The sequence below is a fragment of the Salmo salar genome, chromosome ssa15 (assembly GCF_905237065.1).
Source record: "Salmo salar chromosome ssa15, Ssal_v3.1, whole genome shotgun sequence".
Taxonomy (NCBI): domain Eukaryota; kingdom Metazoa; phylum Chordata; class Actinopteri; order Salmoniformes; family Salmonidae; genus Salmo; species Salmo salar.
The window spans coordinates 103,218,684-103,288,400 of record NC_059456.1 but is presented as its reverse complement, the minus strand read 5'-3'; the positions used below and the strand labels follow the sequence as shown (position 1 = coordinate 103,288,400).

Sequence of the window (69,717 nt, the reverse complement as noted above, 5' to 3'; positions counted from 1 at the left end):
CCTGAGCAAGTCAAAATGGGAGCCAGTGGTACAGAGCCAGTGGTGTCGCTCACTGGACCAGTACTTACGCCTGCAGGGACTCTGTGACGGAGCCGATCTGGTTGACCTTGAGCAGCAGGCAGTTGCAGGCCTTGTCGGCCACACCCTTGGCGATGCGCTTGGGATTGGTGACGGTCAGATCATCACCCACCACCTGGATGCTGGTCTCAGCCGTGAACTTGGACCATGCAGCCCAGTCATCCTGGTCGAAGGGATCCTCAATGGACACCACTGTAGAAGACAGAGGGAGGATGGTTGTAAATGGGTTAGTTGTTAGAGCACGTCGTTGAGGACACTACTGGGGAGAGAAGGGTTAAGCAACTTTAAAGCCTAATTGACTGCAATTAGACATTTTTTGTTCAAGGGATTTACCTTTGGCTCCCATACATCAGGGATAACTCTAGCTTAAGAAGTATTACAGTACGTTAAAGATCCACAGAGGCTCTGGCCTCTTACAGGGGGCGAAAGTCAGTCACTCAGCCTAACAGAAATGGCACCCTATTCCCTACATAGTGCACTACTATTAACCAGAGTCCTATGGGTAGTAGTGTGCCCTATAGGGAATAGGGTGCCATTTGGGACTGTGGCCGGAGTCTTAACAGTATAATGAGGATCAGTGGTTATCTCAGTAGCAGACCTGGGTAACTCAGCCGGAGTCTTAAAATGAGGATCAGTGTTTCTCTCAGAAGCAGACCTGGGTAACTCAGCCGGAGTCTTAAAATGAGGATCAGTGTTTCTCTCAGAAGCAGACCTGGGTAATCCTTCATCTAGTGGTAGTGGCACTGCCGACCCCAGGCAACCTATCCCCCTTGGTGATGGGGGCTCTGGTGAAAAGTAGTGCACTATATAGGGAATAGGGCTCTGGTCTAAAGTAGTGCACTATATAGGGAATAGGGCTCTGGTCTAAAGTAGTGCACTATATAGGGAATAGGGCTCTGGTCTAAAGTAGTGCACTATATAGGGAATAGGGCTCTGGTCTAAAGTAGTGCACTATATAGGGAATAGGGCTCTGGTCTAAAGTAGTGCACTATATAGGGAATAGGGCTCTGGTCAAAGTAGTGCACTATATAGGGAATAGGGCTCTGGTCAAAAGTAGTGCACTATATAGGGAATAGGGCTCTGGTCAAAAGTAGTGCACTATATAGGGAATAGGGCTCTGGTCAAAGTAGTGCACTATATAGGGAATAGGGTGGCATTTGGGACGCATCAACACCAACCTGGGTAATCCTTGACGAAGCTCTTGTAGAGGTCTCCGAGCTGGTCTGGGGTGATGTAACGGCTGGGGTCGTCAGGTGACTTGAAGTCCAGGTCGTATTTCCCGTCCTTGTAGAACTCGGAGGCGGCCACGTCCATGCCGATCACGATCTTGTCGGTATAGCCGGCTTTGCCAATGGCTTCCTTCAGCAGCTCCAGAGCTGAGAGGAACATAGATAAAGTAGAGTTAAGATTCCCTCACGATAAATAATGAGATTTGTTTGGCTTTATATATTTATTAATTCATTCTTAGTATCCCTGTCTGGCTCCTGACCTATATAGAGTGTTTATATGCGGTTTAATATGACATGTAGCCTATTTGAAATAATGTTCGCTTCTTACATTCACCTTTTCATGTTTATTCAAAAACTTTTCATTCAAATCCATATGGTTTGGTTTCAATACTTAAAAAACAATTGGTAGGTCCAGGTAGTCACAGAAAATAGATGGGCGTTGGTTAATAGATGGGCGTTGGTTAATAGATGGGCGTTGGTTCATAGATGGGCGTTGGTTCATAGATGGGCGTTGGTTCATAGATGGGCGTTGGTTCATAGATGGGCGTTGGTTCATAGATGGGCGTTGGTTAATGATGGGCGTTGGTTAAACTGTGATTTTAACCTGTTAGGGCTAGGGGGCAGCATTTGCACGTCTGGATAAAAAAAATGTACCCGATTTAATCTGGTTACTAATCCTACCCAGTAACTAGAATATGCATATACTTATTATATATGGATAGAAAATACCCTAAAGTTTCTAAAACTGTTTGAATGGTGTCTGTGAGTATAACAGAACTCATTTGGCAGGCAAAACCCTGAGACATTTTCTGACAGGAAGTGGATACCTGATGTGTTGTATTACCTTTAAACCTATCCCATTGAAAAACACAGGGGCTGAGGAATATTTTGGCACTTCCTATTGCTTCCACTAGATGTCACCAGCCTTTACAAAGTGTTTTGAGTCTTCTGGCGGGAGATCTGACCGAACAAGAGCCATAGAACGATGATGTCCCATTAGACACCTGGCGCGCGAGTTCATGTTGGGTACCCTCGTTCCAATACGTTATAAAAGAGTATGCATTCGTCCACCTTGAATATTATTCATGTTCTGGTTAAAAAAGGCCCTAATGATTTATGCTATACAACGTTTGACATGTTTGAACGAACGTAAATATATTTTTTCCCCTCGTTCATGACGAGAAGTCCGGCTGGCTTAGATCATGTGCTAACAAGACGGAGATTTTTGGACATAAATGATGAGCTTTTTTGAACAAAACTACATTCGTTATGGACCTGTGATACCTGGAAGTGACATCTGATGAAGAGAATCAAAGGTAATGGATTATTTACATAGTATTTTCGATTGTAGATCTCCCCTAGTCTGTATCGCAACGCGTATTTTTCTGGGCGCAGTGCTCAGATTATTGCAAAGTGTGATTTCCCAGTAAGGTTATTTTTAAATCTGGCAAGTTGATTGCGTTCAAGAGATGTAAATCTATAATTCTTTAAATGACAATATAATATTTTACCAATGTTTTCTAATTTTAATTATTTAATTTGTGACGCTGACTTGACTGCCGGTTATTGGAGGGAAACGATTTCCTCAACATCAATGCCATAGTAAAACGCTGTTTTTGGATATAAATATGAACTTGATAGAACTAAAAATGCATGCATTGTCTAACATAATGTCCTAGGAGTGTCATCTGATGGAGATTGTAAAAGGTTAGTGCATCATTTTAGCTGGTTTTATGGTTTTGGTGACCCTGTCTTTGAATTGACAAAACATTACACACAACTCTTGTAAATGTACTGTCCTAACATACTCTAAATTTATGCTTTCGCCGTAAAACCTTTTTGAAATCGTAAAACGTGGTTAGATTAAGGAGATGTTTATCTTTCAAAGGGTGTAAAATAGTTGTATGTCTGAAAAATTTGAATTTTGACATTTATTTGGATTCAAATTTGCCGCTCTTGAAATGCACCTGCTGTTGATGGAGTGCACCACGGGTGGCACGCTAGCGTCCCACCTAGCCCATAGAGGTTAATGAATGGAGTGAATTTGGAGCGGGAGTACATTTATTTCTGAGTGTGGAAGCGTTTTTTTTTTTTTTTAATCAGAGCGTTAGGAAAGACATGGAGCACCGGAGCGTAGGCGCCGCTCCATGAGCGATGAGCGGGATTTCCAACCACTCAACTCCGCTCACATGTGCTGATTGAAATACACTGAGTCAAACCCAGTCTGTACATTATTCAGTATTGGATTGAGGCCTTCGTTTAGAAATCATCTGTCGCCTCCGGAGTAGCATTCCTAGGCAATGAATAGAAAGCGCCACACCAACATAGGGTCACGGTGGTGTAAACTCTACGGGAAGGGAAGATGGGGGCGAGGGGGCGAAGGAGTCTAAGGTGAAGCACTAGAGGGTTCTGGGAATGTTAAACTCAGTGGACATTCCCTCTCAGCTAAGGCACAGAAGTGTAAGGAAGCAACATCACAGCTCATTATCCAACTGAAGTGACGCTGCAGTGGTGCCATACTGCTGGTCATGTGACAACCGTCGCTGTAGACAGGGCTATACATCTGACTGATTAATGGATTGATTGATTGATTAACTGACTGACGCTCATCCTCTCTCTCACCTTCCTTGTTCTCCAGGATGTTGGGGGCGAATCCTCCCTCGTCTCCCACGTTAGTGGCGTCCTGGCCGTACTTCTTCTTGATGACGTTCTTCAGGTTGTGGTAGACCTCGGCTCCGATCCTCATGGCCTCCTTGAAGGTGCTGGCTCCTATAGGGAGGATCATGAACTCCTGCATGGCCAGCTTGTTGCCTGCGTGGGAACCTCCATTGATCACGTTGAAGGCCTTGGACAAAGACAACAGAGGTTTGAACTGAAGTTTCAAATCAAACAAAATGAAAAAGTGTTCAAAGATGACTGGAGAAAGAGCAAAGCAATGTGTACATTGTAACGGAGGAGAGCTATGCCTGAGAGAGACGAGTTTCACCTTCAGACCAACATATCAGAGCAGCTCAGTGAACCACAGCGACACTAGACTGTATTATCCAGCTGAGCTAAAGCCTAAGCATTAGCTCGGGGAGCTAACGTACAGTTGAAGTCGGAAGTTTGCGTCACCTTAGCCAAATACATTTAAACTCAGTTTTTCACAATTCCTGACATTTAATCCTAGTAAAAAATCCCTGTCTTAGGTCAGTTAGGATCACCACTTTATTTTAAGAATGTGAAATGTCAGAATAATAGTAGAGAGAATTATTTATTTCAGCTTTTATTTCTTTCATCACATTCCCAGTGGGTCAAAAGTTTACATACACTCAATTAATATTTGGTAGCATTGCCTTTCAATTGTTTAAATTGGGTCAAACGTTTCGGGTAGCCTTCCACAACCTTCCCACAATAAATTGGGTGAATTTTGGCCCATTCTTCTTGACAGAGCTGGTGTAACTGAGTCAGGTTTGTAGGCCTCCTTGCTCACACACGCTTTTTCAGTTCTGCCCACACATTTTCTATAGGATTGAGGTCAGGGCTTTGTGATGGCCACTCCAATAGCTTGACTTTGTTGTCCTTAAGCCATTTTGCTTGGGGTCATTGTCCATTTGGAAGACCCATTTGCGACCAAACTGTAACGGCCGTCGTTCAAATGAGACCAAGGTGCAGCGGAGGATGTGTTCATCTTACAAGATTTTAATAATCGAATGAACACTATACAAAAAGAACCAAAAAACAACCAGCAACAGTTCTGTCAGGAACAAACTAAACAGAAAACATTCACCCACAAACCCCAAAGGAAAAACAGGCTGCCTATGTATGACTCTCAATCAGCAACAACGATCTACAGCTGTTCTTGATTGAGAGCCATACACGGCCGAAACAACGTAACACACCAACATAGAAAAAGAAACCTAGAACGCCCACCCATGTCACACCCTGGCCTAACCAAAAATAGAGTACAAAAAACCCTCTCTATGACCAGGGCGTTACACAAGCTTTAACTTCCTGACTGATGTCTTGAGATGTTGCTTCAATATATCCACATAATTTTCCTCCCTCATGATGGTATCTATTTTGTGAAGTGCACCAGTCCCTCCTGTAGCAAAGCACCCTCACAACATGATGCTACCACCCACGTGCTTCACGGTTGGGATGGTGTTCTTCAGCTTGCAAGCCTCCCCCTTTTACTTCCAAACATAACGATGGTCATTATGGCCAAACAGTTATATTTTAGTTTCATCAGACGAGAGGACATTTCTCCAAAAAGTACGATCTTTGTCCCCATGTGCAGTTGCAAACCGTAGTCTGGCTTTTTTATGGCGGTTTTGGAGCAGTGGCTTCTTCATTGCTGAGCGGCCTTTCAGGTTATGTCGATATAGGACTTGTTTTACTATGGATATAGATACTTTTGTACCCGTTTCCTACAACATCGCACCACAGTACGTTCATCTCTAGGAGACAGAACGCGTCTCCTTCCTGAGCGGTATGACGGCTGCGTGGTCTCATGGTGTTTATACTTGTGTACTATTGTTTGTACAGATGAGCGTGGTACCTTCAGGCGTTTGGAAATTGCTCCCAAGGATGAACCAGACTTGTGGAGGTCTTCATTTTTTTCCTGAGGTCTTGGCTGATTTCTTTTGATTTTCTCATGATGTCAAGCAAGAAGGCATGAGTTTGAAGGTAGGCCTTGAAATTCATCCACAGGTGCACCTCCAATTGACTCAAATGATGTCAATTAGCCTATCAGGAGCTTCTAAAGCCATGACATCATTTTCTGGAATTTTGAAAGCTGTTTAAAGGCACAGTCAACTTAGTGTATGTAAACCTCTGACCCACTGGAATTGTGATACAGTGAATTATAAGTGAAATAATCTGTCTGTAAACAATTGTTGGAAAAATTACTTGTGTCATGCACAAAGTAGATGTCCTAACCGACTTGCCAAAACTATAGTTTGTTAACAAGACATTTGTGGAGTGGTTGAAAAACGAGTTTTAATGACTCCAACCTAAGTGCATGTAAACTTCCGACTTCAACCGTAAATCAGCTTTAGCTCAGCAGGATAGCACAGTCTTGATGCAAGGTCACATAAAAGTGACTCACACATTAGTAAGCACAGACTTAACTGGGACTGGGAGGATGACGTTAAACTTAATGGGGACTGGAAGGATGACATTAAACTTACGGGGACTGGTAGGATGACATTAAACTTACGGGGACTGGTAGGATGACGTTAAACTTACGGGGACTGGTAGGATGACGTTAAACTTACGGGGACTGGAAGGATGATGTTAAACTTAATGGGGACTGGAAGGATGACGATAAACTTACAGGGACTGGGAGGATGACATTGGGATTGCCAGCAAGGTCAGCGATGTGACGGTAAAGGGGGACACCTTTCTCAGCAGCACCGGCCTTGCACACAGCCAGGGACACGCCCAGGATGGCATTGGCACCAAACTTAGCTGAGGGGGGAACAGAAAACGAAGAGCCCATAAAACAAACCATTTCTGCCTTTTTTCAAATTGTTGATATGGGCTGTATTCAAGTTGACTGCTGTTCTTTTTGTTTGCATAGTCACTACAGAAGGTAACATGACATGTCTGTACTTGCATTGAAGCCTAGTACACTGGAATGCACTGCCTTCACTGTACACTCTCAACTCTATGCTAAAATTCCACATACCAACAAAAGGAAGTAACCTACACTTGTTCTCTGTGCCATCCATGTCCAGCATCAGCTGGTCAACCTTCTCCTGCTCCAGGACACTGACATTCTGAACAACAGGACAGACAGACACAGAACAACACACCAGTCATTAGGGCGGAACTGACAAACAGACAAAAAGGTTAGTTCAAAGTTCAAAACAGGTTAGCTCAAAACACCCGTCTTGAAAGACGTTTAGGTTCACTAGTACACTACTACACACAGCATCTTGAGGTGCTACTAGCCAGGTTAGGTCAATTACCTGAGACCTCCTGTAGCTCTGGTCACTGAGGTGAGTACAGTGTTGTATACATACAATAATAACATCTTACAGATAAGTTCAACAGAGCAAGAGGATATATTGTATCTAGCAAACTCCATGGGGTAAAGAAGAACTCTAAACGGAACTTGAAGTGATGTGTCTTCTCTTACCCTCTGACTTCATTGTACTCAGTCAGGACTGTTCATAGCTGCTCTATGCCATACTGTACACTCTATGCAACACTGACTTGACACTAGCACAACATGCAGAATTGTTAGTCAAACTGTAAATGTTCCTACCTGCCGTACAAGTGCAGGTGCAATAGTTTTATTGATATGATCAACAGCTTTTGAGACACCTGCAGAGGGACAAGCAGAGCGTCACGACCCAGGGAGAAGTAGACCATGCAAGAGCAGCAGGCATTACTAGACGATCACAGAGCAAGAGCCTTAGATCTCGCTAATATTATCTGCTGTGGCGGCAGCAACTAGGCTGGTTAAACAAACATCAAGTGGAATGATCTACTATTGGGATCATGGGGTAATCACAGAAATAGAATGACAATATGGCCGCCGGCCGGTCCACCCATCACGGACCGTTGACTTGGAGGAATGTCCCTTCTAGTCATTAGATTTTTATGGCCGTAATAACGATTTAGAAAATCTGTGATCGTCTGTGAATGCCTACCTCAGAGGTTAGTTAGTTGTCAAATCATGGCAAACCCACTGGAAAGTCATGCTTTCATCAACCAGTTCATTTCAGTGTTATATCTGTCTTACTCCTGTTGCTCCTCCACGCTGTGTATTTACCTGGTTACACAGAGCTGGGGCCAAGAACTCATTAATATGTTTAACAGACCTTTTCACCCCTGACAGGAGAAGAGAAGGATGAAGTGTCAGAGAAAGGAATGATGAAGAACAAAAGGAAAGAAAGAAAAATGTAATGGAAAAATGTATAGAGTGTACTAGCCTGGTCCCAGATCTGTCTGTGCTGTCTTGCCAACTCCTATGGTTATTACCATGCCAACCACACGAGCACAACGAGATCTAGGACCAGGCTAGAGTACATGGACATTGGAAATGAAAGCAAACATTGGAAACTAGCTATGTCAACGATACAGTCTAAGATTAGTATGTTTCTAAAGTCCACTTAAAATACAGTGCCTATAGCCTAGTGAAAAGTCTACACATATCTAGCACAGTCTTCACATTTTATTGCCTTAAAATTCTAAAAATGGATTACATTTGAAAGCAAAAGAAAGTTATAGAAACATTTCCATATTATTAAAAAATAACATGTCTTGATTGCATATGTCATCACACCCCTGTGTTAATACTTGATGTAAGCACCTTTGGCAGCTATTACAGCTGTAAACCATTTTGAATAAGATTCTACCAACTTTGCACAACTCTTACAACCCAGAATGACAAAGCGAAAACAGGTTTTTAGAATTTTTTGCAACTTTATAAAAAAGAAAAAGCAGAAATACCTTATTTACATAAGTATTCAGACCCTATGCTATGAGACTCGAAATTAAGCTCATAATTATTCTTGAGATGTTTCTACAACTTAATTGGAGTCCACCTGTGGTAAATTCAATTGATTGGACATGATTTGGAAAGGCATACACTTGTCTATATTAGGTCCCACAGTTGTCAGAGCAAAAAACTAAGCCATGAGGTAAAATTCATTGTCTGTAGGATTGTGTGGAGGCACAGATCTGGGGAAGGGTACCAAAAAATGTCTGCGGCATTGAAGGTCCCCAAGAACAAAGTGGCCTCCATCATGCTTAAATGGAAGAAGTTTGGAACCACTAAGACTCTTCCTAGACCTGGCCGCCTGGCCAAACTGAGAAATTGGGGGAGAAGGGACTTGGTCAGGCAGGTGACCAAGAACCTGATGGTCACTCCAGAGTTCCGCTGTGGAGATGGGAGAACCTTCCAGAAGGACAACCATCTCTGCAGCACTCCACCAATCAGGCCTTTACGGTAGAGTGGCCAGACGGGAGCCACTCCCCAGTAAAAGGCACATGACAGCCCACTTGGAGTTTTCCAAAAGGCACCTAAAGACTCTGACCATGAGAAACAAGATTCTCTGGTCTGATGAAACCAAGATTGAACTCTTTGGCATGAATGCCAAGCGTCACGTCTGGAGGAAACCTGGCACCATCCCTACGGTGAAGCATGGTGGTGGCAGAATCATGCTGTGGGGATGTTTTTCAGTGGCAGGGACTGGGAGACCAGTTAGCTTCGGGGGGAAAGACAAACGGAGCAAAGTACAGAGAGATCATTGATGAAAACCTGCTTCAGAGCGCTCAGGACCTCAGACTGGGGCGAAGGTTCACCTTCCAACAGGACAACGACCCTAAGCACACAGTCAAGACAACACAGGAGTGGCTTCAGGACAAGTCTCTGAATGTCCTTGAGTGGCCCTGCCAGAGCCAAGACTTGAACCCGATCAAACATCTCTGGAGAGACCTGAAAATAGCTGTGCAGCAACATTCCCCATCCAACCTGACAGAGCTTGAGAGGATCTGCAGAGAAGAATGAGGAAAAACTCCCCAAATACAGGTGTGCCAAGCTTGTAGCATCATACCCAAGAAGACTCAAGGCTGTAATCACTGCCAAAGGTGCTTCAACAAAGTATTGAGTAAAGAGTCTGAATACTTATGTAAATTTGATATTTCTGTTTTTTATTTTTATACATTTGCAAAAATGTCTAAAAACATGTTTTTGCTTTGGCATTGGGAATTGTGTGTAGATTGATGAGGGAAAAAACTATTCATAAGGTTGTAACGTAACAAAATGTGGAAAAAGTCAAGTGGTCTGAATACTTTCCAAATCCACTGTATATCAATTGTTTTAATTTTAAGGTAGAAAAATGTGAAGACTGTGCAAGGGGTGTGTAAACTTTCACTATGCACTGTAAATGACTGGTAACTAGCTAGTCCAATCAGAACAGGGAGTGTTACTAGCTAGTCCAATCAGAAGAGGGAGTTGTGTGTACCTTTGCCCAGGTAGCGTGTCTTGTCGTTGTCACGGAGCTCCAGAGCTTCATAGATACCAGTAGAGGCACCGCTGGGGACGGCAGCCCTGAACAGACCTGGAGAACACAGAATAAGAGAGGATGTAATGCGTCTTATCTATTTCATCTGAGGATGAAAGACAGGATGTTAATGAGTCTATTTCATCTCTATTTACTGACATACTGTAGGATGAAACCTGAAGAAGACAGAAGTGAACCATGTGGCAGAACAGCACAAACTATGGAGTTCTGTCCTTGACCTGTTCTTGTCTATTGATGTTTTGTATTATGTCATCCTGTATTATGTTTCATGTTTTCTGTGGACCCCAGGAAGAGTAGCTGCTGCTTTTGAAACAGCTATTGGGGATCCAAATAAAATACCAATACCAAATCAGGTCCGGTATTCACAAACTGATCTGAAACCAGGGCCGGTATTCACAAACTGATCTGAAACCAGGGCCGGTATTCACAAACTGATCTGAAACCAGGGCCGGTATTCACAAACTGATCTGAAACCAGGGCCGGTATTCACATACTGATCTGAAACCAGGTCCGGTATCCACAAACTGATCTGAAACCAGGGCCGGTATTCACAAACTGATCTGAAACCAGGGCCGGTATTCACAAACTGATCTGAAACCAGGTCCGGTATCCACAAACTGATCTGAAACCAGGTCCGGTATCCACAAACTGATCTGAAACCAGGTCCGGTATTCACAAACTGATCTGAAACCAGGTCCGGTATCCACAAACTGATCTGAAACCAGGTCCGGTATTCACAAACTGATCTGAAACCAGGTCCGGTATTCACAAACTGATCTGAAACCAGGTCCGGTATTCACAAACTGATCTGAAACGAGGTCCGGTATTCACAAACTGATCTGAAACGAGGTCCGGTATCCACAAAGTGTTGCAGAGTAATAGTGCTGACCTAGGATCAGTTTTGTCTTTTAATTCATAATGAATAAGAGAGACGCTTTGTAAATATGGGACCAGACTACATTACTGATCCAGACTACATTACCGATCCAGACTATATTACCGATCCAGTTCCTAACACATTGACTGACCCAGACTATATTACCGATCCAGACTATATTACCGATCCAGACTATATTACTGATCCAGACTATATTACTGATCCAGTTCCTAACACATTGACTGACCCAGACTATATTACCGATCCAGACTATATTACTGATCCAGTTCCTAACACATTGACTGACCCAGACTATATTACCGATCCAGACTATATTACCGATCCAGACTATATTACTGATCCAGTTCCTAACACATTGACTGACCCAGACTATATTACCGATCCAGTTCCTAACACATTGACTGACCCAGACTATATTACCGATCCAGACTATATTACCGATCCAGACTATATTACTGATCCAGACTATATTACTGATCCAGTTCCTAACACATTGACTGATCCAGACTATATTACCGATCCAGACTATATTACTGATCCAGTTCCTAACACATTGACTGACCCAGACTATATTACCGATCCAGACTATATTACCGATCCAGACTATATTACTGATCCAGACTATATTACTGATCCAGACTATATTACTGATCCAGTTCCTAACACATTGACTGACCCAGACTATATTACCGATCCAGACTATATTACTGATCCAGTTCCTAACACATTGACTGACCCAGACTATATTACCGATCCAGACTATATTACCGATCCAGACTATATTACTGATCCAGTTCCTAACACATTGACTGACCCAGACTATATTACCGATCCAGTTCCTAACACATTGACTGACCCAGACTATATTACCGATCCAGACTATATTACCGATCCAGACTATATTACTGATCCAGACTATATTACTGATCCAGTTCCTAACACATTGACTGATCCAGACTATATTACCGATCCAGACTATATTACTGATCCAGTTCCTAACACATTGACTGACCCAGACTATATTACTGATCCAGTTCCTAACACATTGACTGACCCAGACTATATTACCGATCCAGACTATATTACCGATCCAGACTATATTACCGATCCAGACTGTATTACCGATCCAGACTATATTACCGATCCAGACTATATTACCGATCCAGACTATATTACCGATCCAGACTATATTACCGATCCAGACTATATTACCGATCCAGACTATATTACCGATCCAGTAATAATAATAATATCAATATAAATTAAAATAATAATATTTTGTTATAATATGATGGCTGTCTATTTGGTATTTATGTAGTGAAAGCAACAGGAAAGAATTCCATCACTCATACGTTAATCCCATGTTGTTGCCTGAAGAAAGAGAGGGAGGGTCGCTGCCTGGTCGTACATGCTAAGCAGATCAATGTGATGTAACAGGCTTGGACAACGAAGAAAAGCTCTCTACTGAGTATCTGCAGATACAGTATAAGATTACCAGGCGCAATGCCAAGCGTCGGCTGGAGTGGTGTAAAGCTCGCCGCCATTGGACTCTGGAGCAGTGGAAACGTGTTCTCTGGAGTGATCTGGCAGTCGGACGGATGAATCTGGGTTTGGTGGATGCCAGGAGAACGCTACCTGCCCCAATGCATAGTGCCAACTGTAAAGTTTGGTGGAGGAGGAATAATGGTCTGGGGCTGTTTTTCATGGTTCGGGCTAGGTCCCTTAGTTCCATTCAAGGGAAATCTTAACGCTGCAGCATACAATGACATTCTAGACCATTCTGTGCTTTCAAATTTATGGCAACAGTTTGGCCCTTTCCTGTTTCAGCATGACAATATCCCTTCGCACAAAGCATACAGAAACGGTTTGTTGAGATCGGTATGGAAGAACTTGAACGGCCTACACAGAGCCCTGACCTCAACCCCATCGAACACCTTTGGGATGAATTGGAACGCAGACTGCGAGCCAGGCCTGAATTCACCCTTTAACCGAGAAAAATACTGCAGTAAGTTCATCTTTTGAACTCGTAGGTATATTTTTATATCATAGGCCTACATTCCGTTAGATACCTTTGTCAACCTACTAATAGCCTAATATGGCTTTTATTTTGTGGTTAGAAAACCCATCAGTCAGAGGGTGTGAAAGTCACTTTCACCACAGAGGATTCCTACTGGATCTGAAAATAGGAACGGAAACAAAAGACGATAGAGAGAATGTAATTCAAGCCCCTTATGTTATATATCAGAGACACGTTAAATCTGTCTGCCTTTCTGCTCCAACAATACCTTTTTATACAGCAGCAGGCAGCACTAATTGTGCATCCCAAATGGCACCCTATTCCTTATTCCCTAGATCTGTGTTTCCCAACTCTGATCTAGGCACTCGAGTACCACCAATAGTACATCTTTTTTTTTGTGGCCATGGACAAGTACACCTTATTCTACTTGTCAACCAATCATCAAGCAAGTTGAATCAGGTGTTTTTGTCTGGGGACTGGAGTTGGACTGTTACTGGAAGACTGGAGTTGGACTGTTACTGGAAGACTGGAGTTGGACTGTTACTGGAAGACTGGAGTTGGACTGTTACTGGAAGACTGGAGTTGGACTGTTACTGGAAGACTGGAGTTGGACTGTTACTGGAAGACTGGAGTTGGACTGTTACTGGAGGACTGGAGTTGGACTGTTACTGGAGGACTGGAGTTGGACTGTTACTGGAGGACTGGAGTTGGACTGTTACTGGAGGACTGGAGTTGGACTGTTACTGGAGGACTGGAGTTGGACTGTTACTGGAGGACTGGAGTTGGACTGTTACTGGAGGACTGGAGTTGGACTGTTACTGGAGGACTGGAGTTGGACTGTTACTGGAGGACTGGAGGACTGGAGTTGGACTGTTAGGGGTACTGGAGGAGTGGAGTTGGACTGTTAGGGGTACTGGAGGAGTGGAGTTGGACTGTTAGGGGTACTGGAGGAGTGGAGTTGGACTGTTAGGGGTACTGGAGGAGTGGAGTTGGACTGTTAGGGGTACTGGAGGAGTGGAGTTGGACTGTTAGGGGTACTGGAGGAGTGGAGTTGGACTGTTAGGGGTACTGGAGGAGTGGAGTTGGACTGTTAGGGGTACTGGAGGAGTGGAGTTGGACTGTTAGGGGTACTGGAGGAGTGGAGTTGGACTGTTAGGGGTACTGGAGGACTGGAGTTGGACTGTTAGGGGTACTGGAGGACTGGAGTTGGACTGTTAGGGGTACTGGAGGACTGGAGTTGGACTGTTAGGGGTACTGGAGGACTGGAGTTGGACTGTTAGGGGTACTGGAGGACTGGAGTTGGACTGTTAGGGGTACTGGAGGAGTGGAGTTGGACTGTTAGGGGTACTGGAGGAGTGGAGTTGGACTGTTAGGGGTACTGGAGGAGTGGAGTTGGACTGTTAGGGGTACTGGAGGACTGGAGTTGGACTGTTAGGGGTACTGGAGGACTGGAGTTGGACTGTTAGGGGTACTGGAGGACTGGAGTTGGACTGTTAGGGGTACTGGAGGACTGGAGTTGGACTGTTAGGGGTACTGGAGGACTGGAGTTGGACTGTTAGGGGTACTGGAGGACTGGAGTTGGACTGTTAGGGGTACTGGAGGACTGGAGTTGGACTGTTAGGGGTACTGGAGGACTGGAGTTGGACTGTTAGGGGTACTGGAGGACTGGAGTTGGACTGTTAGGGGTACTGGAGGACTGGAGTTGGACTGTTAGGGGTACTGGAGGACTGGAGTTGGACTGTTAGGGGTACTGGAGGACTGGAGTTGGACTGTTAGGGGTACTGGAGGACTGGAGTTGGACTGTTAGGGGTACTGGAGGACTGGAGTTGGACTGTTAGGGGTACTGGAGGACTGGAGTTGGACTGTTAGGGGTACTGGAGGACTGGAGTTGGACTGTTAGGGGTACTGGAGGACTGGAGTTGGACTGTTAGGGGTACTGGAGGACTGGAGTTGGACTGTTAGGGGTACTGGAGGACTGGAGTTGGACTGTTAGGGGTACTGGAGGACTGGAGTTGGACTGTTAGGGGTACTGGAGGACTGGAGTTGGACTGTTAGGGGTACTGGAGGACTGGAGTTGGACTGTTAGGGGTACTGGAGGACTGGAGTTGGACTGTTAGGGGTACTGGAGGACTGGAGTTGGACTCAGCGTGATGTTGTCTCTTAGTGATTTTCCAGAAGGTCTTTGTCCCTAGTTGTAAAATGTGTGATCGCACCGCAGCAATGGCAGCTCCCTCTGTGTTATTACTCTTTCATTCATCCCTCCATCCCATCCACTCTGTGTTATTACTCTTTCATTCATCCCTCCATCCCATCCACTCTGTGTTATTACTCTTTCATTCATCCCTCCATCCCATCCACTCTGTGTTATTACTCTTTCATTCATCCCTCCATCCCATCCACTCTGTGTTATTACTCTTTCATTCATCCCTCCATCCCATCCACTCTGTGTTATTACTCTTTCATTCATCCCTCCATCCCATCCACTCTGTGTTATTACTCTTTCATTCATCCCTCCATCCCATCCACTCTGTGTTATTACTCTTTCATTCATCCCTCCATCCCATCCACTCTGTGTTATTACTCTTTCATTCATCCCTCCATCCCATCCACTCTGTGTTATTACTCTTTCATTCATCCCTCCATCCCATCCACTCTGTGTTATTACTCTTTCATTCATCCCTCCATCCCATCCACTCTGTGTTATTACTCTTTCATTCATCCCTCCATCCCATCCACTCTGTGTTATTACTCTTTCATTCATCCCTCCATCCCATCCACTCTGTGTTATTACTCTTTCATTCATCCCTCCATCCCATCCACTCTGTGTTATTACTCTTTCATTCATCCCTCCATCCCATCCACTCTGTGTTATTACTCTTTCATTCATCCCTCCATCCCATTCACTTTTCCCCACATGGATTTGACCCTATCACCAAAAAAGTGTATGTATACTGTACAAGAAATTGCTCACGTATACCCTTTAAATCATACAGTATATAATTGGAAAGCTTGGGTTCACAGCTATCCATCAAGCACATCTTCAGGAATGTTCAGATATAACAGAACTTTGACCTTCGACCTCTAGGATATATCATAATTCATAATTATCATAATTACCTGAATAAATTGCTTTAAAAAAAAAAAGGAAACCCTGATAGATTTTAAACGTTGTTTTACAAGTGGTTCTGAAAGGTCATGACGTCACCTTTCAAATAATATATAATATAATCAACTATGAAAGCACCAGCTATGAAACTATTGTTTAAAGATATTTAAACTGACATTTGACTGTTGGAAGTTTAGTCATAGAATTGAACTTTAGCGTACTGTGTGTGTGTGTGTGTGTGTCAAATGGTTCCCCTTTTCACTACATAGTACACTACTTTCGACCAGGGATCATAAGGGTGCACTTAAAGTAATAGTAGTGCTAAAGTAGTGGCATTTGGGAAACAGTCTGGTTTGGGTTTTCTGTTTTCCTCTTGTGACAGATTGGAAGTGGAGGGATAGAACTTGATGACAGCCTCCTAAATGACTTCCTCACAACGAAGAACATATGTAATAAAACACTTGACATTCCTGAATTTAATTCAGCTTCTTGCCTTCACCTCATTTTATATCTTTGGGTGTGATAAGAAGTATTTTGCTGTGTGTACTGCCTAGTTTAATGATTAACAGATTGTAAATGAAACTATTTATTTAAATATTTATCTTAGTAAGCGTGCACTATGTCTATTCCATTGGCGATGTGCAAATGGAAACCTAGTAGCATTGATTTCTCAACATCCTCTGAAAGAGAAGCGCAAAATTAATATTCTGTACACCCTAGAACTAACTGGCAGCCAGAAACTGGTAGTTGGACAAACTGCATACCATCGAATGGCAAGCAAACAACAGCGAACTGTCTTCATCTATTAAAAATGGTACAGAAAGGTGTGGCAGAGTATTTCAGTAGTGAGAAAACAGTATTATATAGCTGCACCTTGACTTCCTTTCCACTCCCCCAGACTCACTCACTGGCATTTCAAAATTTCACTCTGTGTGCTACAAATACATGTTAAAACTTGTCACTCTGATCTTAAAGGGATAGCGCGAGATTTTGACAATCAAGCAATTTTTCTACTTACCCGGTGTCAAAATGAACCATTTGTATGTCTCTGAGTACAGTTTGAAGAAGTGGAAGGTCGTTTTGCGAGCCATTGCTAACTAGCATTAGCACAATGACTGGAAGTATATGGGAACAGCTGCCTGTCATTGCGCTAATGCTAGTTAACAATTGCGCTAACGCTAGCTAGCAACTTCCTTCAAACTGCACGCAGAGACATTAAAATAGTATCCATGAATTCATCTGACTCTGGGTAAGTAGAAACAGGGCTTAATTGCTCAAATCTCGGCAGTATCCCTTTCAAATGTTCTGCTGCTAAATGACTACAGGGGAAACACTGATTCTACTGTAGGTGTCTCAGTATGACCAACATTTACCAGTAGGAACCATCAGATTAACACAGTAGAGCTGTCCAAGCAGTGAACCATTACAGACAGTAGGTATTTTCACTCCCCCAAAACAATCTGATCTGCTAGCTCTCTCTAGAAGGTTGTACAGTAGGCTACCCTTACCATGGAGCTAACTCACTCTGCCAGTCGGAGAGGGAATAGCCTGGAGCTAACTCACTCTGTCAGTAGGAGAGGCTGTAGGATATAGGCTACCCTTACCATGGAGCTAACTCACTCTGCCAGTCAGAGAGGGACTAGCCTGGAGCTAACTCACTCTGCCAGTCAGAGAGGGACTAGCCTGGAGCTAACTCACTCTGCCAGTCAGAGAGGGACTAGCCTGGAGCTAACTCACTCTGCCAGTCAGAGAGGGACTAGCCTGGAGCTAACTCACTCTGCCAGTAGGAGAGGCTGTAGGATATAGGCTACCCTTACCATGGAGCTAACTCACTCTGCCAGTCAGAGAGGGACTAGCCTGGAGCTAACTCACTCTGCCAGTCGGAGAGGGAATAGCCTGGAGCTAACTCACTCTGCCAGTCAGAGAGGGACTAGCCTGGAGCTAACTCACTCTGCCAGTTGGAGAGGGACTAGCCTGGAGCTAACTCACTCTGCCAGTCGGAGAGGGAATAGCCTGGAGCTAACTCACTCTGACAGTCGGAGAGGGAATAGCCTGGAGCTAACTCACTCTGTCAGTAGGAGAGGCTGTAGGATATAGGTTACCCTTACCATGGAGCTAACTCACTCTGCCAGTTGGAGAGGGACTAGCCTGGAGCTAACTCACTCTGCCAGCCTGGAGCTAACTCACTCTGTCAGTTGGAGAGGGACTAGCCTGGAGCTAACTCACTCTGCCAGTTGGAGAGGGACTAGCCTGGAGCTAACTCACTCTGCCAGTTGGAGAGGGACTAGCCTGGAGCTAACTCACTCTGCCAGTTGGAGAGGGACTAGCCTGGAGCTAACTCACTCTGCCAGTTGGAGAGGGACTAGCCTGGAGCTAACTCACTCTGCCAGTTGGAGAGGGACTAGCCTGGAGCTAACTCACTCTGCCAGTTGGAAAGGGACTAGCCTGGAGCTAACTCACTCTGACAGTAGGAGAGGGACTAGCCTGGAGCTAACTCACTCTGACAGTAGGAAAGGGACTAGCCTGGAGCTAACTCACTCTGCCAGTTGGAAAGGGACTAGCCTGGAGCTAACTCACTCTGTCAGTTGGAGAGGGACTAGCCTGGAGCTAACTCACTCTGCCAGTTGGAAAGGGACAGGCATGCTGCTAACTCACTCTGCCAGTTGGAAAGGGACAGGCATGCTGCTAACTCACTCTGCCAGTTGGAGAGGGACTAGCATGGAGCTAAAACTATTGGTGTTATGTCATGTCTTGTTAATTGTTGTATTTCTGAATTGAATTGATTTGAATTAACATGTGGGAACACAGAGAAACAGACAGGCCAAGTGCTGGAATACCGAAAATACCTATTGATTAACACTATTGATTAAAACTATTGATTAACACTATTGATTAACACTATTGATTAACACTATTGATTAACATAGCAGAGCTATCATGAACATACTGGAACCTCTGCATTGCAGTCCACTTAATTCCAATAAGGCAGTACATGTCTTGTCAACAACAAGCTATTGTTATTAACCAAAGCAGGTGTTGACCTTTCCATCACTTATAATGTGGAATGTTCCAGAATGAATGTTACTTCTTCCAATTCCAAGATCTAAGAAATAATTTGATACTTTAAATTCATGGAGATACAGTAGCTTTAGAAAGTACTACAACATTATTACATTATAACCTTATTCTAAAATGGATTAAATAAAAAAATTGTCCTCATTAATCTACACACAATAGCCCATATTGACAAAACTGAAATAATCACATTTACATAAGTATTCAGACCCTTTACTCAGTACTTTGTTGAAGCACCTTTGGCAGCAATTGGTGGGAGAAGGGCCTTGGTCAGGGAGGTCCCTCTGACAGAGCTCCAGAGTTCCTCTGTGGAGATGTGAGAACCTTCCAGAAGGACAACCATCTCTGCAGCACTCCACCAATCAGGCGTTTATGGTAGAGTGGCCAGATGGAAGACACTCCTCAGTATAAGCCACATGACAGCCCATCTGGACTCCCAGACCATGAGAAACAATATTCTCTGGTCTGATGAAACCAAGGTTGAACTCTTTGGCCTGATTGCCAAGCGTCACGTCTGGAGGAAACCTGGCACCATCCCTACGGTGAAGCATGGTGGTGGCAGCATCATGCTGTGGAGATGTTTTTCAGTGGCAGGGACTGGAAGGCTAGTCAGGATCGAGGGAAAGATGAACGGAGCAAGGTACAGAGAGATCCTTGATGAAAACCTGCTCCAGAGCACTCAGGACCTCAGACTGGGGCGAAGGTTCACCTTCCAACAGGACAACAACCCAAAGCACACAGCCAAGGCAATGCTGAATGTCCGTGAGTGGCCCAGACAGAGCCCGGACTTGAACCCGATCGAACATCTCTGGAGACCTGAAAATAGCTGTGCAGCGATGTTCCCCATCCAACCGTACAGAGCTTGAGAGGATCTGCAGAGAAGAATGGGAGAAACTCCCCAAATACAGGTATGCCAAGCTTGTAGTGTCATACCCAAGAAGACTCAAGGCTGTAATCGCTTTTTGCAAACATTTCGAAAAATCTGTTTTTGCTTTGTCATTATGGGGTATTGTGTGTAGATTGTTGAGGGGAAAAAACTATTGAAAAAACAATTAGAATAAGGCTGTAACGTAACAAAATGTGGAAAAAGTCAAGGGGTCCTAAAACTTTCTGAATGCACTGTATAAACAACATGAACGTTAAAGGAGTGGGCCAAGGAAACAATGACATCCTCCTCCTCCTCCACTTCCGCCATCCCCTGCTCGACACAATGAGCAGTATCACAGTGAGTTGGCACTTTCTCAGAGCACTTTCTCAGAGCACTTTCTCAGAGTACTTGATCAGAGTACTTGATCAGAGTACTTGATCAGGGACTGCTAGAGACATTACATGGTTGATTCATTAGCTCATGGGGCACTTACCTCTGCTAGGTTTTATTCACCGTAAGCTGACGGACTGTTCCCCCACTTTAAAATGTATTCATCACTCTAAAGTGATCAATTCATGAAACCATTAAACGAAACAAAATAATTAGCAAATCTGACACAGTACAGACAGTAGTGTGTTGCTAAATATATCCAAGAAAAAGTGCTTTCATGAAATGTTGCTCAAACTGTTCAAACTGCCCCATTAGAGAGAACTGTGGACAACACTCACGCCACATGTCTTAATAATGTAAAGTAAAAGTCCCAAACATTATTCGGGCAAAGGCGTCTGCAAGGCATGCAACCAAAGTCAAACACAAACCCTTGAGAGAACGACATTTACAGATAGTACTGGTCCAGTATAATCTCTTACCTTTCTTGGTGTACAGGTCGACCTCCACGGTGGGGTTTCCACGGGAGTCGAAAATCTCACGAGCATGAATCTTCAGGATGGACATGGTTCTGGAACTACACAGGAGAGAGGAGAGGAGAGAAAGAGGGTGGAGAGAGAGAGGAGAGAAAGAGGGTGGAGAGAGAGAGGAGAGAAAGAGGGTGGAGAGAGAGAGGAGAGAAAGAGGGTGGAGAGAGAGAGGAGAGAAAGAGGGTGGAGAGAGAGGAGAGAAAGAGGGTGGAGAGAGAGGAGAGAAAGAGGGTGGGAGTGAGGAGAGAAAATAAGAAAGAGGATGTTAGTTCTAAGATGGCAGCCACCTCACTCTATCACTCTCTCCCACCCTCTTACTATTAGAAGTTATAACATCAGAATTATCAACAGTGAAACAAAATGGTGCTAGTCAACGAACAATTGAGGCCTGGATAAATATACTTGACTCTGTAAAGAACAATCTCAGCTAAAGCCCCACATATACAAACCAGATAGATAGATATATATATATATCACCAGCAGCAAGAGCAACATCATTGATGTATACAGAGAAGAGAGTCGGCCCATGAATTGAACCCTGTGGCAGCCCCATAGAGACTGCCAGAGGTCCGGACAACAGGCCGGATATAGGGAATGGGGCACCATTTGGAACAGGAGCAGGGTTCCCCAACCTAGCGGCCAGGGGGCCGAATTTGGCCTGCGATATGGTTTTACTTGGCCTCCGCAAATTTTTCCGAATTTTCATTCTTGGACATAAAAGACTATAAAAACACCAGGAAATCAGCTCCCAAGTGATTTTAATTTTGGACATTTGTTCCCAAGTATTCCCACGCATAATAGAAAGACACGTGATAGTATACAAATGTAAACAAAGTTTGAAATTATGAAATATTATATCTGTTTGGACTTCTTGCGGTCAATTTGCAGTCTACAAATGATTTATAATTATGTTCCGGTCCACTGACTCAAGAATAATCGGCCCGCGGCTGAATCTAGCCGATGAACCCTGCACTAGAGTGACTGGACTATGTCCCCCAATACAGAACATAGCGTATAGATCTGTTTTTATCTGTATTGGCCTTGACATTCAGTTCATCTACCCCCACTGTTATAAATGCATGAATGAACCCCATGTTCCAGCCCCAGCCACTAAAGCCCGACAGGCAGACACTCCACCGACCAACCCCTGCTGGACCAATGGAAAATACTCTGGCCTTAAATGTCCATAGTGTGGAAACTTGCCACTGGCTACAAACGACAGAAAGGGAGGGCAGAGGGGCAACTGTCAGCCCGCATTAACAGACGCAAACATACAGAGACACGACTCTGCTCTCTATAACACTCACAGTAATGTTTAGCCTACAGTCGGACCACACAGCACCTCAAGTCACCTGGCATTTAAGGAAACTAAACATAATCCTGTAGGTAGTAATAACAGCTATAACACCTTAGTTATAACATGTAGCTATAACACCTTAGTTATAACATGTAGCTATAACACCTTAGTTATAACATGTAGCTATAACACCTTAGTTATAACATGTAGCTATAACACCTTAGTTATAACATGTAGCTATAACACCTTAGTTATAACATGTAGCTATAACACCTTAGTTGTCTGATAGGCTCCTAAATGGCTTCCTCACAATGAAATAAATTATAAAAGAGACTTGACATTCCAGGATTAAATTCAGCTTCTTGCCTTCACCTGTTTTTCATTATCTCTGAGTGGGTACGACAAGGAAGTTAAATTATCTCTAACAGATTGGGCTCCCGAGTGGCGCAGCGGTCTAAGGCACCACATCTCAGTGCAAGAGGCGTCACTACAGACCCTGGTTCGATTCCAGGCAGTATCACAACCGGCTGTGATTGGTAGTCCCATATGGCGGCGCACAATTGGCCCAGCGTCGTCCGGGTTTGGCCGGGGTAGGCCATCATCATTGTTAAAAAGAATTTGACTTGCCCAGTTAAATAAAGGTTAAATAAAATCAATACAGATTGTAAATGAAACTATTTATTTAAATATTTATCTTAGTAAGCGTGCACTATGTCTATTCCATTGTCGATGTGCAAATGGAAACCTAGTAGCATTGATTTCTCAACATCCTCTGAAAGGGCACCACTAAATAACCACAGTTGGCTACATTGTTTCAGCAACAGATTGCTACATTCTGTAGCGACACCCTCCCACATCTAGTAAGTACTAACTTGGCCACACTGCACACCAGCAACAATAGTGAACTGTCTTCATCTATTAAAATGTTACAGAAAGCTGTGGCAGAGTATTTCAGTAGTGAGAAAACACTGTTAGCTAGCTATGTGATTGCAACTTGACGCCCTTTCCTCTCCCCCAGACTCACTGCTGTATCTAAATGAGTAACATCTCGCCAGCTGGCCGGAGGGTTTAAAATAGACTAGCTAAGTTACCAAGCTTCAAGACATGGCCAGGCAACATAATGTCATGAATAGCATTTCCAAAAAACTGAAAGCTCTAAAATGAAAATATAAAAGACCAAAGATTTACACCACTGAGAGAACTCGGCATTTTCGGTGATGGTGATGATGAAGAGGACAAGTCATCTACAATGTCATCAGACAAATAGTCTAAAAGTAGCGGATATTTGATCAAATTTGAAACAAGAAGCAATTATAGTCATTACTAAGTAAACTAATTCCGCAAAATAATAACTACAATAGACGTATTCGTCTTACCTTTATCAGGCCTAACCGTGTGCAAGGGTCGTGTTCTCTCTCGTTCAGTCGATAGAGAAGGCGCTCGTGACAGTCCACGGTGCTGATAAGTGGACAGAATCCAGGAAGTGATTTCCACCTCGCTATCTGATTGGCCCAGGATGGACTCACGCGGCATGAGAGTGCGAGACATACTGCACGTTCTTCAGCGGAATCACGACTACGACTACGCCTAGGAAGAAATACAAAAAATGATGTGGTGTCTTTTAAACCTTAACGTCACCCCCCAAAACGTAAGGGATATCATGGCAAAAAAAAAAATATATAAATGCAGCAGAAATGTAATAGGCTACAAATGGTTGAATTGATCCAACATGAGTGGGCACGGAGAGGGTGACGTAACGATGCAGGAAACTGACGCAGAGTTGAGTACGTGCAGAATATCAGCTGCTGGTCTCCTCTGCGACATCAGTTTTTTTTAAATTTTTTGTCACATCCCCAGCTTGCATCTCATGTTTCAGTGTCTTTATGTCTCAAACTCTGTAAGGGTTGCACATTTGTTCCCCTGGGTTGGGTTGAATAGCAGGCCTGTTTTATTTATGTATTATGTAACAGGTTATTGAATCTAGTACCACTTTCCTTATTTACACCCCAGGCTCTACCATGTAAAGCCATTCATTCCAAAGGAGTGTACTCCAGGGGCGGTTCTGGGTTGCTAGGTAAAGCCCCGCCTTATCTCAGCTCACTCAGCTCGCAGTGCCCCTGTGACAACAATTTTGGACCCCCTTGTGGCCCCCCTAAATGTGGAGTATGAAATCATTTTTACATAACTAAGTTTTGCTATCGTTCTTTTTTTTTACATCCGTTATTAGACAGTGGCAACGCGGAACACTAATGATTATGAACATGGTATTTTGCCTGCCAATGCAGTGAAGAAAACGATATGCCAACAATAACGTCTAATGTAACTGGCCCCTCTAACAGTACAACTGGCCCCAGCTTGGCCCGGGCCATGTTAGAGAGAAAGGCCATGTTAGAGAGAAAGGGCCATGTTAGAGAGAAAGGGCATGTTAGAGAGAAAGGGCCATGTTAGAGAGGAGGGGCCATGTTAGAGAGGAGGGGCCATGTTAGAAAGGAGGGGCCATGATAGAGAGGAGGGGCCATGATAGAGAGGAGGGGCCATGTTAGAGAGGAGGAGCCATGTTGAGGGGAGGGGCCATGTTAGAGAGGAAGTGTTATTTAACCAGGTAGGCCAGTTGAGAACAAGTTCTCATTTACAACTGCGACCTGGCCAAGATACAGCAAAGCAGTGCGACACAAACAACACAGAGTTACACATGGAATAAACAAACATACAGTCAATAACACAATAGAAAAGTATATTTACAGTGTGTGCAAATGTAGTAAGATTAGGGAGGTAAGGCAATAAATAGGCCATAGTGGAGAAATAATTACAATTTAGCAATTAAACACTGAGGTGATAGATGCGCAGAAGATGAATGTGCAAGTAGAGATACTGGGGTGCAAAGAAGCAAAAAATAAATAACAATATGGGGAGGAGGAATTTGGTTGGGCTATTTACAGATGGGCTGTGTACAGGTGCAATGATCGGCAAGCTGCTCTGACATGCTTAAAGTCAGTGAGGGATGTATAAGACTCCAGCTTCAGTGATTTTTGCAATTCGTTCCAGTCATTGGCAGCAGAGAACTGGAAGGAAAGGCGGCCAAAGGAGGAATTGGCTTTGGGGGTGACCAGTGAAATATACCTGCTGGAGCGCGTGCTACGGGTGGGTGCTGCTATGGTGACCAGTGAGCTGAGATAAGGCGGGGCTTTACATAGCAAAGGCTTATAGATGACCTGGAGCCAGTTGGTTTGGCGACGAATATGAAGCGAGGGCCAGCCAACGAGAGCATACAGGTCGCAGTGGTGGGTAGTATATGGGGCTTTGGTGACAAAACGGATGGCACTGTGATAGACTACATCCAATTTGCTTAGTAGAGTGTTGGAGGCTATTTTGTAAATTACATCACCGAAGTCAAGGATCGGTAGGAGGCCGTCATTATAAATAAGAATTTGTTCTTAACTGACTTGCCTAGTTAAATAAAATAAAAAGTTTCGAGAGCAGGGGCCATGTTAGAGAGGAGGCGCCATGTTAAAGAGATCGGGGCCATGTTAGAGAGGAAGGGCCATGTTAAAGAGATTGGGGCCATGTTAGAGAGATTGGGGCCATGTTAGAGAGGAAGGGCCATGTTAAAGAGATCGGGGCCATGTTAGAGAGGAAGGGCCATGTTAAAGAGATCGGGGCCATGTTAGAGAGGAAGGGCCATGTTAAAGAGATCGGGGCCATGTTAGAGAGGAAGGGCCATGTTAAAGAGATCGGGGCCATGTTAGAGAGATCGGGGCCGTGTTAGAGAGGAAGGGCCATGTTAAAGAGATCGGGGCCATGTTAGAGAGGAAGGGCCATGTTAAAGAGATCGGGGCCATGTTAGAGAGGAAGGGCCATGTTAAAGAGATCGGGGCCATGTTAGAGAGGAAGGGCCATGTTAGAGAGATTGGGGCCATGTTAGAGAGGAAGGGCCATGTTAAAGAGATCGGGGCCATGTTAGAGAGGAAGGGCCATGTTAAAGCGATCGGGGCCATGTTAGAGAGGAAGGGCCATGTTAAAGAGATCGGGGCCATGTTAGAGAGGAAGGGCCATGTTAAAGAGATCGGGGCCGTGTTAGAGAGGAAGGGCCATGTTAGAGAGGAAGGGCCATGTTAAAGAGATCGGGGCCATGTTAGAGAGGAAGGGCCATGTTAAAGAGATCGGGGCCATGTTAGAGAGGAAGGGCCATGTTAAAGAGATCGGGGCCGTGTTAGAGAGGAAGGGCCATGTTAAAGAGATCGGGGCCATGTTAGAGAGGAAGGGCCATGTTAAAGAGATTGGGGCCATGTTAGAGAGGAAGGGCCATGTTAAAGAGATCGGGGCCATGTTAGAGAGGAAGGGCCATGTTAAAGAGATCGGGGCCATGTTAGAGAGGAAGGGCCATGTTAAAGAGATCGGGGCCATGTTAGAGAGGAAGGGCCATGTTAAAGAGATCGGGGCCATGTTAGAGAGGAAGGGCCATGTTAAAGAGATTGGGGCCATGTTAGAGAGGAAGGGCCATGTTAAAGAGATCGGGGCCATGTTAGAGAGGAAGGGCCATGTTAAAGAGATTGGGGCCATGTTAGAGAGGAAGGGCCATGTTAAAGAGATCGGGGCCATGTTAGAGAGGAAGGGCCATGTTAAAGAGATTGGGGCCGTGTTAGAGAGGAAGGGCCATGTTAAAGAGATCGGGGCCATGTTAAAGAGATCGGGGCCATGTTAGAGAGGAAGGGCCATGTTAAAGAGATCGGGGCCATGTTAGAGAGGAAGGGCCATGTTAAAGAGATCGGGGCCATGTTAGAGAGGAAGGGCCATGTTAAAGAGATCGGGGCCATGTTAGAGAGGAAGGGCCATGTTAAAGAGATCGGGGCCATGTTAGAGAGGAAGGGCCATGTTAAAGAGATCGGGGCCGTGTTAGAGAGGAAGGGCCATGTTAAAGAGATCGGGGCCGTGTTAGAGAGGAAGGGCCATGTTAAAGAGATCGGGGCCGTGTTAGAGAGGAAGGGCCATGTTAGAGAGATTGGGGCCATGTTAGAGAGGAAGGGCCATGTTAAAGAGATCGGGGCCATGTTAGAGAGATTGGGGCCATGTTAGAGAGGAAGGGCCATGTTAGAGAGATTGGGGCCATGTTAGAGAGATCGGGGCCATGCTAAAGCATTCCTTTCATCCTATCTCTTCACCTCCTCATCTGTATTGGAGGACTGGGGCCATAGTCCCGACCATCTGGACCTTTTTCTCCAGTGGGTTTTGTGAACGAGGCGAGGAGAGAGGGTGCGAGGAATTGAGAAAGATGAATTGAGATAGAGCTAGTGATGTGATGCAGCCTACTACTGTCATGCAGCTAGGCAGACCTGAGCCAAAGGACCATTCTAGAGTATGATGAGCATCCATCCTCCATGAGGAGGCTTGATTACCAACGATGACGAGACGGCCTACAGTGAGGAGGTGAGGGCTCTGGGAGTGTGGTGCCTGGAAAACAACCTCTCACTAAATGTCAACAAAACAAAGGAGATGATCGTGGACTTCAGGAAACAGCAGAGGGTGCACCCCCCCTATCTACATTGACGGGACCGCGGTGGAGAAGATGGAAAGTTTTAAGTTCTTCGGCGTACACAACACTGACAAGCTGAAATGGACCACCCACACAGACAGTGTGGTGAAGAAGGCACAACAGAGCCTCTTCAACCTCAGGAGGCTAAAGAAATTTGACTGCAAGGCTCTCCAGAGGGTGGTGCGGTCTACACCACCCGATGTCACAGGAAGGCCAAAAAGATCATCAAGGACATCAACCACCCGAGCCACTGCCTATTCACCCCGCTATCATCCAGAAGGCGAGGTCATTACAGATACATCAAAGCTGGGACCGAGAGACTGAAAAACAGCTTCTATCTCAAGGCCATCAGACTGTTAAACAGCCATCACTAGCACATTAGAGGCTGCTGCCTATAGGCATACAGACTAGAAATCACTGTCCACTTTAAGGAATGTAACACTAGTCACTTTAATAATGTTTACATATCTGGCAATACTCATCTCATATGTAAATACTGTTTTCTATACTATTCTACGGTATCTTAGTCCGTTCCACTCTGACATCGCTCGTCCATATGTATATAGTCTTACTTCATTCCTACTTAGATTTGTGTGTATTGGGTATATGTTGTGTAATTTGTTAGATATTACTCGTTAGATATTACTGCACCGTCGGAGCTAGAAGCACAAGCATTTCACTACACCCGCAATAGCATCTGCTAATCACGCGTATGTGACCAATACAATTTCATTTGATTTGATGACTGACTGTTTGCTGCAGTGACTTTGAGACCAATAGAGCCACAACGGCACCATCTGCTGTCAGCTCCATGCTATTGAAAATAGCAAGTCATAAAGTGAAAGTGAGGGGAAGTGTTGCTGTTGAACATAGTAGCAGCAGGATCTCAAGTCAAGTGACACCACCGTGGGGTTAAAGATTTAAGTTCTCGCTATGGCAACACATATGGCAACACATACTAAAGCTTTAGGTCCCACTGGTCCTGCCGGGCCAGCTATAGACAGAATACAATGTCAGTTTCTAACAGAAGTTGACAATGAAGAATTTATTATATTCTATTTCTATTTTATTGTTCGCTGGTTTTGGGTGACTACAGTCGGGTAAGCTTGGCTAGGACCCGTCCATGGTCTTCCTAAATAGTTACAGCGCCATGTAATAGCCTTACCTCATAAACCAGAGTCCCTGCACTTCCTGTTTGTACAGTTTATAAACAAAAAGGCTGTTATGTAATCTATAGCTACCCTGTCAGAGTGTGGATGAGCCATAAAGTCCATGCCTCTCATGTCTATAGTGTTTTAGATAGATAACATAATAAAAAACATGTGTCTTATGTCGTGATCTCAATACTTATCAACCCAATTGCAAGGCTTCCTGGTCTAGCTAAGATTATTGAATCGTGGGTAAATGTACAACTTTGCTCTTTTTTTTTTTGTACCTGAGAAATGTATTTAGAATGTAAACCAGTCAGGGTTTAGGACACAGGGTTTAGGACACAGGCTTTAGGACACAGCAGTATTACAACAACCACTACAGTCAGGGTTTAGGACACAGGGTTTAGGACACAGGCTTTAGGACACAGGCTTTAGGACACAGGCTTTAGGACACAGCAGTATTACAACAACCACTACAGTCAGGGTTTAGGACACAGTCATAGGCGTCGTAAGGATTGGACCAAGGCACAGCGGGTAAAGTGCTCATCTTGTTAATTTATTTAAAGAACACTGAAAACAAAATAAACAAACGACGAGAACAGTTCCATAAGGCTCCCAGGCTGTACAGAAAATAACCACCCACAAAACACAAGTGAAAACAAACCCAAATAAATATGGCCTCCAATTAGAGACAACGACAACCAGCTGCCTCTAATTGGAGGTCATTGCAAAAACAACAACATAGAAATAGAAAACTAGATTTACACATAGAAATATAAAACTAGATTTACACATAGAAATAGAAAATATAGAACATAAACCAAAAACACAGAAACACACAAAACAAACACCCCCTGCCACGCCCTGACCAAACTACAATGACAAATAACCCCTTTTACTGGTCAGGACGTGACAGACACAGGGTTTAGGACACAGGGTTTAGGACACAGCACTATTACAACAACCACTACAGTCAGGGTTTAGGACACAGGGTTTATGACACAGGGTTTAGGACACAGGGTTTAGGACACAGGGTTTAGGACACAGGGTTTAGGACACAGCACTATTACAACAACCACTACAGTCAGGGTTAAGGACACAGGGTTTAGGACACAGGGTTTAGGACACAGGCTTTAGGACACAGGGTTTAGGACCCAGTACTATTGTAACAACCACTACAGTCAGGGTTTAGGACACAGGGTTAAGGACACAGGGTTTAGAACACAGGGTTTAGGACACAGGGTTTAGGACACAGGGTTTAGGACACAGGGTTTAGGACACAGGGTTTAGGACACAGGGTTTAGGACACAGGGTTTAGGACACAGGGTTTAGTCCTGGGCATATTATTATTACAGTAACCCGTTTAGTTGTTAATGATCTTGTCAATACTTTAGACTCTACAATGAAACGTGCTGCTTTATTTGTGGACCTGTCAAAAGCTTTTGATACAGTTGATCATGTTATTTTATAGAATACGTTGTCCTCGATAGGTCCGAGCTCTGACGCCTGTTCATGGTTTCATGACGACCTTCGTGACAGAACTCAGGACATCGTGATGGATGGGGTTAAGTCTGAATTTCTTGAAGTACATAAAGGTATACCACAGGGGTTGATTTTTAATTTAAACACCACTGGTCAATCTGTTAAAAAATGGTAAACTTCATCTATACGCAGATGATATTATATACTGCTCAAAAAAATAAAGGGAACACTTAAACAACACAATGTAACTCCAGGTCAATCACACTTCTGTGAAATCAAACTGTCCACTTAGGAAGCAACACTGATTGACAATAAATTTCACATGCTGTTGTGCAAATGGAATAGACAACAGGTGGAAATTATAGGCAATTAGCAAGACACCCCCAATAAAGGAGTGGTTCTGCAGGTGGTGACCACAGACCACTTCTCAGTTCCTATGCTTCCTGGCTGATGTTTTGGTCACTTTTGAATGCTGGCGGTGCTTTCACTCTAGTGGTAGCATGAGACGGAGTCTACAACCCACACAAGTGGCTCAGGTAGTGCAGCTCATCCAGGATGGCACACCAATGCGAGCTGTGGCAAGAAGGTTTGCTGTGTCTGTCAGCGTAGTGTTCAGAGCATGGAGGCGCTACCAGGAGACAGGCCAGTACATCAGGAGACGTGGAGGAGGCCGTAGGAGGGCAACAACCCAGCAGCAGGACCGCTACCTCCGCCTTTGTGCAAGGAGGAGCAGGAGGAGCACTGCCAGAGCCCTGCAAAATGACCTCCAGCAGGCCACAAATGTGCATGTGTCTGCTCAAACGGTCAGAAACAGACTCCATGAGGGTGGTATGAGGGCCCGACGTCCACAGGTGGGGGTTGTGCTTACAGCCCAACACCGTGCAGGACGTTTGACATTTGCCAGAGAACACCAAGATTGGCAAATTCGCCACTGGCGCCCTGTGCTCTTCAGAGATGAAAGCAGGTTCACACTGAGCACATGTGACAGACGTGACAGAGTCTGGAGACGCCGTGGAGAACGTTCTGCTGCCTGCAACATTCTCCAGCATGACCGGTTTGGCACTGGGTCAGTCATGGTGTGGGGTGGCATTTCTTTGGGGGGCCGCACAGCCCTCCATGTGCTCACCAGAGGTAGCCTGACTACCATTAGGTACCGAGATGAGATCCTCAGACCCCTTGTGAGACCATATGCTGGTGCGGTTGGCCCTGGGTTCCTCCTAATGCAAGACAATGCTAGACCTCATGTGGCTGGAGTGTGTCAGCAGTTCCTGCAAGAGGAAGGCATTGATGCTATGGACTGGCCCGCCCGTTCCCCAGACCTGAATCCAATTGAGCACATCTGGGACATCATGTCTCGCTCCATCCACCAACGCCACGTTGCACCACAGACTGTCAAGGAGTTGGCGGATGCTTTAGTCCAGGTCTGGGAGGAGATCCCTCAGGAGACCATCCGCCACCTCATCAGGAGCATGCCCAGGCGTTGTAGGGAGGTCATACAGGCACGTGGAGGCCACACACACTGCTGAGCCTCATTTTGACTTGTTTTAAGGACATTACATCAAAGTTGGATCAGCCTGTAGTGTGGTTTTCCACTTTAATTTTGAGTGTGCCTCCAAATCCAGACCTCCATGGTCTGATAAATTGGATTTCCATTGATTATTTTTGTGTGATTTTGTTGTCAGCACATTCAACTATGTAAAGAAAAAAGTATTTAATAAGATTATTTCATTCATTCAGATCTAGGATGTGTTATTTTAGTGTTCCCTTTATTTTTTTGAGCAGTGTATATTATGTATGCTATTGCCCCGACTTGTTGATCTGGCTGTGTGTCACGTCCTGACCAGTAATAGGGGTTATTTGTTATTATAGTTTGGTCAAGTCGTGGCAGGGGGTGTTTGTTTCATGTGGTTTGGGCTATGTATTTAGGTAGAGGGGTATTTGTTTTATATGGTTCGGGTTGTGTGTGTATGTAGAGGGGTGTTGGATTTATGTGTTCCGGGGTTTTTGGTTTATGTTCTTGTTTTGTATTCTAGGGTTTCTATGTTGTGTATTTCTTTTGTTGGCCTGGTGTGGGTCTCAATCAGGAACAGCTGTACATCATTGTTTCTGATTGAGAGTCATACTTAGGGAGCTTGTTTTCCACCTGTCCCTTTGTGGGAGATTGTTTTTGCACTGCTGTGTGTAGCCTGCGAAACCGTCGTTCTTTGTTTATTGTTTTTTCGTGTTCACATATAAACAAAATAATGATGAGCACGCAACCCGCTGCGCCTTGGTCTAATCCCTTCGACTACCGTGACACTGTGTCAAAACTACACTCCCATTTTACAGCTACAGTATGCAGGAATCGATTGCTGATTTAAAACTTGTGCTTAATACAGGCAAAAAAAGGAAATACATGTTGTTTTCAAACTCTCTTAAGAATGTTTATGATTAACTACATGTTCACTCATTAGATGGTTGTCCAATCGAACATGTTCCACACATATAAATACTGAGGTGTTTGGATTGATGCAGATTTGATGTTTAAAAAAAACATATAGGTGATCTGGTTAAGCTAAGATTTAAAGTTGTCTTTTTCTACAGAAACAGATGGTGCCTTTCTCTACGCAGTGGGAAGCAGATTATTCAGTCAACCTTTTTTAAAATCTGTTCTTGATTATGTTGATGTTGTTTATCAAAGTGCAGCTGCTACTACTCTAAAAACCTTTGGATGCCATCTACCATAGTGCCCTTCGTTTTGTTACAGCTGACAGTTTTGATACTCATCACTGTATCCTGTATCAAAAGGTTGGCTGGACTTCGTTAAAGACACGTAGATCTCTACATTACTCTATTCTAAATTTGCTGTTACAGTATAGACACCGAAGTTGCCTAACCCGTTCACACGATTGGCTAACTCTTGAGGTTCCTAGGGTCTCCACCGAGCGAGGTAAATCTGCTTTTTAATACACTTTATTGCTGGAACAAATTACAATTATTTGTGGAGGAATGTAACTGTTTTCTGGGTGATTTGTGATGTTTTATTTGTGCTTCCCATGACTGTATTTTTGTATTTTAATGTGTATTTACAGTGCATTCGGAAAGTATTCAGAACCCTTCACTTTTTCCACATTTTGTTACATTACAGCCTTATTCTAAAATGGATTAAATAAAAAATATTCCTCATCAATCTACACACAATAGTCAATAATGGCAAAGAAAAAACTGTTTTTTTTATTTTTTATTTTTGCAAATGTATTAAAAATAAAAAAACAAATACTTTATTTACATAAGTATTCAGACCCTTTGCGATGAGACTCTAAATTGAGCTCAGGTGCATCCTGTTTCCCTTGATCATCCTTGAGATGTTTCTACAACTTCGACAAAATTCAATTGATTGGACATGATTTGCAAACAACACACCTACATGAAAACAGACCCAATAACACCTGAGGAAAGAACCAAGGGGAGAGACAGATATAGGGAAGATAATCAAGGAGGTGATGGAGTCCAGGTGAGGGTCATGAGGCGCTGGTGCGCAAGACGATGGTGACAGGTGTGCGGGATAATCAGCAGCCTGAGGACCTATCGGCCGGAGAGGGAGTAGACGTGACAGCAGAGCTCCGAGACAGGATTGTGTCGAACCACAGATCTGAGGAAGGGTACAAAAAATGTCTGCAGAATTGAAGGTCCCCAAGAACACAATGGCCTCCATCATTCTTAATTGGAAGAAGTTTGGAACCACCAAGACTCTTCCTAGAACTGGCCGTCCGGCCAAACTGAGCAAACGGGGGAGAAGGGCCTTGGTCAGGGAGGTGACCAAGAACCTGATGGTCACTCTGACAGAGCTCCAGAGTTCCGCTGTGGAGATGGGAGAACCTTCTAGAAGGACACCCATCTCTGCAGCACTCCACCAATCAGGCCTTTATGGTAGAGCGGCCAGACGGAAGCCACTCCTCAGTAAAAGGCACATGACAGCCCACTTGGAGTTTGCAAAAAGGCACCTAGACCATGAGAAAGAAGATCCTCTGGTCTGATGAAACTAAGATTGCATTATTTTGCCTGAATACCAAGCATCACGTCTGGAGGAAACCTGGCACCATCCCTACGGTGAAACATGGGGGTGGCAGCATCATGCTGTGGGGATGTTTTTCAGCGGAAGGGACTGGGAGACTAGTCAGGATCGAGGGTGTCACGTTTGTCATATGATGAAGACCAAGGCGCAGCGGGTGTATCGTTCCACATTTTATATTAACTGTGAAACTATGCAATACATACAAATAAACGAATAAACAAAACAACAAACCGTGACGAAGAGGTGCAACATACACTTACTCAAAATAATCTCCCACAAGACCTAGTGGGAAAAACAACAACTTAAATATGATCCCCAATTAGAGACAACGATGACCAGCTGTCACGCTCGTCAAAAATGAGTAGACCAAGGCGCAGCGTGCGTAGAGTTCCACATGTTTTAATAAATGAAACTCTCCAAAACAAATACAGAAGCAAACGAAACGTGAAGTACCTCATTAAAATGCAAATCATTTTATAACATTTTTGACATGCGTTTTTCTGGATTTTTTTTGTTGTTATTCTGTCTCTCACTGTTCAAATAAACCTACCATTAAAATTATAGACTGATCATTTCTTTGTCAGTGGGCAAACGTACAAAATCAGCAGGGGATCAAATACTTTTTCCCCTCACTGTAATGGTGTGCTCACAGGCACAACACAAAAACAAGATCCCACAACTCGAGGGAAAAAGGGCTGCCTAAGTATGGTTCCCAATCAGAGACAATGAAGGACAGCTGCCTCTGATTGGAAACCACACTCAGCCAAAACAAAGAAATAGAAAAACTAGATTACCCACCCCACATCACACCCTGATCTAACCAAACTAGAGGAAAATAAACGTCTAAGGTCAGGGCATGACAGTACCCCCCCCAAAGGTGCGGACTCTCGGCCGCAAACCTGAACCTATAGGGGAGGGTCCGGGTGGGCATTTATTCTTGGCGGCGGCTCTGGTAGGGGCGTAGCCCCCACACCGCCCGCTGATCCCCCCGCTTCTGTATCGCCGGAGGAACCAGACCGTGGATCATCGCCGGAGGCTCTGAACTGCCGACCGCCGCTGAAGACTCTGGGCTGCCGACCGCCGCTGAAGACTCTGGGCTGCCGACCGCCGCTGAAGACTCTGGGCTGCAGGCCGCCGCTAAAGACTCTGGGCTGCAGGCCGTCTCAGGAGGTTCCGGGCTGCAGGCCGTCTCAGGAGGTTCCGGACTGGGGAGCGTCGCTGGAGGCTCCGGACTGGAGAGCGTCGCTGGAGGCTCCGGACTGGGGAGCGTCGCTGGAGGCTCCGGACTGGAGAGCGTCGCTGGAGGCTCCGGACTGGAGAGCGTCGCTGGAGGCTCCTGACTGGAGAGCGTCGCTGTAGGTTCTGGACTGGGGACCGTCGCTGCAGGCTCCGTGCCATGGATCATCACTACTGGTTCTGCGCCATGGATCATCACCGGAGGCTTTGTGCCATGGATCATTACTGGAGGCTCTGGGCCATGGATTATCACTGGAGGCTTCGTGCCATGGATCATCTCTACAGGCTCCGGGCCATGGATCATCACTGGAGGCTTCGTGCCATGGATCATCCCTACAGGCCTCGTGCCATGGATCATCCCTGGAGTCTTCCTACGTGGAGCTGGAACCGGTCTCACCGGACTGGGGAGACGCACAGGAGACTGGGTGCGCAGGGCAGGCACAGGATATACTGGGCCGTGGAGGCGCACTGGAGGTCTAGAGCTTTGAGCTGGCACACCCCGTCCTGGCTGGATGTTTATTTTAGCCCAGCAAGGGCGGAGCGCTGGCACAGGATGAACTGGTTTGTGCTGGTGAATGGGGGGGTACCGTGCGTAGAGCTGGCGCAGGATAACCTGGGCTGAAGAGACACACTGGAGACCAGGAACGCTGAGCCGGCACACTTCTTCCTGGCTGACTGCCAACTCTAGCACGGCAACTGTGAGGAGCTTGCACCGAGCGCACCGGGCTGTGAATGCGCACTGGCGACACAGTGCGCATCACCGCATAACACAGTGCTTGCTCGGTCACTCACTCCCCACGGTAAGCACAGGGAGTTGGCTCAGGTCTCAACCCCGACTTCGCCAATCTCCCCGTGTGCCCCCCCCAAAAAAATGTTTTTGCCGCTGCTTCTCGGGCTTCCGTCGTTGGGCTAGCTCCTCATAGCATCGCTGTTCCGCTTGCATCGTCTCCACCTGCTTCCATGGCAGGGTCTTGTCCCCTGCCATTACCTCCTCCCAGGTCCAGGACGTCCTCCACTCTCTCTTCTCCCTAGCCCAGGATCCCTGCTCCTCCTGGGCACGCTGCTTGGTCCTTTGGTGGTGGGATCTTCTGTCACGCTCGTCAAAATAAGTAGACCAAGGCACAGCGTGCGTAGAGTTCCACATGTTTTAATACATGAAACTCTCCAAAACAAATACAGAAGCAAATGAAACGTGAAGTAATGGTGTGCTCACAGGCACAACACAAAAACAAAATCCCACAACTCAAGGAGGGAAAAGGGCTGCCTAAGTATGGTTCCCAATCAGAGACAACGAAGGACATCTGGTATCCAATTAGTTACAGTCTTGTCTCATCGCTGCAACTCCCGTACGGACTCCGAAACACGACCCAGCCGAGCCAGACTGCTTCTTGACACAATGCCCGCTTAACCCGGAAGCCACCCGCACCAATGTGTTGGAGGAAACACCGTGCACCTGGCGACCGTGTCAGCGTGCATGCACCCGGCCCGCCACAGGAGTCGCTAGTGTGCGATGGGAGAAGGACATCCCTGCCGGCCAAACCCTCCCCGAACCTGGACGACGCTGGGCCAATTGTGCGCCGCCCCGTGGGTCTCCCGGTCACGGCCGGCTGAGACAGAACCTGGACTCGAACCCAGGATCTCGCCAGGTCCATGGTATTTCCTCCGACACATTGGTGCGGCTGGCTTCCGGGTTAAGTGGGCATTGTGTCAAGAAGCAGTGCGGCTAGGCTGGGTTGTGTTTCGGAGGACGTACTTGTGACTTATTATGTGACTTGTTAAGCACATTTTTACTCCTGAACTTATTTAGGTTTGCCATAACAAATGGGTTTAATACTTGACTCAAGACATTTCAGCTTTTCATTAGTAAACTTCATTCCACTTTGACATTATAGGTATTGTGTGTAGGCCAGTAACACATCTCAATTTAATCCATTTAACATTCAGGCTGTAACAACAGCATAATGTGAAACAAAGTAAAGTGGTGTGAACCCTTTCTGAAGACACTGTAAAGGCAACAATAATAAAATACTGCGTTTGAAGAATTAGCACAACGGGTAGTAAACTCTAATCTACCGTCTGATCCAATGTCCAAAGTACATCTGAATCAAGTTGAGCGGTCAGAGCAGAACTGGTCTGCTATCTGTGGCTGAGAGAGGTGACAATAGAAACCTCAAGTCCAGAGCCATGGAAGAAGAAAATCATTTGGGGAAACCTTTGGAAGAGAGGAGAGGGGTGAGTCAATGACATTACGTTGTAATGAACAGCCCAAAATGATGTTATGTTGTATACTTTGATGTTGGATTTTATGATTTTTTTTAAAACATTTTTTTTATTATGCTTAGTACATGGATAGTATGTTACTAAATAGGAACATAACTACTGCATGAAAAGTGTTAGCAATAAGGTAGGAAATGTGTGGTTATTTCCAGATTATTGTGAGAATTCCTACAGTATCACATTTTAAGGTATGACCCAGGTGCAGACAGTGTTGAAGAAACTAAAGCTTATTCTTTAAACAGGGGCAGGCAAACGACAGGTCAAGGCAGGTAGGGGTCAATAATCCAGAGACGGTGTAAGGCAGCGGAACAGCAGGCAGGCTCAGGTCAGGTCAGGTAGGGGTCAATAATCCAGAGACGGTGTAAGGCAGCGGAACAGCAGGCAGGCTCAGGTCAGGTCAGGCAGAGGTCAAAACCAGGAAACTAGAAAACAGGGACTATACTGTAGCAAAGACAGCAGCAAGGAAAACCGCTGGTAGGTTTGAACGAACAAAACGAACTAGCACAGACAGACAGAAAACACAGGTATAAATACCCAGGGGATAATGAGGAAGATGGGTGACACCTGGAGGGGGTTGGAGACTATAGTGTCACGCCCTGATGTCCTTGTATGTTCTCCTTTTACGTGACAGAAGCTGACTGTTGTCCTGACGTTGGCTACCCTCATATCTGCCTTTGGATCATCCTTCCAGTATGGATACAACGTGGCTGTGATCAACTCTCCATCTCTGGTAATTTATACCACACTGAATTTATCTGAAGAAAAAAAAAAATGAAATAATACATTCATTTCAATACAATCTATTTCCCTGAATAAACTGCACTGAAACTTCACATTTCTACCTATTGTATTTGGGCTAAATTGAATTGAATTGTTGTGTTCAAACGTAATCTATTTTTGTAAAAAAAAAAGAGTTATTTTGACCTTAATGGGACTTCCTGTATAAATACAAGTTAAATACAATAAAATCTGTCTTTGTCCAGTTCATACGGCAGTTCTACAACACTACCTACGTGGAACGTTATGGCCGACCTATGGAGGACAGCTTCCTCACCCTCCTGTGGTCCCTGTCTGTCTCCATGTATCCTCTGGGAGGGTTATTTGGCTCACTGATGGTGGCCCCGCTCGTCAACAAACTAGGAAGGTAATGACTGGTTATTAAAAGATGTATTAACTGTCTATACACCCAATAAGTATCCGTTTATAAACTAAAAAACAACTGGAATAGGCTTGTAAATGATCTATTGAAATTCAGAAAACAGACATACTATAGCTAGCTTTAATCATCATGAAATACTATTTTTTTGTTTATCTCTAATGAAAATTTGTCTGACAGGAAAGGCACCCTCCTCTTCAATAACATCTTCTCCGTTGTTCCTGCTGTGATGATGGGAGTGAGCGAAATCGCTAAGTCGTATGAGATCATCATCGTGGCTAGGGTTATAGTGGGGATCTGCGCAGGTCAGCAAAAAAACTCTATCACACTAATTTTGATCACATTTAATGGACAGAAAAGTTTGTATGTCTTATCTCATTTAATATTTTCTTATCTTTCCAACTTTTATTCAAGAACAACATATACAGTGAGGGAAAAAAGTATTTGATCCCCTGCCGATTTTGTACGTTTGCTTGGCGATGGTCTTGTAGCCCATTCCAGCCTTGTGTAGGTCTACAATCTTGTCCCTGACATCCTTGGAGAGCTCTTTGGTCTTGGCCATGGTGGAGAGTTTGGAATCTGATTGATTAATTGCTTCTGTGGACAAGTGTCTTTTATACAGGTAACAAACTGAGATTAGGAGCACTCCCTTTAAGAGTGTGCTCCTAATCTCAGCTCGTTACCTGTATAAAAGACACCTGGGAGCCAGAAATCTTTCTGATTGAGAGGGGGTCAAATACTTATTTCCCTCATTAAAATGTAAATCAATTCATAACATTTTTGACATGAGTTTTTCTGGATTTTTTAAATTGTTATTCTGTCTCTCACTGTTCAAATAACCCTACCATTCAAATTATAGACGGATCATTTCTTTATCAGTGGGCAAACGTACAAAATCAGCAGGGGATCAAATACTTTTTTCCCTCACTGTACTTCGAATTCGTAGCTATATGTATATGAACTGTGTCAGTTTCTGATTAAACTTGATTAATAACGGCAATCTTCCAAGGCTCCCGAGTGGCGCAGCTGTCTAAGGCACTGCATCTCAGTGCTAGATGCGTCACTCCAGACCCTGGTTCGATCTCGGGCTGTATCACAACTGGCAGTGATTGTCTGGGTTAGGAGAGTGTTTGGCCGGGGTAGGCCGTCATTGTAAAATAAGAATTTGTTCTTAACTGACTTTCCTAGTTAAATAAAGGTTAAATAAAAACAATTACCTTATTTATTGATCAATGAGATGCTAATTGAAAATGGAGCCTGTAGCCTGATGCATTCTCTGTCGTCACCCTTCCTCTAGGTCTTTCGTCCAACGTGGTGCCTATGTACCTGGGTGAACTCTCTCCTAAGAACCTGAGAGGAGCGATCGGCGTCGTGCCTCAACTCTTCATCACCATTGGAATCCTCAGTGCACAGGTGTTAGGCATCAGGAGCATTCTGGGAAACAACACAGGTAGGGCAGCCTCGAGCAGATGTTCCACAAAATGTTCTGGTACACAACGCCACATTGATATCAGGGAATTCTGGGGGACCGCGACTAATTGAAAAGTCGCGTTTTTAATGTCACACAGGCCTACCCAACACCACCCAACCCAACCTCAAGTTTGGAAACCGCCGGCCTAGCGGTTAGAGAGGTTGACTTGTAGCTGGAGAGTTTGTGGCTCAATAAGGTGTGTGTGTCCTGTCCTCTCCCCAGGCTGGCCTCTCATGCTGGGTCTAACAGGTATCCCTGCCCTGGTAGAGCTGTTGCTGCTGCCGTTCTTCCCAGAGAGCCCCAGGTACATGCTGATCCAGAAAGGAGACGACAAGACCGCCCGGAGAGGTAACACACCTGATATTTAATTTCAATTGCCATTTTCACAGACAGAGAGACAGACACAGAGAGACAGAGACAGAGACAGAGACAGAGACAGAGAGACAGAGACAGAGAGAGAGAGAGAGAGAGAGAGAGAGAGAGAGAGAGAGAGAGAGAGAAAAAAGCGGCAGGTAGCGTTGGGCCAGTTACCAAAATGTCGCTGATTGGAATCCCCAAGTCGACTAGGTGAAAGATCTGCCAATTTGTCCTTGAGCAAGGGGGGGAGGGGGGTGGGGTAGATAAATAATGCTTGGTTGGTTGATTGACTGACTGATTGATGAGGAGGTTGTGCGTTCCTCTCCCTCAGCGCTGCAGCGTCTACGAGGCTGGGAGGATGTGGACAGAGAGATGGATGAGATGAGACTTGAGCACCAATCAGAACAAGCCGAGGGCCGCCTGTCCGTCCTCAACCTCCTGTCCCTCCGCTCCCTGCGCTGGCAGCTCATCTCCATCGTAGCCATGAACATGGGTCAACAGCTGTCTGGGATTAACGCGGTAAAACATGTGTATGAGACCAGAAGACCGGAGCTAATGGCTTTAGATCAGCGGGCTAACACAGTCAAATGTGTACGAACACGAGCAGCTGTCTGGGGATCAATGAGGTAAGGTGTAACCATAGAGATGTACAGAGAACTCTAGTGGCCAAAAGCCTGTTTTAGCATGGGCAGGGCCATTCAGGACTTTCACCATTTTGAAGTAGTCAATTGGGTGGGACAGCCTATGGTTTAAGGATCACATAATTCCATCAAGGGCACCAGGAGGGATCAGCCAATTAATTATACTTGTGCGAAAACATTCCATAACTGCAGGTGGCAGTAAATAACCAACTTTGGCCTTATACCTGTTCAAACTACGCCCTCCAGATGACAGTATGCACCCTTTCAGTTTGTTTACCAACTCATAGAAGTAGAAGAAGAAAATAAACTACTTCAAAATGGAGATGGCCTCAATGGCGCTGCCTGCGCTCTCACTGTCCCTAATGGGACAGATACAACGATGCAATCTCTATACGTCTCTGTGTGTAACCAACCGGGATTCAAACCCAGGTTTCCTGAGTACTACAAGACAGTGTTATCCCGCTGAGCTAATGCTAAGGTAAGCTACCGCAAGGGAGCTAACGCAAGTCTTCAGGTCTGGGACAAGTTTATTCCTCACACAAGCTTGGTCCCCTGAACCATCTGCGTTACAGATCCACTAATGTTGATTCTACACTGAATATTATATGGATCGGATGACCCTCTAGTGGGAGAAATCATTATTTTGGCTAGGGTTGCAAAATTCCGGTAACTTTCCCAAAAGTCACAGGTTTTCCATAAATCCTGGATGGAAGATTCCCTGAATTGGGAGGGAATAAGCCAGGAATCCGGAATCCTCCAACCAGGATTTTTGGAAAACCTGTGAATTTTAAAGTTCCCAGAACCCTAATTTTGACACGAAATGATCTGAAACTAGAACCCTGTCTCTCGTCTCCTCAGATATACTACTATGCTGACAGTATCTACAGCTCAGCGGGAGTCAAGGAGAGTCACATCCAATACGTCACAGTTGGAACTGGGGCTGTCAATGTCTTCATGACTATCACTGCGGTACGAAATACCCTCTCTCCAGTCTCCAACACTGTACTTAAGGGCTCTGTTCAATTCAACACACATTTGAAGTACTGTAGAAACATAAGGCTGGGTTTACACAGGCAGCACAATTCTGATCTTTTGCCCAAATATTGACAAAAGAGATGATCTGATTGGCCAAAAGACTAATTAGTGGGAAAATATCAGAATTGGGCTTCCTGTGTAATGCAGCCATCGACTCACAAGAAAATGCTTCCTGTTTTCAGGAGTCACCTTCGACCTTTCCTTCATGTTTGTGAGTGTGGTTCAACAGGTGTTCATTGTGGAGGCCGCAGGCAGGAGGCTGCTTCTCCTCATTGGGTTTGGGATCTGCTGTGTGTCCTGTGCTCTCCTCACTGTGGCACTCACCTTCCAGGTAAGCTACACTGCATCCAAATCACACCCGTTTCCCTTCATAGTGCCCTACTTTGGACTAAAGCCATTGGGTCTGGTCCAAAGTATGTAACGCGGGTCGTATAAAGGGGACCAAGGCGCAGTGTGTATCGTGCTCATATTTACTTTTAATGAATACACTTTAACAAAACAACAAAACGACCGATAACAGTTAGATCAGGTGACATACACTAAACAGAAAACAACTACCCACAAAACCCAGGAAGAAAAACCCCTACTTAAATATGATCTCCAATCAGAGGCAACGAGGATCAGCTGCCTCCAATTGGAGACCAACCCAAACAACCCCAACATAGAAATAGAAAAACTAGAACTTAAACATAGAAATAGAAAACATAGAAAAACCCAAAATACCCCCTGTCACGCCCTGACCTACTCTACTATAGAAAATGACATCTTACTAGGGTCAGGACGTGACAAAGTAGTGCACACTATGATCAATAGTAGTGCACTAGGCATATATAGTAAATCTGGTGTCGTTAACACCTGCCAAACACTACAAGCTAAAACTCCAACTCACATAACACCAGCCAAACACTACAACAGCCAAATGCTACAAGCTATAACTACAACTCCCATAACACCAGCCAAACACTACAACAGCCAAACGCTACAAGCTATAACTACAACTCCCATAACACCAGCCAAACACTACAACAGCCAAACGCTACAAGCTATAACTACAACTCCCATAACACCAGCCAAACACTACAGGCTTAAACTACAACTCCCATAACACCAGCCAAACACTACAACAGCCAAACACTACAAGCTATAACTACATCTCCCACAACACCAGACAAACACTACAATCTAGAACGTCAACTCCCATAACACCAGCCAAACACTACAAGCTAAAACTCCAACTCAATATCCCCTAAAGCCTTTAGTGTGAATGCTTTATTGCACCTGCAGTGAATACTGGTAACATGATACTTAGTTTACAGAATTATAGTCCCATAAATCAGGTATCCACCAGTTGGCACAGGACCAGACTGAGCTGAGGGCCTAAGACTTCAACCCTGGGAGCAGTGGTGGAGGGGATCTACTAGAGTAGGGATCAGTGGTGGAAGGATTCTACTGTGGCTGGGATCAGTGGTGGAGGGGATCTACTGGGGATGGGATTTAAAGAGAAATGTAGAGAGATATATAGAGTTATAGAGAGTTATAGAGAGAGTATATAGAGATATATAGAGAGATATAGAGATATGTAGAGTTATAGAGAGATATATAGAGTTATAGAGAGATATAGAGATATGTAGAGTTATAGAGATATATATAGAGTTATAGAGATATATATAGAGTTATAGAGAGATATAGAGAGTTATAGAGAGATATATAGAGTTATAGGAGAGATATGTAGAGTTATAGAGAGATATATAGAAATATAGAGAGATATAGAGAGATAGAGAGAGTTATAGAGAGATATAGAGAGTTATATAGAGTTATAGAGAAATATAGAGATATGTAGAGTTATAGAGATATATATAGAGTTATAGAGAGATATAGAGAGTTATAGAGAGATATAGAGAGTTATAGAGAGATATATAGAGTTATAGAGAGATATAGAGAGATATGTAGAGTTATAGAGAGATATATAGAGAGATATAGAGAGATATAGAGAGAGTTATAGAGAGATATAGAGAGTTATATAGAGTTATAGAGAAATATAGAGATATATAGAGATATATAGAGTATATATAGAGTTATAGAGAGATATATAGAGATATAGAGATATATATAGAGATATAGAGAGATATCGAGAGTTATAGAGAGATACAGAGAGTTATAGAGAGATTTAGAGAGTTGTAGAGAGATATATAGAGTTATAGAGAGATATATAGAGATATAGAGAGATATATAGAGATATATAGAGATATCGAGAGTTATAGAGAGATACAGAGAGTTATAGAGAGTTATAGAGAGTTGTAGAGAGATATATAGAGTTATAGAGAGATATATAGAGATATAGAGAGATATATAGAGATATCGAGAGTTATAGAGAGATACAGAGAGTTATAGAGAGATATAGAGAGTTGTAGAGAGATATATAGAGAGATGTAGAGAGATATAGAGAGTTATAGAGAGAACGAGGAAGTGAACAGCTGTAAATACAGCTGGTTTATGATAACATCCCCAGTTCTGTTGACACACAGGAGAGTACGGAGTGGATGCCCTATGTCAGCATCGCCTGTGTCATCGTCTATGTTGTTGGACACGCCGTCGGACCCAGTAAGTCAACCTCATCTGTGGTCAGACACTGTAATGGTTTGAGTATTTCAATGCCTTTTAAACATGCGATATGCAGTATAATAACATGTCAAAAACATGTAATTACATAATGTCAGGTTCTGGTGCGTATAGAATACATACCGTCTATACTTTAGCATTAGTCATAGACCACGTGTCTGTTCCTATAAATCCTATTCCCAGTGAGTACAGAGATGATGTTGTTCAAACATAAATATCTCACTAGTCTCTAACGTAGACCTGTCGCTAGTCTCTAACGTAGACCTGTCGCTAGTCTCTAACATAGACATGTCACTAGTCTCTAACGTAGACATGTCGCTAGTCTCTAACATAGACATGTCACCAGTCTCTAACATAGACATCTCACTAGTCTCTAACGTAGACATGTCACTAGTCTCTAACATAGACATGTCACTAGTCTCTAACATAGACATCTCACTAGTCTCTAACATAGACATGTCACTAGTCTCTAACATAGACATCTCACTAGTCTCTAACATAGACATCTCACTAGTCTCTAACGTAGACCTGTCACTAGTCTCTAACGTAGAAATCTCACTAGTCTCTAATGTAGACCTGTCACCAGTCTCTAACGTAGAAATCTCACTAGTCTCTAATGTAGACCTGTCGCTAGTCTCTAACGTAGAAATCTCATTAGTCTCTAACGTAGAAATCTCATTAGTCTCTAACGTAGACCTGTCACCAGTCTCTAACGTAGAAATCTCATTAGTCTCTAACGTAGAAATCTCATTAGTCTCTAACGTAGACCTGTCACCAGTCTCTAACGTAGAAATCTCATTAGTCTCTAACGTAGAAATCTCATTAGTCTCTAACGTAGAAATCTCATTAGTCTCTAACGTAGACCTGTCGCTAGTCTCTAACGTAGACCTGTCACCAGTCTCTAACGTAGAAATCTCACTAGTCTCTAACGTAGAAATCTCACTAGTCTCTAACGTAGACCTGTCACCAGTCTCTAACATAGACATGTAACTAATCTCTAACGTAGACCTGTCACTAGTCTCTAATGTAGACCTCTCCCTAGTCTCTAACATAGACCTCTCACTAGTCTCTAACGTAGACCTCTCCCTAGTCTTTAACGTAGACCTCTCACTAGTCTCGGAATCCTGACCCTAGGCAACAGCAGGGACTATGGTCTGTTTCCTCTTTACAAATAACGAGGCAGACATGCCAGAGCATTGTGATTGGAAACCAAAGTTTGCAGGCAAAACCTTTGCATTAGTTTTATTGAAGGTAGTTGATGCAAACTAGCCACTTCAGAAATACACCCATTAAAAATAACCTCCCTAATCTCTATCTTGCTAGCTACTGTTTTGTGTTTATGGGGTATGAAGAAGCGGATAAGGCAGTGACGTACTTCCTCTACGCCAAACTGACGTTCTGTTTCGTACAGACGTGTTAAGCCGGAACATTGCAACATTGTGGGAGGCAATCCGGATGTCTAACCTCTGACCTCTGTCCCAAGGTACTATTCCCTACGTGGTGACCACAGAGATGTTCCGCCAGTCGTCCAGACCAGCAGCCTTCATGGTGGCAGGGTCGATCCACTGGCTGTCCAACTTCACTGTGGGACTGGTGTTCCCCTTCATGGAGGTCAGTGTTCCAAGCAGGAAAGAAGCCATTTTGATGTCAACAAACAGAGATTCTGAATATATTGTTCATAGTAAAACAAGCCATTTTGATGTCAACAAAGAGAGATTCTGGATATTTTGTTCATAGTAAAACAAGCCATTTTGATGTCCACAAGAATCTCAGTAGTGTTTTCGGACTATTTGTATGTATTTGTATTTATTATGGATCCCCAGTAGCTGCTGTCTCTTCCTGACGTCCAGTAAAAATTAAGGCAGTAATATACATTATAATAAAAATGTTAAACATTCAAATACGTTTTACAACAGATTTCACAATACATTAAGTGTGTTCCCTCAGGCCACTACTCTACTACTACACACTATCCAGGTGTGCGTGTGTGTATTGTGTGTATGTTATGTCAATACATACAGGAGTCAACCTCTATTGTTTCACCGAGTCGTGGCTGAACGACAACATTAATAACACTCTATCGGCAGGATAGAACAGCAGCCTCTGGTAAGACACAGGGCGGGGACCTATGTATATTTGTAAACAACAGCTGGTTGTTCTCATGATAAGCTGTAGACCACACTATCTACCTAGAGAGTTTTCATCTGTATTTTTTGTATCTGTCTACATACCACAACAGACCGATGCTGGCACTAAAACCGCACCAATGAGCTGTATACCGCCATAAGCAAAGAGAGGCAGCGCTCCTAGTGGCCAGGGACTTAAATGCAGGGAAACTTAAATCAGTTTTACCTCAATTCTATCAGCATGTTAAATGTGCAACCAGAGGGGAAAGCATTCTAGACCACCTTTACTCCACACACCGAGATGTATACAAAGCTCTCCCTTGCCCTCCATTTGGCAAATCTGACCATAATTCTATCCTCTTGATTCCTGTTTGCAAGCTAAAATTAAAGCAGGAAGCACCAGTGACTCGGTCTATAAAAAAGTGGTCAGATGAAGCAGATGCTACATAAATGTTTTGCTTGCACAGACTGGAATATGTTCTGGGTTTCTTCCGATGGCATTGAGGAGTACACCACATCAGTCACTGGCTTCATCAATAAGTGCATTGATGACGTCGTCCCCACAGTGACCGTACGTACATACCCCAACCAGAAGCCATGGATTACAGGCAACATTCGCACTGAGCTAAAGGGTAGAGCTGCCGCTTTCAAGAACTCTAACCCGGAAGCTTATAAGAAATCCCGCTATGCCCTCCGGCGAACCATCAAACAAGCAAGGCGTCAATACGGGACTAAGATCGAATCGTAGTACACCGGCTCCAATGCTCATCGGATGTGGCAGGGCTTGCAAACTATTACAGACTACAAAGGGAAGCACAGATGAGAGCTGCCCAGTAACACAAGCCTACCAGACGAGCTAAATAACTTCTATGCTTGCTTCGAGGGAAGTAACACTGAAACATGCAATGAGAGCATCAGCTGTTCCGGACGACTGTGTGATCACACACTCCGCAGCCGATGTGAGTAAGACCTTTAAACAGGTCAACATTCACAAGGCCGCAGGGCCAGACGGATTACCAGGACGTGTACTCCGAGCATGCGCTGTCTTCACCGACAATTTTCAACCATTCCCTGTCTGAGTCTGTAATACCAACATGTTTAAAGCAGACCACCATAGTCCCTGTGCCCAAGAACACTATGGTAACCTGCCTAAATGACTACCGACCCGTTGCACTCACGTCTGTAGCCATGAAATGCTTTGAAAGGTTGGTCATATCTCACATCAACACCATTATCCCAGAAACCCTAGACCAACTCCAATTTGCATACCGCCCCAACAGATCCACAGATGATGCAATCTCTATTGCACTCCACACTGCCCTTTCACACCTGGACAAAAGGAACACCTATGTGAGAATGCTATTCATTGACTACAGCTCAGCGTTCAACACCATAGTGCCCTCAAAGCTCATCACTAAGCTAAGCTAAGTGTTGCAGTGATTACACACTCTGTAGTGGTTGACGTGTATAGTGTTTAGTCATCCACATACATAGACACAAAGGCTTTACTTAGAGTCAGTTGTCATGACGTTGCCCTGTTGGGTGAGGTTTATGAGCCCGATAAATACCTTTCCCCCTTTTCTCTCCACTCTACAGAATGGACTCTTGGAAAGCCCTTTGTTAACATAGAGAGAGTATGGTAACATCAAAAGGTTGGGGAAAGGTACAATATTTCTGTAATCCAACCAGTTGAAAATATCCGTTGGTACTTAAAGAATATGATGTCAGATCAGTTGTCGTCTGAGACATTATTACTGACAGGATGACATAAACTGTATCTTGGAAAGTCTACACATTCTAGTTATCAGATTCACGTGGAATTGTTGTGCAATTTCAATGTTTAAATATGAAACTATTTGTGAAAAGATGAAATGTAATTTTAGCTTCTAAATGAGAGAATTGTTTTCATAAGTAAACTATGCTCACTCAGTGGCCACGCCCAAGCGAACAGACATTGGTTGAGAACTATGAAACACGTTCTTCTCTCGCCCAATACAAAAGCCCGTTGACGGAAGTCAACCTCATGTTCCCGACGATGTGAACATCGTCGGGAAACTATCTCTACCTACCCCTATCTCTACCTACCTACCTATGTCCGTCTCCAGAGAGACCCGAGCACCAATAGTTTCACCATGGGTACAGTACCGTAGAGTATATTCGTTATGTCCAGGAGTTGTGTGTGTGTGACCTGAATGTCTTCCTCTTTCTGTCTGTGTTTCTATATATCTATCTCTGCCCTCCAGAGTGGCCTGGGCTCCTACAGTTTCATCATCTTCTGCTTCATCTGCTTGGCGACTCTGTTCTACATCTGGCTGGTCGTCCCGGAGACCAAGAACAAGACTTTCCTGGAGATCAGCCAGATGTTCGCTTGCAGGAACCAGGTGGACATACAGGTGGGAAATGCTCCGTTGAAACCAGAGATCGGAGACGGCAGGGAAGATGATGCATTCAAGGTCACTGCCTTCTAAGGAGGAGGATTAAGGCCATTTAATTAAGGACTCTGTTTGAGAGAAGGAAAGGAGAAGAACAATAACAGGTTGTTCTATTTGAATGTTGACAGACTGGACTGGATCCACTTGGTGTAACCTGTATCTATTAAATTATACGGTCAATGCAGATGTTATTATGTCAATACCAAATCATTTCTGGGTAACAGGCGACTGCCTTGAATCAGCAATGAATCCCTTTGAAAGCGGCCTGTGTCAAAGTTGACTACAAAGTGTAAACAGGATAATTTTGGTCATAAAGTCAGTCTCGTCTAAAACGGAGTTTGGAACATCTGTGCATCACAACAGGAACATTAAGGTTGGGTTTTGATTTGACGATGTCCATTTGCCCAGTAACATGTGGTGAACAGCTGCGATGATTTCTCTCTATCCAATAGCATAGACAATGAGACAGACCTACCCAGCAGCTCCAACTTTGTTTACAAAAGACATGTCACACATTTGTTTACTTGAGAAATACTGCACCAAACACCTTCGATATAAAATTGCGCAACTAAAACAAGAAATCTGTAACACATTTTTACGTTTTGCCGAGGATGTTTTAGTTGCGCGATTTTACATCTAACGAAGGTGTTTGGTGCAGTATTTCTCTGTGACATGTTGTCTTTTGTAAACAAAGTCGGAGCTGCTGGGCAGGTCTGTATCATTGTCTATGCTATTGGATAGAGAGAAATCATCGCAGCTGTTCACCACATGTTACTGGGCAAATGGACATTGTCAAATCAAAACCCAACCTTAATGTTCCTGTTGTGATGCACAGATGTTCCAAACTCCGTTTTAGACGAGACTGACTTTATGACCAAAATTATCCTGTTTACACTTTGTAGTCAACTTTGACTGTTTAAAGGCCTGTTACCCAGAAATGATTTGGTATTGACATAACGTCTGTATTGGGCGTATAATTTAATAAATACAGATTACACCAAGAAGTCACAGTTCAGTTATCTTAGTTTCACTCTGAAGATTTTGAGGAAGTGAAATAGGCTTCCTACAGTATCTGATGAGGGACAAACATAATTAACCAAACGCGGAATCGGTCAGGAAACACACCTCTGTAACGGCTGTCTGGAAGAGGGAACCAAGGTGCAGCAGAGGATGTGTTCATCATTAGAATTTGAATTCAAAAAACAAGAGAACACTACAAAATGAACAAAAACGACAGCAAACAGTCCTGTTAGGAAAATACTCAAAACAGAAACAATTACCCACAAAACCCAAAGGAAAAACATGCTCCTTATGTGTGACTCCCAATCAGCAGCAACGAGCTTCAGCTGTGCCTGATTGGGAGCCACACACATGGCCCAAAACAAAGAAATACCAAAACATAGAAAAAGGAACATAGAACTCCCACCCAATGTAACACCCTGGCCTAACCAAAATAAAGAACAAAAAACCCCTCTCTATGGCCAGGGCGTTACAGCCTCTAAGACTATAAAGTAGTGCACTGGGCCTTTATTAGTCCTTATTTAGCAGACCGATAGTCTGTAGACCTGTTTACACCCCCTCCCCTGTAAGGCCCTTACTGTAATAGTTTTCCATTAAAATTGACATAAATTGCTTTTTAGCAACAACAACAAAAACTATTTCTCAAGGAAGAATTTTGCTAAGATTATCTGAGAGTGGTCTGAGCGGGGGAAAACTTTTTTAAAAAAACGAGCGATATTGGCAGACAGTTTTGGAACTGTGACATCACCAGGCAAGCCAAAACTCACTCCCGTATGCAAACAAGCTGATTAGAAGGTAGTGTGAAGATTATATTTTCAACCAGTAACTATCAGGAAATAACACTGATAAAAACATATATATATATTATTTTTTTTTTATCAAGAAACAGTGTTTCATCAGCTGTTGTACAATATGATACAGAACACAGAAAGAAAAACAGAAGTTTCACTGTACTGGGCTTTTAAATAATGTTTTTTGAAATATTTTTTTAAATGTTCTTTCTATGGCGATGTCTGTCTTGATGACTGTCTGTTTTATAGTTCACTGGTTCTGTAGCCTGTCTAACGATACATGGCTGTTATAGTTGATGAAATAAACATACAAGATGCTTTAATATAGAACTTTATTGAGGATAAAAAGATATGAATTCGATAGATGGCTGATGCTCTGAGCCCACACAAACGTTCAGAGATATTCTGTGTTTTACTTCACTTATACAATAAACATTGTCATTACTAAACCTGATACCCATTTCTCAAACCAGATGAGTTATCCTTCATACCCAATAGTCATCAGCAGTAAAGGATATATTTGATATATTGACTGGACATAATGACAGACCGAACAGCACTACATTGTGTTGCTAGTGGGAATCCTCTGCTCTGTGAGAACAGGGTCATGTTCAGTAGAGACAAAACGTTTTGAAACGGCATGGAACACGATGGTACTGCACTTCCTGAACTTGTCCAATAAGAACAGATTTTTTTAAAATTATATTGCCGTTGCAAAACGTTTTGTTACCTTGTGTCCTACTGAATACCACCCAGGCTTCCCTGTGCTTCAGCTGTTCGCTCACCTCAGGGACACCTGTAGTCTGTCTCCAGCTGCACCCCCCCCCCACCCCCCTGCCCCCCCCACCCACCCCTCCCATCAGTGACACCTGTAGTCTGTCTCCAGCTGCACCCCCCCACCCCTCCCCTCAGTGACACCTGTAGTCTGTCTCCAGCTGCACCCCCCCACCCTCCCCTCAGTGACACCTGTAGTCTGTCTCCAGCTGCACCCCCCCCACCCCTCCCTCATGACACCTGTAGTCTGTCTCCAGCTGCCCCCCCCACCCCTCCCATCAGTGACACCTGTAGTCTGTCTCCAGCTGCACCCCCCCCACCCTCCCCTCAGTGACACCTGTAGTCTGTCTCCAGCTGCACCCCCCCACCCCTCCCCTCAGTGACACCTGTAGTCTGTCTCCAGCTGCACCCCCCCACCCCTCCCATCAGTGACACCTGTAGTCTGTCTCCAGCTGCACTCCCCCATAGAGACTCATTGGAGTGACCCCCCAGCTGAGCACGTTCCCCCTGGGAGAGGTGGTGTTCTCACAGGACATCTGTTCCTGGATCTCAGACGAGCTCAAAACGTAGTCCCACAAGTTGACATCTGTCATCTGACCCACGAAGGCGTCCATGTCAGAGATCCCCAGGAAGCCGTCCTGGTCCTTCCCCAGGATGAAGACCCCTGCTGGGCTGACTGTGTATCCCCTCCGGAGGTACTGCTCCTCCCCCACCAGCCCGTTGATCCACAGCTCAACCCCCCCGGAGTGGGACGACCAGGTGACGCAGTAGTTGACCCAGTCACGGGAGTGGAAGTTGTGGGGCAGGTTGACAAACTCGTTGCCGATCCACAGACCCACCTCGATGGATCACATGAAAAATAGAAATAAGACTGTTGATGACTTTTCCATCCCTCGCCCAGACCCCCCCTCCCCGACTCCCCTCCCTCCATGACTCCCTCCATGACTCCCTCCCTGACTCCCCTCCCTCCCTGACTCCCCTCCCTCCCTGACTCCCCTCCCTCCATGACTCCCCCTCCCTCCCTGACTCCCTCCCCTCTCACACTGACTCCCTCCATGACTCCCTCCCTCCCTGACTCCCTCCATGACTCCCCTCCCTCCCTGACTCCCCTCCCTCCATGACTCCCTCCATGACTCCCCTCCCTCCCTGATTCCTCCCTCCATGACTCCCTCCTCCCTGACTCCCTCCCTCCCCTCCCTCCTTCCCTCCATGACTCCCTCCCTCCCTGACTCCCTCCCTCCCCTCCCTCCTTCCCTCCATGACTCCCCTCCCTCCCTGACTCCCTCCCTCCCCTCGCCTCCCTCCATGACTCCCTCCCCTCCCCTCGCCTCCCTCCATGACTCCCTCCCTCGCCTCCCTCCCTGACTCCCTCCCTCCCTCCCCTCGCCTCCCTCCCTGACTCCCTCCCTCCCTCCCCTCGCCTCCCTCCCTGACTCCCTCCCTCCCCTCGCCTCCCTCCCTGACTCCCTCCCTCCCCTCGCCTCCCTCCCTGACTCCCTCCCTCCCTGACTCCCTCCCTCCCCTCGCCTCCCTCCATGACTCCCTCCCTGACTCCCTCCCTCCCTGACTCCCTCCCTCCCCTCGCCTCCCTCCATGACTCCCTCCCTGACTCCCCTCCCTCCTTGACTCCCTCCCTCCCTCCCCTCGCCTCCCTCCATGACTCCCTCCCCTGACTCCCTCCATGACTCCCTCCCTCCCCTCGCCTCCCTCCATGACTCCCTCCCTCCCTGACTCCCTCCCTCCCCTCGCCTCCCTCCCTGACTCCCTCCCTGACTCCCTCCCTCCCTGACTCCCTCCCTCCCTGACTCCCTCCTTCCCTCCCCCCTCCTCCCCACCCTCCATGACTCCCTCCCTGACTCCCTCCCTCCCTGACTCCCTCCCTCCCCTCGCCTCCCTCCATGACTCCCTCCCTGACTCCCCTCCCTCCTTGACTCCCTCCCTGACTCCCTCCCTCCCCTCGCCTCCCTCCATGACTCCCTCCCCTGACTCCCTCCATGACTCCCTCCCTCCCCTCGCCTCCCTCCATGACTCCCTCCCTCCCTGACTCCCTCCCTCCCCTCGCCTCCCTCCCTGACTCCCTCCCTGACTCCCTCCCTCCCTGACTCCCTCCCTCCCTGACTCCCTCCTTCCCTCCCTCCCTCCTCCCCACCCACCTCATATCCCATGGTGATCATCAGTTCGTTGTCGTTTCCCTGGCTGGAGTATGACAGGACAGTGTGTATCTCTCCAGGGCGCGTCCTCAGGTGCATGCAGGCGGTGAAGGAGTGCAGGTCCATGGAGTGAGCCAGGTGGGCCCGGGCATAACTCTCTGTGTTCCTCTCTGGGAAGTGGAGCACCAGGGGAGACATCACTCTGGGCTCTATTTTGGGACAGGAATTATAGGGTTAACATCTGATACAGAAGAAGGAATGTTACATATCTTCTGCATCACACAACAATTCTCTAAATAGAAGTACTCTAAATAGAAGTACTCCAAATAGAAAGTGTAAATAGAAGTACTCTAAATAGAAAGTGTAAATATAAGTACTCTAAATAGAAAGTGTAAATATAAGTACTCTAAATAGAAAGTGTAAATAGAAGTACTCTAAAGCGAAGTACTCCAAATAGAAATAGTGTAAATAGAAGTACTCTAAATAGATCATTGTCACATCCTGACCCTAGTAAGATGTCATTTTCTATAGTAGAGTAGGTCAGGGCGTGACAGGGGGTGGTTTTTCTATTTCTATGTTTAGTTCAAGTTTTCTATTTCTCTGTTGTTGTTTTTTGGGGTTGATCTCCAATTGGAGGCAGCTGGTCCTCGTTGTCTCTAATTGGAGATCATATTTAAGTATGGGGGTTTTCCTCCTGGGTTTTGTGGGTTATTATATTTTGAGTAGTGTTTGTTTCTCTCTGCGTCACGGTTTGTTGTTTTGTCATGTCAGTTATTTACGTATTGCAAAGTTTCACGGATTTAATAAAATGTGGAACTACAACCACGCTGTCCCCTCTCTACGATAGCCGTGACAATCGTAAAAGAGCAACTTCATGTAAAATGTTACACCATTCAATACATATACCTGTAGTTATGTTCTAACTACTATTGTGACTACTATTGTAACTAATAGTGTAACTACTATTGTAACTAGTGTAACTGAGCAAATTTCAGGTCTGCTGAGCGCAAACTTGTAATGTTGTGATAATGATGTGCAACTTCCAGCGTGCGTTTCCTGTGAACACTGAGGCTGTACCCGCTTTAAGTTACAGTTTCAGACAGTGGTCAAGATGGCTACCGTGGCTATTTGATCATAATTTAGGCCTACCATCAAAAACGATAGAGAAAATGAATCCCATAATATTTCAACATGGAAATAGCTGTTCTGTCACGGATTGGTGAAGTAGTTTAATAAGCTAAATGTAAAATACTGTTGATTTAACAGGTAAAAAAAAAAAGGAACAGAAAGGAACGCAATAAACCAGTACTTTTTTTGGGTTTGAACCAGTTCAGAACTTTATTTTGCTGGTCGGAACAGTGGAATGAAACTATAAAAATACTGTTTCTGTTCAGAACAAAACGATTGGAAAATAATTTTGGTTCCAACCCCTGATTGTAATAACATTGTGATAAGACGTTGGTTGTTATTGTATGTAATATATAAGAGCAGCCTCGTAGCGTACGGTGTACTCCATACCTAACTACAGTACTCACCTTGTTTGGAAGGCCTTGCATCCCCAATTGCACCTACATTATTAACAAAAACACAGAGTCAGTTCACCTAAACCTTCACTCATTGTTATACTTTTAAATGTCAATATTATAGATATCTCACTTGAATGTATGTGTTTTCCAAGAGAAGTAATCAGACCCTCGATCTTCAGAAGCTTTGATTCGATTTCATCTTGGCGACAGAACGCTGAGTGGAGAAAGAGAGAGTGAGAGAGAAAGAAAGAGAGAGAGGGAGAGAAAGAGAGAGAGAGGGAAAGAAAGAGAGAGAGAGAAAGATAGAGGGAGTGAAAGAAAGAGAGAGAGAGGGGAAGATAGAGAGAGAGAGGGAGAGAAAGAGAGAGAGAGGGGAAGAAAGAGAGAGAGAGGGAGAGAAAGAAAGAGAGAGAGAGAGGGGAAGCGAGAGGGGGGAGAGACAGATATGCCGAGAAAGAGGAAGGGAACATGGTCAGGGAAAGGCCTTGAGGCTGATTCCTCTCAGATGGGTTACATATGTTGAGCATCATAAATCATCTGAAAACATACTGTGAGATAAGCATCATCTTAGAAATCCACTATATTAAAGACATATGTTGAGCATCAATATGAGATATATCTATCTGTGTCTATTTGCCTGTTAAGTTGATCCATTCCTTAACATTGATCTCAGTCTTTTCATGTCCCAAGGGTTACTCGGGAAAACAGAAAGATAGTAAGAAGGGCGAAGGCAAAATTACAGTCTGGCAACACAAGACCATCCATCCATCCATCCATCCATCCATCCATCCACTCACACACTCTCACACACTCACACACTCTCACACACTCTCACACACACACACACACACACACACACACACACACACACACACACACACACACACACACACACACACACACACACACACACACACACACACACACACACACACACGGGCCTGTATACAGATGTAGGATCTTAATTTGATCACTCTTTTGTTGCTGAGAATTTTCAAACTTGTAGCGTATTTAAGTTTATAAAAGACTTCTAAAGTTTGTAATTTCCAATTTGAAATTTCAGACAAGGTTTTCCCTAACAATTTTTTTTATCAACCTCTATAAAAATGTTCATTAATTATAATCCACATAATAATTCACGTATCCTGTTGCTGCAGGATAATTTTCCTGTTGTAGAAAACTGGCTCAAATTAAGATCCTACATCTGTAGATACAGTGCTACCTTTTCAAACGGAGGCTACAGCCATATTAGGACAACTAATTGATCCATTCCCTATCATATACAGCAGGACCTATATCTACATAGATATATAATAATATTTTCCCGTTTAGTTTATCTTTTTAATTCCCTAAGAGTAGGTTCTAGCTACGTACTGCCTTTCCCCAGGCGAGGCAGGAAGGAGGACTCGACCACGCGATCGTTGAGCGGTTGGGCCATGCGGTAATCATTCCACAAAGTCTTATTGTCCATGTCCATCAGAGTACTTTCCAACTTTCTGATCTGGATTGGGGGAGAGGATAGAAAAGAGAGTGTATGAATCAATTAATTCAATAATGAATCAATTAATTCAATAATGAATCAATAAAAGGATGAATGAATAAATGGATGAATCAGTAAATCTTTCACAGGGCTGTTTCATCTGCTTTTTAGGGAGGCTAGGAGCAGAGTGTAAGAGTTCACGTCCATTGTTGAAAAATGTAAAGGTTTAATTTACACATCAGCAGTTTTGTGAGACATCAGGGAGAGCAATCAATGAACTAAACAATCAAGTAATCAATAAATCACAGGGCTGTTTGATCTCCTTTTCATTCACGGCTATAGGTACAAATTTCAACAACAAAAAAAGTTGAGTTAAATTTCAAAGAAAATTGATGTGGAGAATTGAGAAGTTAATTTTACAAATCAGACGGTTTGAGAGAGAGAGATAGCAGGGTTACCTGGTTGTGAGAGAGGGTGATGGGCGTGTCAAACACTGTCCACAGGATGCTCTCGTAACAGGGAGGGGTGGTGAGAGAGCCTTGGTACCTGAAGAAATGGTTCAGGTTCTCAGGTAGCATGGAACGCACGTTGAGGGTGGATATGTTCATGGACTGGCCTGTACAACATCCCAACAGGTGAAAACAGAAACTGAACATCAGTAATACTGTTGTTAATGTAGATACATTCAGTAATACTGTTGTTAATGTAGATACATTCAGTAATACTGTTGTTAATGTAGATACATTCAGTAATACTGATATGAATGTAGATACATTCAGTAATACTGTTGTTAATGTAGATACATTCAGTAATACTGTTGTTAATGTAGATACATTCAGTAATACTGTTGTTAATGTAGATACATTCAGTAATACTGTTGTTAATGTAGATACATTCAGTAATACTGTTGTTAACGTAGATACATTCAGTAATACTGTTGTTAATGTAGATACATTCAGTAATACTGTTGTTAATGTAGATACATTCAGTAATACTGTTGTTAATGTAGATACATTCAGTAATACTGTTGTTAATGTAGATACATTCAGTAATACTGATATTAATGTAGATACATTCAGTAATACTGTTGTTAATGTAGATACATTCAGTAATACTGTTGTTAATGTAGATACATTCAGTAATACTGTTGTTAATGTAGATACATTCAGTAATACTGTTGTTAATGTAGATACATTCAGTAATACTGTTGTTAATGTAGATACATTCAGTAATACTGTTGTTAACCTGTTAGGGCTAGGGGGCAGCATTTGCACGTCTGGATAAAAAAAATGTACCCGATTTAATCTGGTTACTAATCCTACCCAGTAACTAGAATATGCATATACTTATTATATATGGATAGAAAACACTCTAAAGTTTCTAAAACTGTTTGAATGGTGTCTGTGAGTATAACAGAACTCATTTGGCAGGCAAAACCCTGAGACATTTTCTGACAGGAAGTGGATACCTGATGTGTTGTATTACCTTTAAACCTATCCCATTGAAAAACACAGGGGCTGAGGAATATTTTGGCACTTCCTATTGCTTCCACTAGATGTCACCAGCCTTTACAAAGTGTTTTGAGTCTTCTGGAGGGAGATCTGACCGAACAAGAGCCATGGAACGATGATGTCCCATTAGACACCTGGCGCGCGAGTTCATGTTGGGTACCCTCGTTCCAATACGTTATAAAAGAGTATGCATTCGTCCACCTTGAATATTATTCATGTTCTGGTTAAAAAGGCCCTAATGATTTATGCTATACAACGTTTGACATGTTTGAACGAACGGAAATATATTTTTTCCCCTCGTTCATGACGAGAAGTCCGGCTGGCTTAGATCATGTGCTAACAAGACGGAGATTTTTGGACATAAATGATGAGCTTTTTTGAACAAAACTACATTCGTTATGGACCTGTGATACCTGGAAGTGACATCTGATGAAGAGAATCAAAGGTAATGGATTATTTACATAGTATTTTCGATTTTAGATCTCCCCAACATGACGTCTAGTCTGTATCGCAACGCGTATTGTTCTGGGCGCAGTGCTCAGATTATTGCAAAGTGTGATTTCCCAGTAAGGTTATTTTTTAATCTGGCAAGTTGATTGCGTTCAAGAGATGTAAATCTATAATTCTTTAAATGACAATATAATATTTTACCAATGTTTTCTAATTTTAATTATTTAATTTGTGACGCTGACTTGACTGCCGGTTATTGGAGGGAAACGATTTCCTCAACATCAATGCCATAGTAAAACGCTGTTTTTGGATATAAATATGAACTTGATAGAACTAAAAATGCATGCATTGTCTAACATAATGTCCTAGGAGTGTCATCTGATGGAGATTGTAAAAGGTTAGTGCATCATTTTAGCTGGTTTTATGGTTTTGGTGACCCTGTCTTTGACTTGACAAAACATTACACACAACTCTTGTAAATGTACTGTCCTAACATACTCTAAATTTATGCTTTCGCCGTAAAACCTTTTTGAAATCGTAAAACGTGGTTAGATTAAGGAGATGCTTATCTTTCAAAGGGTGTAAAATAGTTGTATGTTTGAAAAATTTGAATTTTGACATTTATTTGGATTCAAATTTGCCGCTCTTGAAATGCACCTGCTGTTGATGGAGTGCACCACGGGTGGCACGCTAGCGTCCCACCTAGCCCATAGAGGTTAATGTAGATACATTCAGTAATACTGTTGTTAATGTAGATACATTCAGTAATACTGACATGAATGTAGATACATTCAGTAATACTGTTGTTAATGTAGATACATTCAGTAATTCTGCTGTTAATGTAGATACATTCAGTAATACTGTTGTTAACGTAGATACATTCAGTAATACTGTTGTTAATGTATATACATTCAGTAATACTGTTGTTAATGTAGATACATTCAGTAATACTGTTGTTAATGTAGATACATTCAGTAATACTGATATTAATGTAGATACATTCAGTAATACTGTTGTTAATGTAGATACATTCAGTAATACTGTTGTTAATGTAGATACATTCAGTAATACTGTTGTTAATGTAGATACATTCAGTAATACTGATATTAATGTAGATACATTCAGTAATACTGATATTAATGTAGATACATTCAGTAATACTGTTGTTAATGTAGATACATTCAGTAATATTGTTGTTAATGTAGATACATTCAGTAATACTGATATTAACGTAGATACATTCAATAATATTCCAAAGAAAACCAAATCACCTGCGTACTTGACTTTTCCCAGGTTGCTGATGAAATCGCTGTAGTAGGTGTTCTCAAAATGTCCGTCCTATAACGGACAAAACCACAATCAAACCTACGAACCGGTAAGCGATGGATTCTGCAATCCTAGGCTACATGGTCTCCTTGCCAAAATGAGGCAAAACAACCACACTGGTTAAAAAAAGATACCGGCCTGACTGAAACTAGACAACAACGAGAGAATGAGTTAGGTTGTTGATGAAATCGCCGGTAGTAGGTGTTCTCAAAAATGTCCATCAAACTAACTGGCTAAAGGTTTTATATAAAATGCTTTTTGTCACATGCTTGGTAAACAACAGGTGTAGACTAACAGTGAAATGCTTACTGACGGGCCCTTCCCAACAATGAGGAGAGAGGAAAAGAAATAAGAAATAGTAGAACGGAGAGCTGGGGGTGGGAGAAAACTCCAGCTGTATGTGTGACTAGAACGTTGTCTCAGTAAGCAAGACTACTTTTACTAGGGCAATAGAACACCAGCACACACACACACACACACACACCCGCTACACAGCTGCAGTCCATTAGCTGGGAAGGATGCCTGTGCCCTGTGGCAGCGTTGCCTAAGCGATGACCTCTAACCCACAGCAAAGTGTTGGAACTGACTGGCTGACTGGTTGGCTGCCTGACTGGCTGAATTAATGGCTAACTGACTGGCTGACTGGTTGGCTGCCTGACTGGCTGAATTAATGGCTAACTGACTGGCTGACTGGTTGGCTGCCTGACTGGCTGAATTAATGGCTAACTGACTGGCTGACTGGTTGACGGTTTGACTGACTGGCTGGCTGGTTGGCTGGTTGGCTGCCTGACTGGCTGAATTAATGGCTAACTGACTGGCTGACTGGTTGGCTGGTTGGCTGGTTGGCTGCCTGACTGGCTGAATTAATGGCTAACTGACTGGCTGACTGGTTGGCTGGTTGGCTGCCTGACTGGCTGAATTAATGGCTAACTGACTGGCTGACTGGTTGGCTAAATTAATGGCTAACTGACTGACTGGCTGGCTGGTTGGCTGGTTGGCTGCCTGACTGGCTGAATTAATGGCTAACTGACTGGCTGGCTGGTTGACGGTTTGACTGACTGGCTGACTGGTTGGCTGGCTGAATGAATGACTAACTGACTGGCTGGCTGATTGCCTGCCATTTGTTCCCATCTCTAGAAGCCAACTTTCCCTCAGCGGGCCAAACAGCACGCAATCGCCCAATCAATGGGCCCATTAACCGCGCAGGCAGGATGTCCAATACTATTATACTATCAAATGTTATGACAGGGGGCACCGGGCCAGGGGGCACCGGGCCAGGGGGCACTGGGCCAGTTACCCACAAAGCTGTTCTATGTGTCATCTGTTCCGAGTTCATATACTGGAATACCACAAGAAGAATGTAAAATACGAACAAGAAGATGAACAACCTATCTTCAGATCTCACCTCGTAGAAGAAGGCTAGAACTGCCAGTCCGTCAGGCTTGTCGCTGGCCTCTTGAAAGCTCTTGTACTTATCAGAGTTATAATGGACAACATGGAGCTGCAACACAGAGGACAAAAATGTAAGTTGAAAGTTGCTCCAGTTGTCAAACACCAGGTTGGAAATCATTTTATTTGTTAACATCCACATGTACATCCGACTCAAACTAATCTGAACTTTATCCAATCTACAACTCAAGAAGATCCACTTGTCATTGCTAGAGGGTGAGAAAGCAGCCCAAGATCAGCAACGTTGGATATCTTTAGTACATAACCTATGTTCCTCCAGGAACCAAGAGGATATCTTTAGTACATAACCTATGTTCCTCCAGGAACCAAGAGGATATCTTTAGTACATAACCTATGTTCCTCCAGGAACCAAGAGGATATCTTTAGTACATAACCTATGTTCCTCCAGGAACCAAGAGGATATCTTTAGTACATAACCTATGTTCCTCCAGGAACCAAGAGGATATCTTTAGTACAGGAACCAAGAGGATTAAGTAAATAATCCATACAACAGTCATCCATACAAAATGTCCAGCAGAGTATATATTATAGTATATATTACTAGCATATATATATATATCCAGTACCAGTCAAAAGTTTGGACACACTGTCACGATCTTCAAAAGGACGGGACCAAAGTGCAGCGTGCGTATAGTTTCACATAATTTATTCCAAAGTGAAACTTAACAAAACAACAAAGACCAAAAAGAGTGTGCCGTTCGTAGCGCACAATGCACTAAACAAAACAATATCCCACAAAACACAGGTGGGAAAAAGGCTACCTAAATATGATCCCCAATTAGAGGCTGCCTCTAATTGGGAACCATACAACTCACCAACATAGAAATACAATGACTAGAACACCTCCCTAGTCACGCTCTGACCTAAACACCATAGAGAAGCAAGGGCTCTCTATGGTCAGGGCGTGACAGTACCCCCCCCCAAAGGTGTGGACTCCGGCCGCAAAACCTGAAAACAAATGGGGAGGGTAGAGGACTGCCTAGTGTTGGTGGCGGCTCCGGTGCGGGTCGTAGCCCCCGCCCAGACCCCGGATCCGGCCATGGCGCCGGGCTGAACGCCGTGCCTGGACTGGGCATCGGCGCAGAGGAAGGCTCCGGCCATGGAGCGGGACACACACCTACTCATTCAAGGGTTTTTCTTTATTTTACTATTTTCTACGTTGTAGAATAATAGTAAAGACATCAAAACGATTAAATAAAACATATGGAATCATGTAGTAACCAAAAAAGTGTTAAACAAATCTAAATATAGTTTATATTTTAGATTCTTCAAAGTAGACACCCTTTGCCTTGATGACAGCTTTTCACACTCTTGGCATTCTCTCAACCAGCTTCACCTGGAATGTTTTTCCAACAGTCTTGAAGGAGTTCCCACATATGTTGAGCACTTGTTGGCTGCTTTTCCTTCACTCTGCGGTCCAACTCATCCCAAACCATCTCAATTAGGTTGAGGTCGGGTGATTGTGGAGGCCAGGTCATCTGATGCAGCACTCCATCACAGATTTCCACCGGTCTAATGTCCATTGCTCGAGTTTCTTGGCCCAAGCAAGTCTCTTCTTCTTATTGGTGTCCTTTAGTAGTGGTTTCTTTGCAGAAATTTGACCATGAAGGCCTGATTCACGCAGTCTCCTCTGAACAGTTGATGTTGAGATGTGTCTGTTACTTGAACTCTGTGAAGCATTTATTTGGGCTGCAATCTGATGTGCAGTTAACTAATGAATGTATCCTCTGCAGCAGAGGTAACCCTGTGGCGGTCCTCATGAGAGCCAGTTTCATCATAGCACTTGATGGTTTTGTGATTGCACTTGAAGAAACTTTCTATGTTCTTGAAATCTTCTGAATTGACTGACCTTCATGTCTTAAAATAATGATGGACTGTCATTTCTCTTTGCTTATTTGAGCTGTTCTTGCCATAATATGGACTTGGTCTTTTACCAAATAGGGCTATCTTCTGTATACCATCCCTTCCTTGTCACAACACAACTGATTGTCTCAAACCCATTAAGAAGGAAATAAATTCCACAAATTTACTTTTAATAAGGCACACCTGTTAATTGAAATGCATTCCAGTTGACTACCTCATGCAGCTGGTTGAGAGAATGCCAAGAGTGTGCAAAGCTGTCATCGAGGAAAAGGGTGGCTACTTTGAAGAATCTTAAATATATTTTCATTTGTTGAAAAAAACAATTGTTACTAAATGATTCCATATGTGCTTTTTCTAAGTTTTGATGTCTTCACTATTATTGTACAATGTAGAAAATAGTAAAAAATAAAGAAAAGCCCTTGAATGAGCAGGTGTGTAGAAACTTTTGACTGGTACTGTATACATATATAAATATATATATTGAATATTTGCACTGCTGGACTGTTTTATGGATAATAAAAGGTAGTATTCACATCTTTCAGAAACCTAAAGAGTGATGTGTTGTTTCGGTTCAGCCTACAATATTTATACAGCAATTCAGCTTCCAGCTGCCAATGACCTTGAACATCAATATCAAATAAATTAATACATTTGCTATACTAGACTTGTGACTGTTGTATGGCTATAATGGAGATGCACTGTTGAGTTAGAGGTAGCCTGGTCTCAGAACTGTTTGTGCTATCAGGTCAACTCCTTTTGATGTTGCCATGACGAGGAGTGGCAATGAGTGTCATGATGGTACAAAGGCTGCTTTTAAGGCCTTAGTTCCACTATGGTCAAGTCAAGCCCACCTCTATTTGTTCTGCTGTTTTAAATCGTTCAGAAACAGTTTTTTGTTGTTGTTGTTGGGGGGGGGGTAATGTATCTGTAACACGAGCCCACCTCTATTTGTTCTGCTGTTTTAAATCGTTCAGAAACAGTTTTTTTGTTGGTTCGGGGGGGTATTGTATCTGTAGCCCACCTCTGCCATGTATCTGATGCCATCCAGGGTGTGCTCTGCCCCGCTCTCCTCCAGGTCCCAGCCGCCCCAGTGGAGGTGCATCTGGACGGCCGTGTAGCCGCCAGGGAGACCCTTGGTAATCACCATGCTGGGAGGGAGGACGATTTCAACTGCCCACAACACAAGAAGACATTTTAATATTTACAATGCCATTTAATTCATTCATTAATAAATATATACCATTTAATTAACTCATTTATTTATAAATATATGCAGATGCTTTTATCCAAGGAAACTTAGTCCCATTGAGATTAGGCTAAAGGGACCAATACTAACTAATTTAGATACAATGTTTAAGATGTTATTGTTGAAAAAATATGTTTCAATAGTATTGAATGTTCATTGTTCATTCACTATAACAAAACAGTAAACGCTAAAACTGTTATAAAGTTCACCAGGAATATAAAGTTGGATTCATTTAAAAAAAAAATTGTTGTTCATTATTTCCGTTTTGTTTTTGGGTGGGGGGTGGGGGTACACCTTCCCACACTACTTTTTACCTGAGTGTCCATTGTTTTTCATGAGGAAGTTACCCTTCTGAGCATCATATCCAGTGAGCTCGAGCTGCAGCATGTGGGGGTTGTGACGCACGCTCCGCCGCTGGATGTCAATCGGGGACTGTCTCCGGCCGCCGCACGCCGGATACTCCTCCGCCCAGTGCACCTGGTCCAGGGCCCCTTCTGGAGAAGGAGAAACAGAACGGATGGATGGTAACGACGACGATGAACAATACAACAATGTGAACTTGGCCCAATGTCTAAAACTGGCTGCCCAAGCCTCCAAGTAGACATTCCGACAGAGGCCAGTTTGTTCACGCAGAGGAGAGAAGGAACCGACGGAACACTACTGTATAAAGTTCCTCTGTTTCTCCCTCTACCTTCACAGCACCTTGATGTAACCACAAAACCTCTAAAGCCAAATGTCTGAGTGATGGTTTGTAAGAGAGGTATTACAGTAAACCGTGCGTCTGTCACGAACCAAATGGCTGTCTGAAGGGCTCAGACATTACACACTATGATAATGAACAGAAATGATATCGTTCCTAGCTGTAATCATATAGGTCTACGGTCTACACTGGGGATTTAATCGTCATGCTACCTGTTTGTCATCATGAGCGGTAGATCTACATGATTTAAACAGCAATTATAAACTGGGTGGTTCCAGCCCTGAATGTTGATTGGTTGACAGCCGTGGTATATCAGACCATATACCACGGGTTTGACAAAACATTTATTTTTACTGCTTTAATTACGTTGGTAACCAGTTTATAATAGCAATAAGGCACCTAGGGGGTTTGTGATATATGGCCAATATACCACGGCTAAGGTCTGTGTTCAGGCACTCCGCGTTGCGTCTTGCCTAAGGACAGCCCTAAACCGTGGTATATTGGCCATATACCACACACATTGCAAACTTTCATCAGTTTTATCATGTCTTAAACTACAACTATTTCTATTCATCCCTTTTTTTTCCCAGACATAAAATATCCTAGAGTTAATCATCTCTACAAATAAGACATGAAAAATGAATTGAAATATCTGAGAATGAGTTCAAAACTTTGTGGGGGTTTTTTTTCTGGGGTTTTGGAGTCCAAAAAAAACAAACACAATGGATAACGAAAAGGAAATAGGTCATCAATGAATCCATACCTGTATATGTCCAATGTATTCCATCTATCCCAGCAGAGGCAACGCTTACCAACATGAAATGAACAAAAAGACTGAAGCACTCCATTTCAATGGAAATCCTCTTGATACACACACGCACACACGTCCCTCACTTCTCTCCCGCTCTCTCTCCAACTGCGACTGAAAGGCGGTACTGAAACTTCTGTGAAACCAACGCCCCAGGCTTACTGCTCCCCTTTCCTCAACACAGTGTTACACAAGAGCACCAACCTCTGGTTGACTATTGATTACTTGAGCTTTTATCAAAATGTTTTACAAAACGAAATGGTAACGGCACACTTCCCCAATTGTGACTCATTGTATACAAATATTGGCATAGACTTTTGGTTGGGAGAATGAAATGTCATGAAATGCTCTCTACTTTTTTTTAGTTTTGAATGTTTGTCGCTCCCTCGTTGTCCAGTTGTTTATTCTTGTTGTAAATTGTACTTAATGTAAATAATATTGTTTATTTTAAACGGAGGATTCATTTGGATGCGTCATGACCATCATGATAAAGGGAATGTGGTCCAACACATCTGGTTCATGTTAACGTTTGTCCATAATCTAAACAGACCAGTTCATTTATTTAGTCTATTTTATTGATTAAGGGTCAAGAGAATATTGTAGACACATTTTACATTGATAGATTACTTTTATTGTTATGGTTATAATGGCAAATGTGTCAAGATGTGGGCTTTTTGGGAAAATAGGTGGACATTAAACTTTTAACACTAACAGTCAACACTAAGAAACAATTAATTTATATTGATCTCTAATAATTTCATACATTTTGAATATGTTATAAATTCACTTTGAATTTGTAGACAAAATTATGAAATATTTGACAGGTGCTTCACCAAGTATTTTGAGAGGCAAACTTGCCCTTGACTATAATAATGTATTAGAAAATCTTGTTCAATTTCCCACAACATGCTTTTTTCACTGCCTGGCTTAGTAATGAGGAAAGCCAAGCCTGCTATCATCACTTCCATAGAAACATCCTGCAAGTACAGTCATGTTGACATCTGTCACTATAATGTGTGCCAGAGGGGACGTTACCCTGTCAGAGAGTGCATGAGTCCCAAATGGCACCCTATTCCCTACTTAGTGCACTACTTTTGACCAGGACCCATGGCAATGTAGTGCACTATATAGGGAATAGGTTGGCATTTGGGACAGCACAATGAGTCTCATCTAACAGATGTTTCATGCATTACACCCATCAGCACATTAGAACAAGCTTTATACGGGTCTGAATAGAGAGAGAGTGGGGTAACAGGTATAATTTGCTGGGAGCACCACCTGTTACAACATGCTCCTGACCAGGCCCTACTGCCTCAAAGAAAATCAAATAACCACAAGCCTCCTCTCTCTGTGTGTGTGTGTGTGTGCGTGCTTTTTTTATTTACTTTTTCTTGTCATCCCTCAAGGGTAGTTACGTTCACACTCTTTATACATTATACAGTGCATTCGGAAAGTATTCAGACCCCTTGACATTTGACATATTTTGTTAAGCTACAGCCATATTCTAAAATGGATTAAATCGTTTTTTCCCGCTCATCAATCTACAACAGGTTTTTAGAAATGCTTGCAAATAATAAAAAAATCTAAAACTGAAATATCACATTTACATTCAGACACTTTACTCAGTACTTTGTTGAAGCACCTTGAAGCACCTGATTACAGCCCCGAGTTTTCTTGGGTATGACGCTACAAGCTTGGCACACCTGTATTTGGGGAGTTTTTCTCATTCTTCTCTGCAGATCCTCTCAAGCTCTGTCAGGTTGGATGGGGAGTGTTGCTGCACAGCTATTTTCAGGTCTCTCCAGAGATGTTTGAATGGGTTCTGAGTCCGGGCTCTGGCTGGACCACTCAAGGACATTCAGAGACTTGTCCCAAAGCTACTCCTGTGTTGTCTTGGCTGTGTGCTTAGGGCCGTTGTCCTGTTGGAAGGTGAACCTTCGCCCCAGTCTGAGGTCCTGAGCGCTCTGGAGCAGGTTTTCATCAAGGATCTCTCTGTACTTTGTTCCGTTCATCTTTCCCTCGATCCAGACTAGTCTCCCAGTCCCTGCTGTTGAAAAACATCCCCACAGCATGATGCTGCCACCACCATGCTTCACCCTAGGGATGGGGCCAGGTTTCCTCCAGACATGACGCTTGGAATACAGGCCAAAGAGTTCAAACTTGGTTTCATCAGGCCAGAGAATCTTGTTTCTCATGGTCTGAGAGTACTTTAGGTGCCTTTTGGCAAACTCCAAGCAGGCAGTCATGTGCCTTTTACTGAGGAGTGGCTTACTCTAATCAAGTTGTAGAAACATCTCAAGGATAATCAGGATGGAAACAGGATGCACCTGAGCTCAATTTCGAGTCTTATAGCAAAGGGTCTGAATACTTAATTAACTTGCAAACATTTCTAGAAACCTGTTTTCACTTTGTCATTATGGGGAATTGTGTGTAGATTGATGAGGGGAAATAATTATTGAATCCAGTTTAGAATAAGACTGTAACTTAACAAAATGTGGAAAAGGGAAGGGGTCTGAATACTTTCCGAATG

At 43.9% G+C, this 69,717-nt stretch overlaps 3 protein-coding genes across 4 annotated transcripts in view; 1 reads left to right on the top strand and 2 right to left on the bottom strand.

The window, feature by feature from the left end:
* The window catches only part of eno1a (enolase 1a, (alpha)), a 30,124-nt gene extending 6,057 nt beyond the window's left edge, over nt 1-24,067 (bottom strand). The window contains exons 1-9 of one of the 2 annotated variants that reach the window (XM_014147466.2): nt 23,882-24,067; nt 21,161-21,255; nt 10,268-10,363; nt 8,071-8,129; nt 7,000-7,069; nt 6,625-6,758; nt 3,930-4,152; nt 1,257-1,454; nt 69-270 (exon numbers count right to left, since the gene is read on the bottom strand). In XM_014147466.2, the coding sequence (XP_014002941.2) occupies nt 69-270; nt 1,257-1,454; nt 3,930-4,152; nt 6,625-6,758; nt 7,000-7,069; nt 8,071-8,129; nt 10,268-10,363; nt 21,161-21,245 (1,067 nt within the window). In that variant the 5' untranslated portion in view covers nt 21,246-21,255; nt 23,882-24,067. 2 annotated transcript variants of the gene reach the window in all.
* A 13,995-nt stretch (nt 24,068-38,062) lies between these two features.
* Nucleotides 38,063-50,392, top strand: slc2a5 (solute carrier family 2 member 5). Its single transcript, XM_014147482.2, has 12 exons — nt 38,063-38,190; nt 38,867-38,965; nt 39,219-39,379; nt 39,572-39,696; nt 40,689-40,841; nt 41,085-41,210; nt 41,551-41,738; nt 42,719-42,829; nt 43,125-43,226; nt 45,421-45,496; nt 46,998-47,125; nt 49,884-50,392. Exons 1-12 carry the CDS (start codon nt 38,143-38,145, stop codon nt 50,106-50,108), a joined length of 1,542 nt encoding a protein of 513 aa, XP_014002957.1. The 5' UTR covers nt 38,063-38,142; the 3' UTR covers nt 50,109-50,392.
* A 2,680-nt stretch (nt 50,393-53,072) lies between these two features.
* On the bottom strand, nt 53,073-67,386 carry ca6 (carbonic anhydrase VI). The gene is made up of 11 exons (XM_014147477.2): nt 67,143-67,386; nt 65,994-66,173; nt 65,455-65,603; nt 62,506-62,601; nt 61,046-61,112; nt 58,272-58,429; nt 57,708-57,834; nt 56,464-56,547; nt 56,343-56,375; nt 54,811-55,016; nt 53,073-53,496 (listed from the first exon to the last, which is right to left on the bottom strand). Exons 1-11 carry the CDS (start codon nt 67,225-67,227, stop codon nt 53,083-53,085), a joined length of 1,599 nt encoding a protein of 532 aa, XP_014002952.1. The 5' UTR covers nt 67,228-67,386; the 3' UTR covers nt 53,073-53,082.
* Nucleotides 67,387-69,717: the final 2,331 nt, after the last annotated feature.

Coding starts and splice junctions, on each gene's coding strand:
- slc2a5 (XM_014147482.2), top strand. CDS start 38,143: ATGGAAGAAGAAAATCATTTGGGGAAACCTTTGGAAGAGAGGAGAGGG. Junction 38,191..38,866: donor CTTTGGAAGAGAGGAGAGGG/GTGAGTCAATGA, acceptor TTTACGTGACAG/AAGCTGACTGTTGTCCTGAC. Junction 40,842..41,084: donor CATTCTGGGAAACAACACAG/GTAGGGCAGCCT, acceptor TCCTCTCCCCAG/GCTGGCCTCTCATGCTGGGT.
- ca6 (XM_014147477.2), bottom strand. CDS start 67,227: ATGGAGTGCTTCAGTCTTTTTGTTCATTTCATGTTGGTAAGCGTTGCC. Junction 65,604..65,993: donor GAAAAACAATGGACACTCAG/GTAAAAAGTAGT, acceptor TGTTGTGGGCAG/TTGAAATCGTCCTCCCTCCC. Junction 62,602..65,454: donor GCATCAGATACATGGCAGAG/GTGGGCTACAGA, acceptor TCTGTGTTGCAG/CTCCATGTTGTCCATTATAA.